The sequence below is a fragment of the Cervus elaphus genome, chromosome X, assembly GCF_910594005.1.
Source record: "Cervus elaphus chromosome X, mCerEla1.1, whole genome shotgun sequence".
In the NCBI taxonomy this organism is placed as follows: domain Eukaryota; kingdom Metazoa; phylum Chordata; class Mammalia; order Artiodactyla; family Cervidae; genus Cervus; species Cervus elaphus.
In genome coordinates, this window is record NC_057848.1 from 145420946 (window position 1) to 145493034 (window position 72089).

The window sequence follows — 72089 nt, forward strand, 5'->3', positions numbered from 1 at the left end:
CACCAAACTCACTAACATCTCAAAACTCACTACTGGACACTGCACACCAGAGAGAAGAAATCCAGCTTCACCCACTAGAACACTGACACAAGCTTCCCTAACCAGGAAACCGTGACAAGCCACCCATCCAACCCCACCCACAGAGAGGAACCTCCCAAATAAAGAGGAACCACAAATTGCCAGAATACAGAAAGGCCACCCCAAACACAGCAATATAAACAAGATGAAAAGGCAGAGAAATACTCAGCAGCTAAATGAACAGGATAAATGCCCACAAAACCAAACAAAAGAGGAAGAGATAGGGAATCTACCTGATAAAGAATTCCAAATAGTGACAGTGAAAATGATCCAAAATCTTGAAAAAAAAAATGGAGTTACAGATCAATAGCCTGGAGACAAGGATTGAGAAGATTCAAGAAATGTTTAACAAGGACCTAGAAGAAATAAAAAGAGTCAATACATAATGAATAATGCAATAAATGAGATAAAAAACACTCTGGAGGGAAACAACAGTAGAATAACAGAGGCAGACGATAGGATAAGTGAGGCAGAAGATAGAATGGTAGAAATAAATGAAGCAGAGAGGAAAAAAGAAAAAAGAATCAAAAGAAATGAGGACAACCTCAGAGACCTCTGGGACAATGTTAAACACCTCACCACTTGAATCACAGGAGTCCCAGAAGAAGACAAAAAGAAAGACCATGAGAAAATACTTGATGAGATAATAGTTGAAAACTTCCCTAAAATGGGGAAGGAAATAGTCACCCAAGTCCAAGAAACCCAGAGAGTCCCAAACAGGATAAACCCAAGGCGAAACATCACAAGACACATATTAATCAAATTAACAAAGATCAAACACAAAGAACAAATATTAAAAGCAGCAAGGGTAAAACAACAAATAACACACAAGGAGACTCCATTAAAGATAACAGCTGATCTTTCAATAGAAACTCTTCAGGCCAGAAGGGAATGGCAGGACATACTTAAAGTAATGAAAGAGAGTAATCTACAACCCAGATTACTGTACCCAGCAAGGATCTCATTCAGATATGAAGGAGAAATCAAAAGCTTTACAGACAAGCAAAACCTCAGAGAATTCAGCACCACCAAACCAGTTCTTCAACAAATGCTAAAGGATCTTCTCTAGACAGGAAACACAGAAAGGGTGTATAAACTCGAACCCCAAACAACAAAGTAAATGGCGATGGGACCATACTTATCAATAATTACCTTAAATGTAAATGGGTTGAATGCCCCAACCAAAAGACATAGACTGGCTGAATGGATACAAAACAAGACCCCTATATATGTTGTCTACAAGAGGCCCACCTCAAAACAAGGAACACATACAGACTGAAAGTGAAGGGCTGGAAAAGATATTCCACGCAAATAGAGACCAAAAGAAAGCAGGAGTAGCGATACTCATATCAGATAAAATAGACTTTAAACTAACGACTGTGAAAAGAGACAAAGAAGGACACTACATAATGATCAAAGGATCAACCCAAGAAGAAGATATAATAATTACAAATATATGTGCACCCAACATGGGAGCACCGCAATATGTAAGACAAATGCTAAAAAGTATGAAAGGGGAAATTAACAGTAACACAATAATAGTGGGAGATTTTAATATCCCACTCACACCTATGGATAGATCAACTAAACAGAAAATTAACAAGGAAACACAAACTTTAAATGATGCAATAGACCAGCTAGACCTAATTGATATCTATAGGACATTTCACCCCCAAAAAATGAATTTCACCTTTTTCTCAAGTGCATACAGAACCTTCTCCAGGATAGATCACATCCTGGGCCATAAATCTAGCCTTGGTAATTTCAAGAAAATTGAAATCATTCCAAGCATCTTTTCTGGCCACAATGCAGTAAGATTAGATGTCAGTTACAGGAGAAAAACTATTAAAAATTCCAACATATGGAGGCTGAACAACACGCTTCTGAATAACCAACAAATCACAGAAGAAATCAAAAAAGAAATCAAAATACGCACAGAAATGAATGGAAATGAAAACACAACAACCCAAAACCCATGGGACACTGTAAAAGCAGTGCTAAGGGGAAGGTTCATAGCAATACAGGCTTACCTAAAGAAATAAGAAAAAAGTCAAATAAATAACCTAACTCTACACCAAAAATCAAAGAGGAGAGTTGAAAAAGTTGGCTTAAAGCTCAACATTCAGAAAACGAAGATCATGGCATCTGGTCCCATCACTTCATGGGAAATATCCATCCAAAATCACCGCAGATGGTGATTGCAGCCATGAAATTAAAAAATGCTTAATCCTTGGAAGGAAAGTTATGACCAACCTAGACAGCATATTAAAAAGCAGAGACATTACATTGCCAACAAAGGTCCGTCTAGTCAAGGCTATAGTTTTTCCAGTGGTCATGTAGGATGTGAGAGTTGGATTGTGAAGAAAGCTGAGCGCCTAAAAATTGATGCTTTTGAATTGTGGTGTTGGAGAAGACTCTTGAGAGTCCCTTGGACTACAAGGAGATCCAATCAGTCCATCCTAAAAGAGATCAGTCTTGGGTGTTCATTGGAAGGACTGATGCTGAAGCTGAAACTCCAATACTTTGGCTACCTCATGCGAAGAGTTGACTCACTGGAAAAGTCCTTGATGCTGGGAGGGATTAGGGACAGGAGGAGAAGGGGACGACAGAGGATGAGATGGCTGGATGGTATCACTGGCTCGATGGATATGAGTTTGAGTAAGCTCCAGGAGTTGGTGATGGACAGGGAGGCCTGGTGTGCTGCGATTCATGGGGTCTCAAAGAGTCAGACATGACTGAGCAACTGAACTGAACACCAAAAGCAACTAGAAAAGAAAGAAATGAAGAACCCCACGGTTAATAGAAGGAAAGAAATCTTAAAACTTAGGGCAGAAATAAATGCAAAAGAAACAAAAGAGACCATAGCAAAAATCAACATAGCCAAAAGCTGGTTCTTTGAGAAGATAAATAAAACTGACAAACCATTAGCCACACTCATCAAGAAACAAAGGGAGAAGAATCAAATCAACAAAATTAAAAATGAAAATGGAGAGATCACAACAGACAACACTGAAATACAAAGGATCATAAGAGACTACTACCAGCAGCTCTATGCCAATAAAATGGACAGCTTTGAAGAAATGGACAAATTCTTAGAAAAGTACAACTTTATAAAACTGAACCAGGAAGAAATAGAAAATCTTAATAGACCCATCACAAGCACAGAAATCGAAACTGTAATCAGAAATCTTCCAGCAAACAAAAGCCGAGGACCAGATGGCTTCACAGCTGAATGCTACCAAAAATTTAGAGAAGAGCTAACACCTATCTTACTCAAACTCTTCCAGAAAATTGCAGAAAAGGTAAACTTCCAAACTCATTCTATGAGGCTACCATCACTCTAATACCAAAACCAGACAAAGATGCCACAAAAAAAGAAAACTACAGGCCAATATCACTGATGAACATAGATGCAAAAATCCCAGCAAAAATCTAGCAAACAGAATCCAACAACATATAAAAAGATCATGCATCGTGACCAAGTGGGCTTTATCCCAGGGATGCAAGGATTCTTCAATATCTGCAAATCAATCAACATAATACACCACATTAACAAATTGAATGTTAAAAACCATATGATTATCTCAGTAGATGCAGAAAAAGCCTTTGACAAAATTCAACATCCATTTATGATTAAAAAAAAAAAATCCAGAAAGCAGGCATAGAAGAAACATACCTCAACATAATAAAAGCTATATATGACAAACCCACAGCAAACATTATCCTCAATGGTGAAAAATTGAAAGCATTTCCCCTAAAGTCAGGAACAAGACATGGGTGCTCACTCTCACCACTACTATTCAACATAGTTTTGAAAGTTTTGGCCACAGCAATCAGAGCAGAAAAAGAAATAAAAGGAATCCAGATAGGAAAAGAAGAAGTGAAACTCTCACTGTTTGCAGATGACATGATCCTCTACAAAGAAAACCCTAAAGACTCTACCAGAAAATTACTAGAGCTAATCAATGAAGACAGTAAAGTTGTAGGATATAAAATTAACACACAGAAATCCCTTGCATTCCTATACACTAACAATGAGAAAACAGAAAGAGAAATTAAGGAAACAATCCTATTTGCCACTGCAATGAAAAGAATAAAATACCTAGGAATATATCTACCTAAAGCTACAAAAGACCTATATATAGAAAACTACAAAACACTGGTGAAAGAAATCAAAGAGGACACAAATAGATGGACAAAGATACCATGATCATGGATTGGAAGCATCAATATAGTGAAAATGAGTATACTACCCAAAACAATCTATAGATTCAATGCAATCCCTATCAAGCCACCAACGGTATTTTTCACAGAACTAGAACAAATAATTTCACAATTTGTAGGGAAATACAAAAAACCTCGAATAGCCAAAGAAATCTTGAGAAAGAAGAATGGAACTGGAGGAATCAAACTGCCTGACTTCAGGCTCTACTACAAAGCTACAGTCATCAAGACAGTATGGTACTGTCACAAAGACAGAAATATAGATCAATGGAACAAAATAGAAAGCCCAGAGATAAATCCATGCAGCTATGGACACCTTATCTTTGACAAAGGAGGCAAGAATATACAATGGAGAAAAGACAATCTCTTTAACAAGTGGTGGTGGGAAAACTGGTCAACCACTTGTAAAAGAATGAAACTAGAAAACTTTCTAACACCATACACAAAAATAAACTCAAAATGGATTAAAGGTCTAAACGTAAGCCCAGAAACTATAAAACTCCTAGAGGAAAACATAGGCAAAACACTCTCTGACATAAATCACAGCAGGATCCTCGATGCACCACCTCCCAGAGTATTGGAAATAAAAGCAAAAGTAAACAAATGGGCCCTAATTAAACTTAAAAGCTTCTGCACAACAAAGGAAACTATAAGCAAGGTGAAAAGACTGCCTTCTGAATGGGAGAATATAATAGCAAACGAAGCAACTGACAAAGTTCAGTTCAATCGCTCAGTCATGTCTGACTCTTTGCAACCCCATGAACCACAGCATGTGAAATGAATGTGAAATGAATCGCCAGTCCAGGTTTGATGCATGAGACAGTGTGCTCAGGGCTGGTGCACTGGGATGACCCAGAGAGATAGGATAGGGAGGGAGGTGGGAGGGGGTTCAGGATGGGGAACACATGTACACCCGTGGTGGATTCATGTCAATGTATGGCAAAACCACTACAATGTTGTAAAGTAATTAGCTTCCAATTAAAATAAATTAATTTATATTAAAAAAAGATTCCACGTTTCACATAACAATCAATCAATCAACGAAATACCAACATAGAAAAAAAGTGATGGGGATCCATGAAAGAAATAATTGATAAGCTAGATTTCATTCCCTTTAAACTTCTGCTCTGTAAAAATATACCATCAAGAGAACAAGAAGATGAGCCATAGTCTGGGAGAAAATATTAACCATAGATGTATCTAATGAAGACTCTAACCTAAAATATACAAAGAACTCTTAAAAGTAATAAGAAGAAAACTAACATCTAATAAAAAATGGACAAAAGATATAAATAGATACTTCCCCAAGGAGGATAAACAGATGGCAACAAGCATATGAAAAGAGGCTCTGCATCATATACCATTCAGTTCAGTTCAGTTCAGTTCACTCAGTCGTCTCCAACTCTTTGCGACCCCATGAATTGCAGTACACCAGGCCTCCCTGTCCATCACCAACTCCCGGAGCTTACTCAAACTCATATCCATCGAGTCGGTGATACCATCCAGCCATCTCACCCTCTGTTGTCCCCTTCTCCTCCTGTCCCCAGTCCCTCCCAGCATCAAGGACTTTTCCAATGAGTCAACTCTTCGCATGAGGTGGCCAAAGTACTGGAGTTTCAGCTTCAGCATCAGTCCTTCCAATGATCACCCAGTCTTTTAGGATGGACTGATTGGATCTCCTTGCAGTCCAAGGGACTCTCAAGAGTTTTCTCAAACACCACAGTTCAAAAGCATCAATTTTTTGGCACTCAGCTTTCTTCACAGTTCAACTCTCACATCCATACATGACCACTGGAAAAACCATAGCCTTGACTAGACAGATCTTTGTTGGCAAAGTAATGTCTCTGCTTTTTAATATGCTATCTATGTTGTTCATAACTTTCCTTCCAAGGAGTAAGTGTCTTTTAATTAGGGGATTGCAAATTAAAAAAACAAGCATATACCACAACATGCCTTTCAGAATGGCCAGCATCCAAAGGACTGACAACAACAAATGCTGGTAAGAATGTGAATCAACAAGAATTCTCATTCCTTGCTGGTGGTGATACAAAATGGTAGAGCCACTTTGGAGGACAGTCTGCAAGTTTCTTATTAAATTATACATATTCAACACTGCTGGTAGGAATGTAAATTGGTACACCCACTATGGAAAATAGTATCGAGGTTCCTCAAAAAATAAAAAATAATACATAATATTGTCTGCAATTTCACTACTATCCAAAGGAATTGAAATCAGGACCTTGAAGAGAATTCTGCACTCCCATGTTCATTGCAGTACTATTAACAATAGCCAAGAGAGGGAAGTAGCCTAAGTGTCCAGGGACAGATGAATGGATAAAGATGATGTAAAATATACATACAATGGAATATCATTCAGCCTTAAAAAGAAGCTAACCTCTCCAGTTATGACAGCATGGATATAACTAGAGGAATTTATGCTACAGTGAAATAAGCCAGACAAAGAAGGACAAATACTGCATGTCATTTATATGAGGAATCTAAAATGGTCAAAGTCAAAGAAGCAGAGAATAGAGTGGTGGTTGCCAGAGGCTATGGGAGGGTGGATGGGAAGGAAATGTAGACTTAAAAAACATTCACAACCTCAAAGTTGACAGTTATGTTCTATTTGGTAGAAACATTTAGGACTTCTACCCAGGAGGCAGCATCTTGAGTAACCCTGAGAGAACTGCTCTGGGGAAGGGAGGGAAGGAGCCAGGTTATATAGAAGTTTTGGAACAAAGGGTAGGTAGTCTGAATATCAAAAGATTATCATAAATGAAGGAAAACCAGATAACCCAAGTTGAGGAATTTAGCGCTTTTCCTTGTATGGGAAGATGCAAGAATCTGGGCTCACTGAAATCATTCCTTTGATATGAACCTCACCTATCTGTATCCTATAGTTTTACATCTTGTGTTCCCTCAAGGCTTACCATCTGTGGGGGCTGCAACTGTTGATAAATGACAATGTTTATTCACTGATATGGCAGGCAGTGTTCCAATTCTCATTATTAATCAAAAGTTACAAAGTTTAATTATACAAAATGAATAAGTTCTAGGAAACCACTATATAATATAGAGCTTACAGTTAAGAATACTATATTGTACACTCTCTAAGAGGGCAAACACTATGGTAAATGTTCTTATCACACACAGAAAACATAAAGGGTGAGAAGGCAACTGTTAGAATAGATCAAAAAATTTACAAACAATAAATGCTGGAGAGGGTGTAGAGAAAAACGAACATTCTTGCATTGTTGGTGGGAATGTAAATTGAAATAGCCACTATGGAGAAGAGTATGGAGATTCCTTAAAAATTAGGAATAAAACTACCACATGACCCAACAATCCCATTATTAGGCATATACCCTTAAGAAGCCATAACTGAATAAGACACATGTACTCCAATGTTAATTGCAGCACTATTTACAATAGCTAGGACATGGAAGCAACTTAGATGTCCATTGACAGATGAATGGATAAAGAAGCCGTGGTACATATTTATACAACAGAATACTACTAAGCAATAAAAAGGAACATATTTGAGTCAGTTCTAATGTGCTGGATGAACCTAGAGCCTATTATACAGAGTGAAGTAAGTCAGAAGGAGAAATATAAATATCGTATACTCACGCATACTTACAGAATCTTGAGAGATGGTACTGATGAATGTATTTGCAGGTCAGGAATGGAGACGCAGACGTAGAGCTCAAACCACCGGTCTGTGATAACCAAGAGGGGTGGGAAGGAGTGGCAGGTGGGAGGGAGTTTCAAGTGGAAGGGGAAATATGTATACCTATGGCTGATTCGTGTTGATGTATGGCAGAAACCAACACAATATTGTAAAACAACTATACTCCAATTAAAAATAAACTTAAAAAAGGGTGAGAGGGAAATTTTGGAGGTAATGGATATGTTTATGGCATAAATTGCAGTGGTAGTCTCACAGTAGACTTAACTCCAAACTCATCAATTTGTATACATTAAATATGTACAGGTTATTGTATGTCAATCATACTTTAATAATTTTTTAACAGACTAAACATATTCTTGGGCTTCCAAGGTGGCTCAATGGTAAAGAATCCATCTGCATTGCAGGAGACATGGGTTCGATCCCTGAGTTGGGAAGATTCCCTGGAAAAGGAAATGGTAACCCACTCCAGTATTTGTGCCTGAGAAATCCCATGGATAGAGGAGCCTGGTGGGCTATAGTCCATGAGGTCACAAAGAGTAGGACATGACTGAGTAACTAAACAACAAACATACTCTTACCCTACAATCTAGTGGTCATGCTCCTTGGTGTTTAGCCAGACGAGCTGGAAACTTACATCCACACAAAAACCTGCATGCAGTTGTTTATAGCAGCTTAACTCATATTTTCAAAAACTTAAAAGGCAACAATGGTGTCCTTTAGTAGGTAACAGGATAAGTAATGGAATACTGTTCAGTGCTAAAAATGAATAAGTTTCCAAACCCTGAAGAGACATGGAGGAACCTTAGATGTGTATTACTAAGTAAAGAAACTAAGGTGAAAAGCCTACACACTGCATGATTCCAACCACATGACTCCTGGAAAAAAAGCAGAACTACAGAAACAGTAAAAAGACCAATGGCTGCCTGGGACTGGGTGGGGGTGGGCGGAGGGAGGGATGAACAGGACACAGAGAGGTTTTACTGTTGTGAGACTGCTCTGTATGACCTTATAGGGGTGGATGCTGTTGTTTAGTCGCTCAGTCATGTCCAATTCTTTGTGACCTCCCAGATTGTAGCCTGCCAGGCTCCTCTGTTTATGGGATTTCTCAGGCAAGAACACTGGGGTGAGTTGCCTTTGTCTTCTCCAGGGGATCTTTCCATCCAGGGTTGGAACCCATGTCTCCTGCATGGGCATGTGGATTCTTTACCACTGACCCACCAGAGAAGCTCATAAGGCTAGATACAAGTCATCATCCATTTGTCTATACTCACAGAGGGTACAATACCAAGAATGAAGGTAATGCAAGTAAGTGTGCTAGGTCAGGACTTTGTTTGCTAAAGTAGCTTCCTAGATTGTAGCAAACAGCCGACTCTGCTGGGGAACATTGACAGTGGTGGAAGCTGTACACATGTCCAGGAAGAAGACATATGGGAACTCTCTGTACTTTCTGCTCCATTTTGCTGTGAATCTAAAACTGCTTTAAAAAAGTAAACTTAAAAAACTTTTGGGCCTGGGGTGGTGGCTCAGTCCCACATCCTTCTCTCAGGATTTCAGTCTTGAGTGCAGGGCCAGGCCCCCTTTCCCCTCTATCCAAAAGTGGGTGGGCCTCTCAATCCTCATTCAGTTTGCTTGATTTGGATGCTGGCAGAGCCCGAGGCTCCCCTCTTTTTGGATCTGAGAACACTTCCTCAGATCCAAAATGATGTGACGGTGGCATCGCTTGACCACACCTGCCATGCCATGAGTGACAACTGCATCAGGCAGGTTGAGTATGCATATGATGGTGATCCCACTGGGGGTGCTGACTCTGTACCCTAAATCTGACTCAGGTGAAGGCCTAAGAGTTCCCCCCCTGCTGACCTGAGACCTCCGCCTCAAAGCAAGCTCATCACTTTTCTGTTACCCCAAGAAGGATATGAGGCCATCTCTTTCTGACATTTGCAAGGATCTGCCATGGCAACAGGGAGGATTCTGTGAGGTCTCTGCTGATATGGGCTTGGCAGGGCTGCCCTCCTTCCTCCTGGCACACCTTAGAAATATTTCTCTCTACTGACCTGAGCCGGCCAATCTCAGATATAGGTCTGCTGACCTGGGCACCCTCTAGGCGGGAGTCACAAGTCCCTGAGACCTGAAAGTTAAGTGAGTGAGTGCTCAGGCTGAGAACTTTGCCTGGGGCATGTTGCCCTCCCCAGCCCACCTGTAAGGGCCTCTTCCTCCTGGCTCCTGTTTCTTTATTAAAAGTCTTCCTGGGCAAGGCCACATCCTGGCAACCTCTCGACCCATTTCCCTATTGAAAACCCTTCAGAGACCAGGTTCCCGTCCCAGGAGTGATGTGACGTAGGGAAGTTGTAAGGCAAGGCAGGATGGATGTGCTGACAAAGGATAAAACACCTTCATCTACCCCTTCTCTTTACTAGCCACGCTTCACCTTTTATGGAACTTCTCTTTGAACAGTTTAAACTTCCAAAAGCAAGGGGCTGTCCAGCATGATTTTCTGGGCCCCTGATCATTTCGGTTCTGTGACTTTGGATATGCAGATGATTATACTGTCACTAAATATTACCTTTCTTTGCTTTATTCAGACTTCTCAATTATTTTGATATGCTTATTGCTGTGGTTACATATTTCCATCCAGTATTTTGGGCACAGAGTTCTTTTTATCACCTGACATACACGTTGGACCAGTCGATAAGAAGTAAGGCGAATTGAAGGGACACAAAGCTGGCCTCCAGCTAGGAGGAATGGCAAAGTGTGGGCATCAGACTTATTTAGGCCAGGAGTCTACTTCCAACTCTGTCATTTAGGAACTGTGTGAAACTGAATACCTTACCAAACTCTGCGAGCCTCAATTTCTTCATCGGTGACATGGGTTTCAGAAGTTCTGTCTCGGGGACTGAGAATAATACCTGTAAAATGCCTGGCCCATTGCCTGCCCTGTCCTGAGACTGTCAAAGATGCCAGTCCTTACTGTGATCAATTTGTCCCCCGGAGATTCAACCCACTACACTGTGGTTCAATTTTCAACCCAGGAGATGTCAAAGAATAAGCAGGGGTCTAGGGCAAAGAACCCCTATCAGGCAAAATCCTGGTTAGCAAGGAAAACTAGTATATCCCATTTAAGAGTATGTCACTGAAGGTCACCATGAAGTAGACATCCTCAGTGGATGTAACACAAAGTTCCAAAATGTTTCAAGGGGCCCAAACTTACCTATCTCTCACTTGCCCTTTTTTTATAAACCACTCCCACTTTCATTCATTTAACTACCCACGAGTATCTATTCCTTGCCTATTGTTTGCCAAATTACAGTCACGATAACTTGATTAGAATGATTATTTTTTTTAGTGGTGTGGGCTCTGGCTCCCCCAGCGAGGGCAGAGTGTGGCAGTCCAGCGGCTTCAAGGCATCATCCCACTTCAGGGGAGTGCCACCCTGATTTCTGGGAAACTCCGTGGAGAGAAGGCAATGTGAATAAAACATCTCATCTGCACAGTGTTTACCTGTACTGGAACAAGAGCACAGGGTACATTCCATGCCAGTCACATGATTTCTCTCTGATTTACTCACAATCCCAAAGCACAGGCAGACTCCAAAAATACTACAAGTTTGGTTCTCAACCCCCAAAGGAAAGTCCATATCACAACTGAGTCACAAGAAATTTTTGGTTTCCTAGTGTTTTCATAAAATTTATGTTTACACTATACTGTAGGCTATTAAGTGGGCAATAGCATTATGCCTCAGAACAATATAGATATCTTAATTAAAAACACCCATTTGCTAAAAAAAAAAATGCTAATCATTATCGGAGCCTTCAGTGAGTTCATCTTTTTGCTGCTGAGGGTGTGAACATTGCAAGAGTTATCAAAATGTGACAGACATGAAGTGAGCAAATGGTGTTGGAAACATGGAGCTGGAAGAATTGTTGGAAGCACAGTTGACACAAACTTTCAGTTTGTTAAAGAAAAAGAACAAAGAAAAGGAAAACAGTACCTGTGAAATACAATAAAGCAAAGTGCAACAGAGTGAGGTGTGCCTATAACTGTTAAGGGCAGTTTCCCATCCCAGGCTTTGTCTTTAAACTATGGGGCCCACCATGTGAGAACCTGGTCCCTGGTCAGGATTACCACAGCCTCACTCAGCCCACCATACACTCAACTTATAATTACTTACCACTGAAGGACTTATATTTTCCCAAGGCCCACCACCACCTTGCATCAGGGAATTCACATTTGACTGCTGTCATGTCACCATTTTCTTTATATGACAGCTGCTTCTCGACTCTATAATTTTATGGTCATTGGCTAGATCTTTTTCTCAGCTCTCCAAGTACTAGCATGGAGCCTACAATGAGCAGAGGCTCAGTTCATGTTTAGGGAATAAATGAGCCTATGAGCATGAGGTTGAAATTATTAGAATTTATTTCAATATTTTGAATTAACCAGGCATAAACTGTTGTTTATAATTTTGTAAAACACAGAGTACAAGGGATGAGGAAACCAAATACCGACCATCTTCCTTTTCCTCTATTTCTTGATCCCACATATTTTACTGCTTAACTTTTTTTGTATTTTCAAGGAAATAACATATTGCAATCCCATGTTATCTTTCACTGGCTTACTAAATAAGATGGAAGCTTCCCCATTTGCTTTACACAACAGAAAAACTCTTATCCTTAAGACCAACAAAGAATGGTTAAGTGTGACTGATGAATTTGTACACATATATGCTAGATAAGCTTTCATTTAGGAGCAACAGTTGAAAAGTAGCAAGAACATAAAAACACAGATTTATCTCTCAATTCCCCATACAGAACAGGAACACCAGGGTATTTTACACTGTGAACCCTCAGTGACGTCCAGTCCTATAGTACTTGGAGCACTGTGAATACTCTCTTCAGCCACAAAAGGCAGAATTTGCCTCAACTTCACTAGGTGTGGAAGGAACTGCTGGAGGAACGCTGGGTCATCCACTGGCTTGGGCCCTCTCTTCCTCATCTTTCAAAGCCTCTTCATAACGACAGTGGAAGGCACTGGGATCCAAATGGTTAATCCTGGCCAGGAACTCCAGGACTCTCATCTTGCTCGTTTCAGCATGCGCTCTTGGGCCCCACAGGAACTCATAGCATGCTGGACTGCTGCCGGGCACTTGCCGATATTCCAAATACTTCAGCTGCACCAAATCTTGGGTGATGAGCTTCTTGGGCTCCCCAAATAAGAAGTGCCTCTTCTCAGCATAGATTTCCATCTTACCCAGGAAATTCCAGATGTCTTCCTCTGTGGCGCAGTTGCCCTTCATGAAGATCACACCCAGGAGATTCATCAGGAGACCGGTCTTGGGAAAACCCCTGCCACGGTGCACAATCCCGTTGCGGGGGAGATTCATCTTGCTGACAAGGACATAAGAATGCTTGGCAGTGTTGTCTTTCTTCACGTCAATACCAAATACCACCTCCATGCTCTCAGAAGCTCTTTTGAGGATCCTGAGGAATCGATTTTGGTACTTTTTATCGATGATCTTCAGCATATCCACTTTCGTAATGGGCTTTTTCGTCTTATACATGCGTAACAGGAACTGCACCAACAGATACGTCGGCCTGGCTAGTGAGCGTTTTCTAGACCGCACGTTGGAGAGAGGGGCCTGAGGGGAATTATGTGTTTTCCCAATTTTCCCAATGGCTCTTTTGGATGATCTTGTGGAAGAAACATCTGCAGGCACAGTGGTGGTGGCCAGCGCCCCCCGAGGACGCTTGAGATGGTTACCAGACCTAGCACTGGGCTTTCCTTTAGCATCAACCCCTGGACCAGGACTGGAGGAAGAGGAGTGTGCTTCCATCGTGGTGGCAGTGACCTGAGCGCCCCTCAGATCCTGGGTGCCATGCTGATCCTGGCGACGTTTCTTACAGGTGTGGGGCTTACCCTTCTTACCCCTCTTACCCCGAGGCATGGTGACTGTGGTCAGGGACAACAGGCAGGAGCGCAGGTAGAACAGCACGTGATCTGGGCAGAGAGGAGAGAGGATGAGAGAATGAAGCACCTGTGGCAGGGAGGCACCACTCTGCCTTTAAGAAGGCCCCCTCTGCAGGTTTCCATGCCTGCCCTGCTCTGCGAACCCAAAGGACTACTGTTCTGATTGCCCTGTCCTCTGAAAACTCTGGTGAAATAATTAAGGTGAGACTCAGGCTTCAGCCTGCCAGCCCTGCCACCTGCCTCCTGAGGCTTGAGGAGCAATGGGCCAGTCTAGTCCTTGTGGACACCCCCCTCCATTCTGGAGGGTGGGGTCCTCTCGGTACATATTCAGGACAATCGTATCAACTTTTGGCAGGTGCAGGGCCCCCTCCTCTGTGTGGTATAAGCTTATACCCCAAAGCCCAGTCTTCATCTTCCTATGATACCTTAAGAGGTGAAGGGGCATTTCAGCCCTGTGTCCCTGGCAGGGGGCACCCACAGCAGTCAGCTCTAGGGAACTCTATCCTGGGCTCACTGGGGTTCTCCGTCCTCTTTCACGGTCTTGCCTTGGCTCTCGGTAGAGCCTGGGACACCCGTGTCTGCTGCCCTGGTGTACCTCCTCTCAGACAAAGGCTCTCTCCAATCCCATACCATCAGAAGGAAAGGAGGGTTCACATACACCTGACTTCATGCCTGGGCTTCTCAGTGCTTTGAGCCAGGAGGCGGGTGGTGCGGAGGGTACTCTCTATTGATCCCCTGTAGGTGGGTGAGTGCAAATATCAGTTCTTTCAGGGTCCTCACCCTGACTCCTCTGAAGCCCTGGGCCTCCTACCTTGGCAGAATTGAGGTCATTCACTTAGTCTAACATCCTCACTTCTCTGAACTCTCCAGACAGAAGTGAGAAGACTTCATCTTTACAGATACTCTAGGTTTCTACATGGAAAGGGGCCAATATTTATGAGAACTTAAGTTTAGAGTTGGTGTTCACCTTAGTCCTCACTCAGGTCTGGGTAGAACTCAGGACTCCTCCCACCAATAACCTGGGTTGTTCAGCCTCAGAGCAAAGTCCTCAATTCCCCGAGTCCCTGGAGGGGCAAAGTCAGGGTACTACATACGTGACTACCCTTCACTGGAGCCTCCCAGATATGTAGGCACTCTACTTTGTGATACCACCCCTAAATGGGGAGGGGCCCCCAATCAGTACTTAGGGCACTCACTTCACTGCAGTTAGGACAGAGGTATCCTCCATCTGCAAGCAGGGACTCCTCCTGACCAAAGCCCTCCCATCCCTGAGACTTCCCAGGCAGAACTCAGTTTGATGGCTCTGTCAGGGCTTCCCAGGGCTTACAGCAGCAGTGAGACTTGGTGCAGCCCTCTTTGTTATGGGCTGAGTGGTCCCCGGCCTCAGTCCCAACTCAGTCTTCACCTCAAATCTGGATCAGCGCTGGGAATCCACCCTCTGCCGGCCAGAGGCCAGGCCCTCAAACTTAAGTCCTTACTTCCTAGTCACTGTAGATCAGAAGTGAGGATGACTCATATCCCACCATGATGCTTAGGCTCTCAGATAGTACTATAGGGGTGGGGGAAAATCCAGGGCCGGGGGGGGGGTTGCTTGTTCTAGGGTTCTCATTCGGCATCCCCATCTTCCTATCTATCAGAGAATAACACACCTTCCTTTACTGAACTGTGTCCACAAGCATCCAAACAAAGCTTTACCTCCTAGAGTTCAGCAGGGGAGAAGTCCGGGAATTGAGTGCAAGGGGGCTGCTTTCTGTCACCATCTTTACTGCCCGTGCCCTTTTAGCACTCGGGGCTCTCCCTGTGACTGGAGTTAGAGCCTAGATTTCCTTCATTTCCAGAATCAAGAAATCTCTTAGATCTTAAAGAATCTCTTAGATCAAGAATTACCAAAAAAGGAAGCCTAACAGCATTGTAGGAACCATTCCCTGTCGACCACAGAGGTGAGACTTTGTGGATTTTGCTTTGTTACAGGAGGGGGCAATGGTCCCTTGAGTCCACATTCAGGTCCTCACCATGCCTTCAGATCAGTCCTGGGAATCCACTCTCGTCCAAATGAACACCCTGAACAGCAGTCAGAGCTCCCCGCCACCAGCACGAATTGTTGGGGGAACCATTTCCAGCTAAGGCTGCCCTGTGTGGGATCTCTGAAGGATGATTCCAGGGACGGGGCTCTGTGGGGACCCAGTTGTTCAGTGTTCAGCTGTCCGTGGGTCATCCTTTAGGGTCCTCCCCGTACCATCTATCTGAGCCTGGGAACCCTTGCTCTACGGAGTTGAGTCCTCCTGCCCGCAAAGCCCTCGCCTCCTGGAGTCCCTAGTGGGGTGTCAGGGCACTGCTCTGAGCATCTCTCCCTAACATGAGGGGCACCACTCTGCCAGACTCCATCCTTGGGGGACAGACCCTCTCATTAGCACTGATGGTCCTCACCTTCACTGTGGTGATGGCCAAGACAGCCCCCTCTGCAGAACTGGGGTTTGATCCTGACAGACAAGACCTTCTCTCCCTGAGACCAGACAAAAATGAAGAGGCTTCTCATCCCTGTAACTCTCCCTGGAGCCTCTGGGGTTAAGAATGGGGCAGGGGTCTGTAAAGTCTCCTCATTTGTGGGTCTACTGATACTTCTCTATCCACTAAGTGACCTCACCATGATCCTGCCCAGTCCTGGGACCTGACCCTCCAACCTGAGATTATCCCTCCACTGAACTGAGGCCATTCTTCTTAGCCTGAGACTTTGACCTCACAGAGAACTACAAGGCTTATAAGAGACAATGTCCACTCTGGGCACTCTAAGTCCAAGAGCAAGTTTGGGCAGGTCTCTGAATGACCTGTATTTTAGGGTTGTTGTCTCTCCAGTCCTCACTCATGGGGGCCCTCATTTTGTCTATCTCAAGGATTAAATGATTCCTGGGGAAGACCACACCCCTGCAAACTCTTGAGCAGTGTTCCTAATGCAAACCTTACAGTTTCATGTCCCAGACTGGACCTGAGATGGGGAAAAAAACACAGAAGGCAGGGGACAGGATCGGGTGTGCTCCCAGAGAAAAATGCTGACCGATCCTTTTCAAAAGCCATAGTCAGTCTCTTTTGTGACTTGTTTTAATTGATTTACATGCATACCTTTAAAACATTGTACTTCACTTAATCATGCTTCATTACAAACTTTAAGTTTACATGACCCTGCATTGAACATATCTATGGCACCGTTTTTCCAAAACCGAGTGTTTATGTGGGGTCCCTGTTCCACATATTGTTAATTCTTTAAATATTTTAAATTCTTTCCTTATTTTATTTCTTATGGTGCTCTGATCAGTTTTCTTTGTTGCTATTGTAACTGTCTTATATATGTTAATTAGGCTATGTACATTTTTTAGAGATTTTCTAGTAAGTGTATACAATAGGATTAAGAACATTTATAAGCATGGAAATCCCCCAAATTCCTGTGATTTAATTTATGGCAATATTCACTTTATTGCAGTGATCTAGAACCAAACCCATGATATCTGAGATATGCGCACACTTCTAAAGGAGAGGAGCCATCTAAGATGGCTTTGTGCTATTCTAATTGAGGTTATCTGACACTGCACAGAGAGACGATCTTATTGTCACTATCATCTGTTTCTCCTCCTCATTGCTCTCATTTCCTGAGGTAGCCTTCAAGGCTTTGTGCCTAAAGAAGTGCATTGGAATATATCCAGAGTCCTTACTTTTATCCCAAGATACATCTGAATGTTAAGGAACACAAGCTCTGCTTTAGGTCAAGGGGAGTCTAACAGTGTGGAATCTAGAGGAATTCAGAGAAGAATCTAATTCCAGGCCTATCAGTCACGAATGTTCCCCAGCAAGGGCTCGCTGCCTGATGCATATAGAAGCCAATACTATGGAACGGGCTTTTGAGAGAAAAATTTTATTCCAAGGTGGAGTGGCAAGAAGACACGAGGCAGGGCTCTCAAATCTGTCTCCTCAATCCAGAGTTTGAGGTAAAATTAAAGGGCTTAGGGGAACTGCAAACTTGGAAGCTAATTGGCTAGTCTTGAATTAGTTCATTTAAGCTATTCATGCTGCTAGAAGCCAGATTTTCCATACTGAAGGACTTCATACAGTTCTCCCATGGCAACATTCCTACTCTGAGAGTTCCACAGACTGAACCCTCTTGGTTCAGGGGTCATCCTGGAAATGGGCTCCTTTTTGTACATGCCTGGTGCTGTCTCTAAAAATAACTCAAGGTTTCATTAACCAACAACCTGTTTTAAGGAAGCAAAACAAGTTTAAATTGGTTGATGTTTTATGTTTCAATCCCCACCATCTCTCTTTGTACATTCTTCAATCTTGTGGGAAATCAATTTGGTTAATGATTCTCAAATTCTGTACAAAATGATAATCCCAGGTCTCAAATCTGTGTACCAACCAGACTGGAGTATGATATAAGCACTGACAAGGTTGGATTAATTGGTATTTAAGAAAGGTAATTATCAGATTTAACTTCCTTCACATGTCTCTTTATAGGCTATTGCTTTAAGTTTGGAGTTTTGGTGCCTGGATGGACTTTTATTACTATTGGGTCAGCTGTCCTGGCTTTTCCTGGCCACTCATCAGCCCAAACTGAACTCTGCCGTTGACTGACTGATTTCTTCCACTGTAGTGCTCAAAATAGTTTACATCTTGGCCAGCAAACAGATCCTGGACCAACTGCCTTTAACCAATGCTTGCTGCCTCTTCCCAGCCTTCATGGATTGCAGCCAACATCAACCAGCACTCTTATCAGGAACTTGAGGTCTCTGGATGAGGCAGAAATGTTGGCTTCCCCCAGAAAACCCCTGCATTCATGGGAGCTGTAGAAAAGCCATCAGGACTTATCTATCTGTGGCTCAGAGTGCTTTGTTCCTTTCTAGGAAGAAAATGGGCAAACTAGAGCCATCGTCCCTTAATTTAGGACCCAATTCCATCTCCTAGTTTGGTTTCTGGGAGGAATTGGCTGTATGAATTCCCTGGAGAAACCACTGAGAAGAATGGACAGTCTCAAGGTGAGCAGCTCGGATCTGAGGGTTCACTTAAAGAACCCTGAAAAGTTTTCCATTATATGTGGTTGTCAAACTGTAGCTTGAGAGGCACGTGTGCTACCAAGCTTCCAAGGAATCTGTCCCACCAGTTCCAAGACTGGAGCCCATTTGGTCAGAAGTTCCTAATATTTCCACTCTGCCACGTGCTGAGGGCATGCTTGTCTACTGAAGAGGGGTATATGGAAATTTAGACTCTGTCTCACTCTCTACCTTGAAAAACTTACCTAGTGAGGATGCAGGTGAAAGAGTGATTGCATCATGTTGAAGAAAGTGAAAGAGGAAGCTGTCTTAAACTCAGTCAGAGCTGAGTTTGAGAGAACAACTCAGGAGCACACATGTTTAAACACTGATTTCCTCACTTCCTTTCTCAGCATGCTGGGTTTTAATCTTTCTGGTAGATGACCAAAACATTTTACCACTCCAGCAGAGATCACACACAGACAAGCAATTCTAGATGCCTTGGCAATTTCCAGGCCTCTATGTAGCCCATTACCTTTAAGACCACAACCAACGGTTATTTCTCCTGGTAAAATTTCATTTTTAACATCACGCACACACATTTATAAGCAGTTCAATGCTACCTACCTGCTATTCTGACTCATACAGAAGAGGACTAGACTTTTCAGTTAGGAAACACCAGAATGTGTCCAATTGTATGAAATTCCTTTAACCAGGGATCAGGGTATATTCTTATGGCAGGGGGGCCAGATTTTCCTGCTTTATACTCCCTCCTTTTACCTCTATGCTCTCACCACACCAAGGTAATCAGGGCTGATTTCATTAAGAATGCACTCGTGTGACATTCAAAGTATCATAAGAGACTACTACAGACAGCTATATGCAAATAAAATGGATAACCTAGAAGAAATGGCCAGATTCTTAGAGAGGCACAACCTTCCAAGACTGAACAAGGAAGAAATAGAGAATGTAAGCAGACCTATCACAAGTACTGAAATTGAAATAGTGATTTAAAAATTCCCAATGTCCAAAAGTCCAGGACCAGATGGTTTCACAGGTGAATTCTATCAAACAGAGAAGAGTTATTACCTATCAATCTCAAATTTTCCAAAAAATTACAGAGGAAGGAACACTCCCAAGCTTGTTCTATGAGGCCACCATCACCCTGATAGCAAAATCAAAGATTCACCAAAAAAGGAAATTACAGGCCAATGTCACTGAAGAACATAGATGCAAAAATCCTGAACAGAATACTCGCAAACCAAAAATGACAGTCTCTTCAATAAGTGGTGCTGTGAAAATTGGACAGTTACATGGAAAAGAATGAAATTAGAACATTCTCTAACACCATACACAAAAATAAACTCAAAATGGATCAGAGACCAAAATGTAAAGCCAGATACTATAATACTCTCAGAGGAAAACCTAGGCAGAACACTCTTTGACATAAGTTGCAGCAGTATTTTTTTCTTTTAGCAATATGGTTTTTGATCCACCTCCTAGAGTAATGAAAAAAAAAAAAAACAGGTGGCATCTAATTAAAGTTAAAAGCTTCTGCACAGCAAAATAAACCATAAACAAAAACACAACTCAGAATGAGAGGAAATGTTTGCAGATAAAGCAAATAACATGGGATTAATCTCCAAAATATATGAATAGTTCATGCACCTCTATGTCAAATAAATGACCTAATTAAAAAAAAAATGGGTGGAGGACATAAATAGATATTCCTTCAAAGAAGACATAAAGATGGCCAAAAAGCACATGAAAAGATACTCAACATTGCTAATTATCAGAGAAATGCAAATCAAAACTACAATGAGGTATCACCTCACACCAGTCAGAATGGTCATCATGCCCAAATCTACAAACAATAAGTGGTGGAGAGAGTGTGGAGAAAAGGGAACACTATCGCACTCTCAGTGGGAATGCAAATTGACACAGTCACTATGGCGAACATTATGGAAGTTCCATGAAAAACTAAAAAGAGAGTTACCATATGATCCAGCAATCCCACTCCCGGCACATATCCAGAGAAACCTATGATTCATAGATACACATGCACCCAATCTTCATTATAGCACTATTTACATTAGCCAAGACATTGAAGTAACTTAAATGTCCATCTACAGAGAAATGAATAATGCAGATGTGGTATAATGGAATATTACTCAGCCATAAAAAGAAATAATGCCATGTGCAGCAACATGGATGGACCTAGGGAATGTCATACTAAGTAAGACACAGAAACACAAGTATCATATGACAACATTCATATGTGGAACCTAATTTTTAAAAATGACACAAATGAACTTATTTACAACATAGAAAGAGACTTTTGGATACCGAAAACAAGCTTATGGTTACCATTGGAGAAATTTTGTGGGAGAGATACATTAGGAGCTTGAGATAAACATATACAACTGTCATGTAGGACTCTTTGTGACTCCATGGACTGTAGTCCAACAGGCCCCTCTGTCCATGGAATTTCCAGGACAGAATACTGGAGTGAGTTTCCATTTCCTACTCTAGGGGATCTTCCTGATCAAGGGACCGAACCTGCTTCTCTTGTGTCTCCTCCATTGGCAGGTGGATTCTTTACCACTGCACCACCTGGGAAGTCCACATACACAACTATATATAATAGAGATAACCAAAAAGGACCTACTGTATAGCAGAGAGAACTCTATTCAATATTCTGTAATAAACTGTATGAGAAAAGAATCTGAAAATGAAGGAATACATGTGTATGTATAACTGAGTCACTTTGTTATACACCTGAAACTAACACAATGCTGTAAATCAGGTATACTCCAAGAAAATAAAACAAACAAATAATACCACCATAATATCCAACAAGCCCACTCCTGTGAATATATCCAGAGTAAATCATAATTCAAAAAAGTTACAGCACCCAATGTTCATTGCAGCATTATTTACAATACTTATGACACAGAAGCAACCTAAATGTCCATCAACAGAGGAGTAGATAAAGATGTGGTCTGTAAATACAAAGGAGTATTACTCAGTCATAACAAAGAATTAAAGAATGCCATTTGCAGCAACATGGATGTACCTAGGGATTGTAATACTAAGCGAATTAAGTCAGACAAAGAAAAATATATCCCTCATATGTGGAATCTAATTTTAAAAAATGATAAAAATGAACTTATTTACAAAACAGAAAGACAGATGATGAAAACAAACTGATGGACACTAAAGGGGAAACATAGTGAGGGAGGGATAAATCAGGAGCTTGGGATGAACATAAACATACCACTATATATGAAAGATAACCAACAAGGACCTCCTACATAGCACAGGAAACTCTAATGAATATTCTGTATGAAAAAAGAAACTGAAAATTAATGAATGTACATATATGTATAACTGAACCACTTTGCTATATACCCGAAATTAACACAACATTGTAAATCAACTGTACCCCAATAAAATTTAAAAAATAGACTACCTGGGCATATATCTGAAGAAAACCATAATTTGAGTAGGTACAAGCACACCCATGTTCACTGCAGCACTGTTTACAATAGCTAAGACATGGAAACCACTTACAGGTCCATGAATAAAAATGTGATACATACATACAATGGAATCATACTCAGCCATAAAAAAGAATGAAATAATGTCATTTGCAGCACTGGATGGACTTAAGAGATTTTCATAATGAATGAAGTAAGTCAGACAAAGACAAATATCATATTATATCACTCATAGGTACTATCTAATTTTTTAAAATGACACAAATGTACTTATTTAAAATATAGAAACACACTCTCACATTTTGAAAACAGACTTATGATTACTAAAGGGGAAACATGGGGGGATGGATACATTAGAAATTGGGATGAACATACACAAACCAGCAATATATAAAATAGATAACCGAACAGGACCTCCTATATAGCATAGGCAACTCTACTCAACATTCTGTAATAACCTATATGGGAAAGAATCTGGAAAAGATTGAATATATATGTAACTGAATCACTTTGCTGTGCACCTGAAACTAACACAAGAATGTAAATCAACAATTCTCCAGTAAAAGTTTTTTTTTTTTAAAGGATATCCATCTATAACAATACCTACAGGAAATCACCTTCAGTTCAGTTCAGTCGCTCAGTCATGTCCAACTCTTTGCGACCCCATGAATTGCAGCATGCCAGGCCTCCCTGTCCATCACCAACTCCCGGAGTCCACCCAAACCCATGTCCATTGAGTTGGTGATGCCATCCAACCATCTTATCCTCTGTCGTCCCCTTCTCCTCCTGCCCTCAATCTTTCTCAGCATCAGGGTCTTTTCAAATGAGTCAGCTCTTTGCATCAGCTGGCCAAAGGCATGAGTAAAACACTCCATCACCTCCATAAAGCAAGGTTTCCAGTCCAGGAGCAAGGTGTTTATCTCCGATTCAGAGGATCAGGTTTAATAAAATTTTGTCACAGTCATCCAATAGCCAACTTCCTATTAGCCAATTCCAACACATATAGCAGTCAGACATAGTTAAACATAGGCAAATAAATCCAAAGACCTGCGACCTTAACATAGCCATTTGGGGCTCTAACCCAATCGTTGAATATCTCAGCAGCTCTAACCTCTTGCACTGTCCCTTTAGGAGGGTCCCTAACCAACCCCTCATCCTAGCCTTTGGATTTTATCCAGATGGAAGGAACTCCCCTAGGCGGGACCCTAACCCACAGTGTTGTTGTCATTGTTCAGTTGCTCAGGTGTGTCTGACTCTTGGCCACCCCATAGACTATAACATGCCAGGCTTCCCTGTCCTTCACTATCTCTTGGGGTTTGCTCAAACTTGTTTCTGTTGAGTCGGTGATGCCATCCAACAGTCCAATCCTCTCTAACCCACAGTCCTGATGAGATTATTAGACTACAGACACATTCTAAATACATATAGCACATTTAGCTATAGGAACATTATAATGAGGTTACTCACCCCAAAGATATATGATCCAGGAGCTATTTCTTTTCTTAAAAGTGAAAGGAGCCAAAGAAGCCCAAGGAGCCCAGAGTGCCATGGCTAGGAAACAGGAACCTGAGAGCTGACTTTCTAGACAAACTCAGTCGAGATGGCCACTCAGGGTTGATGCTGAGAAGCCACCAGGGGCTACAGTGAGTCAAGCAGATGGTCACAAGTCCTAAATCTCAACTAGGCTGCCCAAACTCACTGAACATGGGCTCACTGACAGATGCACACAGAAGCCAGTACTTATGGCAAGAGCTTTTGAGAAAAGAGCTTTACTGCAAGGCCAACCAGTGCAGGAGGTAAGGTTTCAAATCTCTCTTCAACCCAGCAGCCTGGGTGAAATCTAAGGGGTCACGGGAATTTCTAACTTGGAAGCTAATTGGCTAGTCTTTAATTAGTCCATATCAGCTACTCAGGTTACAGGAAGCCAGGCTTTCCTTATTGAAGGACTTCTCATTTTGCAATGGCCCTTGGAGCAACATTTGTATTCTCTGAGTTCCCCAGATTGAAGATCTTTGCTCCGGGGTCATCCTGAGGTCATGCATTCCTTCTTGGACACATGCAGTTCTTTCTTTGCAAAATGATTCAAGGTGTGATTAATCAACAATCTCTTTGAGGAGGCAAAAACAGTTTAAGCTGGTCAATTGTTTCACATGCTGTTTCACTAGCCTCCTGAACTCCAGCACATTAGCCAAACTCCAAGACAAAGAAAATCACATTGAACTAAAATGTTGCCTAGCAAGGACAATCATGTAACAGTCACACCAGAGGATATAACATAGAATGTGTGTGAGGTAGAATCTTTCCCAGTTGGAAACAACTCAAAATTTTTAGAATTTTTGTCATTGATCAATATCTTCCCTCCTAGCTACCATTTCATCTAAATAACCAGTATTTCCAAGTATTTAAGTACCAACTAAAAATCTAGAAATTGCCTAGAATTTTCCCAATTACACACAAGATAAAATAATTGAGTACCTTCTTGATGGAAAGGTCTCTGGCTCCCTCAACCCAGGGTAAAGGTCACCAGTACAGGAGACTTTGGACTCTCTGAGGCCCTCCATCTGAGAATCTGGCCATGCCCACCATTCCCACTGTCTCTCTAGCCAACCAGGCAACTTCACGTAAAATGACTTCTCACTGAAGGCTCTGCATTTTCCTAATGCTCCAAACCTAGACATTGTATTAAAAAACAGAGGCATCATTTTGCCGACAAAGGTCCCTATAGTCAAATCTATGGTTTTTCCAGTAGTCATGTACAAATGTGAGAGATGGACTATAAAGAAAGCTGTATTGAAGAATTGATGCTTTCTAACTGTGGTCTTAGAGAAGACTCTTGAGAGTCTCTTGGACAGCAAGGAGATCCTCAAGGAATCAAACCTGAATATTCATTGGAAGGACTGATGGTTGAAGTTGAAGCTCCAATACTTTGGCCACCTGATGCAAAGAGCCAACTCATTGGAAAAGACCCTGAGAGATTTGGGGTAGGAGGAGAAGGGGGCAGCAGAGGACGAGATGGTTCAATGGCATCACTGACAATGCACTTGAGTTTCAGAAAACTCTGGGAGATAGTGAAGGGTAGGGAGGCCTGGTGAGCTGCGGTCCATGGGGTCACAAAGAGTGGGGCATGAATTAATGACTGAGCAACAACAAGGCTCCAAACTGCCTCACCACAGGCCATTTACACTTGCTTTCAACTCCAACTGCCTGCCCTCTTTACCCTGCTTTTTACTTGTTCTTTCAGCAGTCCCCAACCTTTTTGGCACCAGGGACTGGTTTTTTAGAAGACAATTTTTCCACAGACTGGGAGTGGGGGATGGTTTTGGGATAATTCAAGCACATTACATTTATTATGAATTTTATTTCTAATCTAAATGCTTCTGCTGATCTCACTGGAAGTACTGGTTGGAGGCCTGAAGTTTGGGGACCCCTGCTTTTGGTCATAGAGAATATCTCACCATATTTTCATATTATAGTACCTCCTAGACTCTAAAATTCAATGGACAGGGGCTAGATCTTGTTTTGGAGGTTGCTATTGTTCCAGTTTTTTAAAAAGCATCCACAGTACTAGTCAGCCTACCAAAAAGCTCATTCTCAGAACTTCCCTTTTGGTCCAGTGTTTAAGACTCCCTGCTCCCAATGCACAGGGCATGGGTGGGTTTGATCCCTGGTTGGGGGTGGTCCAGCATGCTTCACAGCTAAAAGAAAAAAAAAAGAGCTCCTTCTCAAATAATAATTGGGAAATAAACAAGAGAATAAGCATGTGGCCTAATCCATTAGAATTTATCTTACATTCCTAAATAATATAAGCAAATACAAGCATATAACTTTAATTTTTAGGAAAAAAAGCACAAGGAGGAGTTAGGTAAACCAAAAATTAAGAATCTTTTCCTTATTTATACTCTTTCTTTCAGCCTTTATTGATTAAATATAAAGTGCCCACTGTACATTTTGCACTATGCTCAGACTACAACCCCAAATAAGACCAAATATCTGCTCTTTTTTAAAAAAACACTTTATTGAGATATGATTATCATATAAAAAAGCTGTACTCATTTAATGTATACAACTCCATGTTTGGAAATAAATATGCACTTCTGAACCATCACTACAATCTATGCCATAAACGTGTCCATTACCTACAAAAGTTTCCTCCTACACTCTTTATTGATTTACTCATTTATTTTTGTGGAGGTGAGGAGGACCAAGGACAATTAACATAATATCTACCCTTTTAGCAAAACTTTAAGTATCCAATATGGAATTGTTAACTATAGGCTCTATGCTACACATTATATTTCTAGAAATTATTCATCTTATATAACTGAAAATCTGTATCCTTTGACAATCACTTCCTCATTACGCCTCCTCCCAGGCCCTGGCAATCACCATCCTACCCTGCTTCTATCAGTTTGCCTGTTTTAGATTCCTCATTTAAGTGGTATCATGTATTTGTCATTCTGTGTCTGGCTTATTTCACTTAGCACAATGTCTTCTAGGTCATCTCTGTTATTGCAAATGACAAAGTTTCCTTCTTTTTAAGGTTGAATACTACTCCATTATGGGCTTCCCAGGTAGCTCAGTGGTAAATAATCCACCTGCCAACGCAGGACACACAGGAGACTCGGGTTCGACCCCTGGATTGGGAAGATCCTCTGGAGGAGGAAATAGCAACCCACTTTAGTATTTTTGCCTGGAGAAGCCCATGGTCAGAGGAGCTTGGCAGGCTACATTCCATGGGGTCAAAAAAGAGTCAGACACAACTGAGTGACTGAGGACACACACACACAACACTCCATTTTATATTTATATATAAATCCAAATATATATATATCCATTCATTCATCAAAGGACATTTAGGCTGTTTCCCTGTTTTGATTATTGTGAATGATGATGCAACAAATATGGGAATGCTGATATCTCTTGGAGAGTCTAATTTTAACTCCTTTGAATAGATACCCAGAAGTGGGTTTGCTGAATCATATCATAATTTGATTTTTAATTTTTTGAGAAACCTCAATACTGTTTTCCACAGTGGTTTCACCCATTGACATTCTCATTAACAGTATAAAAGAGTTCTGTTTTCTAAATGCTTGCACTTAATCAGCTTACTCTCTACTGGAGAGAGAGCAAAACAATTAACTTGTCAAATTATTGTTGTGGTAAAATCATTTAACATCAAATCTACTCTCAAAATTTTAGGCACACAATATAGTACTGTTAAATACAGGCACAATGTTGCACAGCAGATTTCTGGAATTTATTCAATGAATAACTGAAACATTATATCAAGTGAAAAGCAACTGCCCATTTCTCCCTCCCATGGCCCCTCTGTGTTTCTATGTGTTTAAAAACTTTAGATGCCTCATATAAGTGAAACCATGCAGCATTTGCCCTTCTGAGACTAGCTTATTTCATTTAGAATAATGTCCCTGTTGTTTATCCATGTTGTTCCATATGACAAGATTTCTTTAATTTTTAAGGTGAAATTATGTCCAATTGTCTGTATCTACCACATGTTCTTTATCCATTTATCTGTTGGTAGATTTTGGGTTGTTACCATATCTTTGCTATTGTAAATAATGGTGCAATGAACACAGGAGTGAAGATGTCTCTTCAAGATACTGACTTCACTTCCTTTGGATATGCAATTGACCCTTGAACCATGTGGAGTTTAGAACCATGCAACTCCCATGCAGTCAAAATCCCTGTAAAATTTTTACTCTGCCCAAACTTAATAATAACCTATCGTTGACTGGAAGCCTTACTGATAAACAGTCAATGCATATTTTGTATGCTAGAAGTATTTTCTACTGTATTCTTACAATAAAGTAAGCCAGAGAAAAAATGTTATTAAGAAAATCATAAGAGAACATATATTCACAGTACTGTATTTATCAACACTGTAAGTTTACAGCATCCATTTATAAGAAAAATTGGCTGTAAGTACCAACATCTATATTGTCTTATATGACACAAAAGACTATACATATAAGACACTAAATATCAAACATGAAAAAATAATATGAAAATAAATTCATATTTATTTACAGGTATAATGATTCAAGCTTTGATAATGAAGAAGCAGCAATATGACTGCTTTATAGTAGCCTAGTGTAATCAAGACTTCCCTGGTGGCTCAGACGGTAAAGCATCAGACTACAATGTGGGAGACCTGGGCTCAATTCCTGGGTAGGGAAGATCCTCTGGAGAAGGAAATGGCAACCCCCTCCAGTACTCTTGCTTGGAAAATCCCATGGATGGAGGAGCATGGTAAGCTACAGTCCTTGGGGTCTCAAAGAGTCGGACATGACTGAGCGACTTCAGTGCAATCAATAGGATTGCTTCATGGTAGCCAAGCATATACAGTAAGGAATCGCTAAAAACTTTTATAGCATATACTATTATGGCAATATTTATAATACAGTACTGAAAACATTGTTACTTTAAGAGAAAACACTTACCTGTGATGACAGGCTGATGTGCAGTTTATTCATTCACGAGAGAGGTGGGACGGTGTGCAGTAATATAATTCTTTGAAACTAAAGTTATAAAACAATAATAAAATGAAAACATTATTAATTTTATATTAAATATCACTCACCTTCTGCCTATGCAATGGTAGGCTATCCATTTCAATACAAGTCTTGCACGCAATGTTCTACATGATGAATACTTAGCTGGTGGTGATGATGAAGATGATGACACAGAAGCATCTCATACAGTCCTTGCCATACAGTTATTAGCACTTAGCACAAAGACACTCAAACACATACTTAACAGATAAGATTATTACCTGTATGGCATGATGATTATTTACTACTCGTTGAGTGGAAGTGGATCACCATGAAGGTCATCATTCCCATCACCTTCATGCTGAGTAGGCTGAGGAGGAGGAGGAAGAGGAGGGGATGACCTTCCTGAGTGGCAGAGATGGAAGAGCGGAGGAGGTGGAAGGGGAGACAGGAGAAGCAGGCACACTCAGTGTACCTTTATGGAAATACATTGTAATTTCTCTCCAAACATATTGCTTTTTCATTTGTCTAAAAAATGTTTCTGTGTATTACCAGTCCTCCTTCCACCATTTGCTTTTGTTTCGGTGCCCTTATCATAGAAGGGTCCATGCCATACAAGAGGTCAAAAGCAGTCTTGAGTACTCTGAACACTTCTGCCAGATTGTCTAATGTCAATTTGTTTTCTGGCACTGCTTCTTCTATGTCTTATTCTTCATCATCCAGCTCTGGTTCAGAACCACTCATCTCCATCAAGTCGTATTTTGTTAATTCCTCTGCTGTTGTGTCTGTTAGCTCTTGGATTGTTCCAAGATCCATATTTTGGAACTCTTCACCCCCTCCCACCCTTTCATGTCATATCCACAGTCTCTCTCATGATTTCCTTGACTGACCCTTTCACAAATTCTATGAAGGCAAGTACTACACCTGGACAGTTTTCTTTAGCAGGAATTTATTGTTTGGGCTTTCATGGGCTTTGTGTGTGTGTGTGAACACACAATGAACAATTGCATCTTCAGTCGTGCAATCCTTCCAGACTTCATAATGTTCTATCAGGGTTCTCTTCCATAGCATTGACAAACATTTCCATTGAATGCCATGTGTACTGAGCCTTAAAGGTCCCTCTGACCCTCTGATCTATAGGCTGACTTAGAGATGTTGTGTTTAGGGGAAAGGAGACCACTTTGACGCCTTCAGTGTTGAACTCACGGGGTTTTGGATGGCCAAGGGCATTGTCCAATATCAAAAGAATTTTAAAAGGCAGTCCCTTACTGGCAAGGTACTTCCTGAATTCAGGGACGAAGCACTGATGAAACCAATCCCCTCAAAGGTTCCTGCTGTCCGGCCTTCTTGTTGTACAACTGAAACACTGGCAGATGGTGTTTATAATTTCCCTTGAAGGCTCAGGGTTAGCAGCTCTATAGATTAGGGGAGTCCTGATCATTTGCACAAAACCCTGACAGCATTTGCACAAAATCAGAGAATTTGCCTATCTATTTCTGTCTCAAATCTTGGCTCTCACTTCCCTTCCTTACCAATGCATGTACTTTGTGGCATTTCCCCCAGAATAGGGCACTTTCATCTGCCTTAAAACATGTCCAGACAGATCTCCTTTCTCTCCAGTAATTTTCTTTTTAAAAATTTTATTGGAGTACAGTTGATTTACAATATTGTATAAGTTTCAGGTGTACTGCAAAGTCATTCAGTTATATATATACATATATCCATTCTTTTAAAGAATCTTTTCTCATATAAGTTATCTCAGAATATTGAGTTTCCTGCTCTATAGAGTAGATACTTGTTGGCCATCTACCTTATATACAGTGTGTGTATATGTTCACCTCAAGCGTCTGATTTATTGCTCCCTGCCCTATTTGCTCTTTGGTAACTATAAGTTCATTTTTTATATCTGTTTAGTCTATTTTTTAAGTAAGTTCCTTTGTATCATTTTTTAAAATTATATTTCCAAATGAGTGATATTTGTCTGACTTCACTTAATATGAAAATCTCAAGAATGTCCATTGTCTCCACTTTTACTCAACATGATTTTAGAAGCCCTAGCTGTGGCAATCAGAGTAGAGAAGATATAAAAGGAATCCAAGTTGAAAAAGAAGTAAAACTGGCACCATTTGCAGATGACATGATACAATCACATCATGACAAATAGATGGGGAAACGATAGAAACGGTGAGAGTTTATTTACTTTTGCCCTCCAAAATCACTGCAGATGGTGACTGCAGCCATGAAATTAAAAGACGATTGCTACTTGGAAGAAAAGCTTTGATCAACCTAGACAGCCACACGACAGAAAAGGTCAGTTTTCATTCTAAATCCCAAAGAAAGGCAATGCCAAAGAATGCTCAAACTACTGCACAATTGCACTCATCTCACACTAGTAAATTAATGCTCAAAATTATCCAAGCCAGGCTTCAACCATACGTGAACCATGAACTTCCAGTTGTTCAAGCTGGTTTTAGAAGAGGCAGAGGAATCAGAGATCAAATTGCCAACATCCACTGGATTATCAAAAAAGCAAGGGAGTTCCAGAAAAACATCTATTTCTGCTTTATTGACTATGCCAAAGCCTCTGACTATGTGAATCACCCAGATGGGAATACCAGACCACCTGATCTGCCTCTTGAGAAATCTGTATGCAGGTCAGGAAGCAACACTTAGAAGGGGACATGGAACAACAGACTGGTTCCAAATAGGGAAAGGAGTACGTCATCTTGGAATGGTGGTAACCATGACTGCAGACCCAAAGTGTGGTACACAACAAGTAATTCAACTTTTTCGTATAACATCATGACTTCTGTTTCTTGAGAGCACTTCCAGTACCACTAGCAGCACTTCATATGAGTCCAATGGTGTTATTCAAGGTTTATGGTATCGTACTAAACACAGTGAGAAATACCTGAGAATCATTGGTGATCACTTTTTTTGAGATCACAGTTTACTACAGAAACTGCTCATCAGAGATGAATAGTGCTATTCAATGGTCCATAAGTGTGTGTGTGTGTCTGTGTTTGTGTGCACAACTTTTGATAAATTTAACCTTTTCATATTTGTATATATTTCATGGCAGTAAGTGATAAAATAGACTAGTATCTACATAAATTTTATGCATTCATGACACCTTTTTCTTAATTTTTTATATTTCTAGGCTATGCGAGTCACCTGTGAGTTTTTTCAGGTTATCTCAAATCTCAGAATAGTTTCCCAATGTATTTATTGAAAAAATATTCATCTATAAGTGGACCTGAACAGTTCAATCTTGTGTTGTTCAAGTGTCAACTGCATACTCAGAATTAGAAATGCTGAGTCATACGATAGTTACAGTTGTAATTTTCTGAGGAACCTCCATACTGTTTTCCATAGTGGCTGTGCCAATTTATATTCCCAGCAACTGTGTGCAAAGGTTCCCTTTTCTCAACACCCTTGCCAACACTTGTTATCACTTGGCTTTTTGATAATAGCTCTCCCAACAGGTATGAAGTGATCTGTTATTGTGGTCTGGATTACCATCTCATTGATGATTAGTGATGCTGTGCCCCTTTTCACATAGCTGTTGGCTATTTCTATGTCTTCCTTAGAAAATATTTAGGTTCTTTGCTCATTTTTTAGTTATTTTTAATTAATTAGTCTGTAATTGAGTTGTATGAGTTCCTTTTATAATTTAGATATAAACTTATCAGATATATGGCTTGCAAATTTTTTCTATTTCACCTTTTCATTTTGTTGATTGTTTCTATTGCTATACAGAATCTTTTTAATTTGATGTAGCTCCACTGATTTTTCTTTTTCTTGTCTGTGTTTCTGTTGTCAAATTAAAAAAAAAAAAACAAACAAACACAAAACATTGCCATGACCAATGACAAGGAGCTTTCCCCCATATTTTCTTCTAAGAATTTTATGATTTCTGGCTTCATTTTAAAGTCTTGAATCCATTTTTTTGAGTATGATGTAAGATAAGACTCTAGATTTACTCTTTGCAGGCAGACTTTCAGTTTTTTCAACACTATTTGTTGATTGAGGATACTTTTTTCCCCCTTTGTATTCTTAGTGCCTTTGTTAAGGATTACTTGCCTAAATATGAGTGGGTTTATACCTGGCTCTATTCTGTTCTGTTGGTCTGTGTGTCTATGTTTATGCTCGTATCACACTGTCTTATACTATATAGTTCAAAATCAAGAAGCACCATGCTTACACCTTTGTTCCTCTTTGTCAAGATTACTTTATTTATTCAAGGTCTTTTGAGGTGTCATATGAATTTTAGCCTTTCTATTACTCTGGAAAATTCCACTGGAATTATGACACACATTACATTAAATCTGTAGATCACTTTGGGTAGTATGAATATTTTAACAATGTGAATTCTTCCAATCCATATACTTGGGACATCATTTTATTTGTGTCTTTTCCACTTTCTTCAATCAATGTCTCCTTGTTTTCAGTGTATAGATCTTTTACTTCCTTGGTTAAATTTATTTCTAAGTATTTTATTCTTTTTGACATTTTTGAAATAAAACTGTTTTCTTAATTTCTTTTTCAGATAGTTTGTTGTTAGTGTTTACAAACACAACTCATTTTTGTGTGTTATTTTGTGTCCTGCAGCTTTCTTGAATTCATTTCTTAATTCTAACATTTTCCTGGACACTCAGAACATTCACCACACTCTCACTTTCCCCCACCAAGAAAGGTAACAATCTCTCTTGGTACTGAACTGTGCCAGCCTGAGACAAGGGCTGATGCCAATAAAGTCAAATTGCTGTTCTTACCCATTTCAAGTGTAGCTAATCTAAGTTATATGCTTACCTGTGGTACTGCAATTTCTTAATTGCATTCTGGACCTTCTATAAAGGTATTATGTTACTTATACAATGTTAAAATCTGGGCTGCTGAGGGTATACAGGGGCTGGGAATTCCCATTCAACTATATTACAGATGCCACTCAGTCAGGACCCTTTTCTTTATTTCCTGATACCAACAGTTTTTCTGTGTTCATTCATATTGGCAAGGAAATGCCAGTTCTCTTGACACATTATCTTGTTCTGAACCACAGAAGGAGATTCAAGGATTTCTGATTCATTATACAAAATACCAAAACCTTTATACTTATACTGAAATACAGCAATAAATGGGATATACTTTGTTCATAAACACAGATATGGAAGTCAAATAAACTTTCAATTACAAGGAAGAGTATTTTAAGAGTACCAAAAAAGAAAAAGAAAGCCCTAAACAAACAAACAAACAAACAAAAATACATCTCACAGTTACTGAGGTCAAGCGAGAACAAAAAAAGTCATGAAATATGTTCCCTTCAGCTCCACCTTGGCACTCAATTACTTCAAAGACTTACTTCTCGTTTCAACTACAAGATGAAGGATCTGCCCTAGATGTCAGTATGTGGGAGGAGCTGCCGTATTTGGATCTGGAACGTGCCCTACCCATGGCAGTAGCACTCTCTCTTTCTCAGCTCTCAAAGCCTCTCTGTTCCTCATTCTATGATGGAATTCAGGACCTCCCAGGGCTGATATCAGTGACTGGACACTACAGAACCCCAGTGGTTCTGGGTGGCTATTTCTTTCACTTATTTTTAAGGGGCTTTACATATATATCTGACAATTCCTTCTCTGACCTGAGATTGCCCTCCTTAGACCAAAGGTCTCAAGTCTCTGACAACTGTACTGTGAGCGATCAAGTCTCTGACAACTGTACTGTGAGCGAGATGTTTAGCTTGAGAGCTCTGCCTGGAGCCTTCTTATACCTAATATTCTGGGGTGTTGCTTTCCTCAGTCCAGATGCATGGGTATCTTCCTATAGGCCCTTTGATAAATGGCTTCTTGGGAAATGTCACATCTCTGAAAAGCCCCAAGCAGTTTCCCTACTGCAAGTGTTGCAGAGGAGGAGTCCTTGTCCTAGGAGTGATGAGAGATGGGAAATCCATGGCCTAAGTAAGGGGGCCCAGTAGAGACCCGTGAGAGAAACAAACATGGTAACCTGTCCCTTCTCTTCTTCAGCCAGACTTCACAGGCAACTTCTGTTCTAATAAATAAACTTTTTATTTTATGTCTAATAGATATTTCTTTATACAAAGAAATGGCTGTGAGACGATTTGTTTTTGAATCCTGATCTTTTGAGCTTATGTGTAACTTTAAAGCTTTCGGATCTTTTAAGCTTATCCGAGACCTCATATATATGGACAGATGATCCTATTGTCAGCAAACATTATTGCTTTGTTTCCTCTCTTCATATGTCACATTTAGTTTTATTATTATTATTGCTCTAGCTATGTATTACAATATAATAGTTTGACATGAGAGTCCTTCTTATTGCTTCCGATTCATTTCACAGTAATGAAAATAAAAAGGGAATTAAGGGCACAAGGTCAGCTCAGGCTTGCAGGAGTGAGAGGGTGAGCTTTAGACTAACTCAACTCAAGGGCCTACGACCATCCTTGTCACTTACCAGCCATGGGAAGTTTGTCACGTCATTAAACTCTCTGAGAGAGCCTCAGGCTCTTTATCTGTGAAGTGAGTTTGACAAACCCCGTCTGGAAGGACTGATGGCATGTGGTGGTAACTGTAAAGCATCTACTGCAGTGCCTGGCAGGCACCATATCCCTCCTTTCTCATGACTGGTGGCTGTACTTTACAGCAAAGATCTGACCTCCCTTAGGCCTGATATAGGGCCACTCTGGTGGCTCAGCAGTAAAGTATCTGCCTGTGGTACATACAGGAGATGCAGGAGACCTAAATCGGTCCCTGGGTTGGGAAGATTCCCTGGAGGAGGAAATGGCAACCCACTCCAGTTCTTCCCTGGAGAATCCCATGGACAGAGGAGCCTGAGGGGCTACAGTCCATGGGGTCAAAAAAGAGTCAGGCACAGCTTTCAGATCCGCCATCTGCAGTGGAGCCGCCAAGATGCAGATTTTCGTGAAGACCCTGATGGGGAAGACCATCACTCTCGAGGCCGAGCCCTCGGATACAACAGAAAATGTAAAGGCCAAGATCCAGGATAAGGAAGGAATTCCTCCTGACCAGCAAAGACTGATCTTTTCTGGCAAGCAACTGGAAGATGGACGTACTTTGTCTGACTACAACATTCAAAAGGAGTCCACTCTTCATCTAGTGTTGAGACTTCATGGTGGTGCTAAGAAAAGAAGAAGTCTTACACCACTCCCAAGAAGAACAAGCATAAGAGAAAGAAGGTTAAATTGGCTGTTCTGAAATACTATAAGGTGGATGAGAATGGCAAAATCAGCCACCTTCGCCAGGAGTGTCCCTCAGATGAACGTGGTGCTGGAGTTTTTATGGCCAGTCACTTCGACAGACATTATTGTGGCAAATGTTGTCTGACCTATTGTTTCAACAAACCAGAAGACAAGTAATTGTATATTGGTTAATAAAGATATGAGCTAACATTAAAAAAAAAAGTCAGGCACGACTCAGTGATTCAACGACAAAAAGAAGAATGCCTGATATAAAGAAGTGAGGGAGAGCCTTGCCTGACAGTCCTCCCCTGAGCTTTCTAGAACTGATATCAAAGGGTACAGCATGACACTCTTTGTCTCTATTCAAGGATGGGTACACCCCTCAGTCTCCACTCGGGCTTCACAATTTGACTTCTGGTGGGTCCTGGGTCTTCAATTTGACTCTGCACCCTTCCTGGGGTTCTAGTCTCTGATGATCTGAGGCTGAGGACTCTGCTGATTCCCAATGTCCCCACCTTCCCGGGACCTGAGGAGAATGTTAGCCACAGCAGCCTGGATTGTTCTGACTTCATGGGATCGCCAAGGACGATGGGTCTTTACAGGTTGCTACTGTTGTGGCTGGGTCTTTCTATCACCCTCATTCAGGTTAATCACCATCATTTCTGAGAGACTGACCCTTTCTACTATCCAACCTCAGAACTCTGCCCCAAGACCAAGTTTCTTAGATCTCTGAGAAGCCTGAAGAATAAGCAAGGCATGCTTAGCCTAACAGTTCTGAGATCCTCTGTGTCTGAGAGCAGACGAGAGTGCTGTCCCAGTGACTCCCCCCATATTCTTGGGTCTTGCTCTCCTCAATCCTCCTACATGGGGTCCTCATTTTGCTTTCTGTGTCTTGGATCAAAGGGTTCTGGGGAAATTCCACATCTCTGCAAACTCTTGAGCCATGTTTGCTCTGTAATGCTACAGAGAATGAATGGGTCCCTGTTCCAGGAGTGATGGGAGATGGACAAGCTATAGCCCAAGGAGTCCCAGGAGAGGTGGTAGCCCATCAGGGGAAAAAAAAGTACATCACTCTACCTCCTCATCAGCCAGATTAAGGTTCTCATGTCATTTCTGTTCTGATAGATTTACTTTCTATAGGCAAGAGACTGTAGGCATGATATGGAGAGCCCTTGGTCTTCAGAGGTTATCTAACATGGCCAATGTACATGCTTATACTGGCACTGAATACTGTCTCTTTCATTTATCTGTGAGTAATGAATAAGGTATTTGTATTTTTTGTTAAATATATTTGGTATTCTTACTGCTCTGGCTACACATTCCAATCCAGTAGCTTGAGCACAAGGGCATTCTTTTTTTTATCACCTAGGACAAATTTTGAAGTACTGAGAAAAACACTAAAATAAAAGATACATGGTGGGGACTTTCCTGGTGGTCCACTAGCTAGTACCCCAGGCTCCCACTGCAGGGGCCCCAGGTTCGATCCCTGGTCAGGGAAGTAGACCCCACGTGCTGCAAGTAAGATCCAGCACAGCCAAATAAATAGTAAATAAATAAGGAAAAGGAAATGAAATGTCAAATGTTAAAAGTACTTGTTTAAAAAAAGACAAATGTATGTCTCAGGGTGGGGAGAGAATAGTATGAGTGCTAAAGTAGTTTAGGGCAGGAGTCTAGTCCCAGCTCTGTCATTTACCAGCCTTAAGTATTTCGGCACAAAACCAAACTCTTAACTATGAGCCTCGGGCTCTCCACTGTGAAGTGAGTTTGATAAGCTCTGTCTGGTTGGACTGGTGGAATATATGTATTTTTGGAAAGCATCAGGCATGACACCTGTCTCTATTGAGACATTAGGGGCAATGGCAGCTATTACTATGACTACCTTGACCTCAGATGTTACATCAGCTGGGATTTTTTTTTTTTTTTTTGGCATCTAAGATGTCAGGGACTATGCAGTGTTCCAACTGAAGAAAATACAAAACAAAAAATGATCCAACCTCCCCAATCAGCCAAACTTCTGCCTAGCAATGAAACCAAAGTAATATGTTCTCGCCACTCCCTCTTTACCTTGCTTCTTTCTTGTTCTTCCTGATTTAGATAGTAATTCAGCCTCTTCCAAATAATGACAGCTTCTCTGAGAAACTATAACTGCATGGGCAGAGGTGTGCAATGCTTTTTTTTTTTGACTAAACATTGCCAGTACAAGCATGAAGCTTTAAGAGCAGATGCTCAATTAATGTTTGTGTAAAAGAAGAACCACGTATAAATCATTTGCTATAATTTATATTCTCAAACATTCTTGAAAAATATAATCTGATCAAAGTATATATCTTTTACATTTACATAAAGGGAAACTAAACAGAGAGTAAAGCAAACCAAAAAATGACAAACTTTCAGCTCTTTACTAATGTATCAATGTTCTGAGCCTCTATTAGTGTGGTGTCTTTCACATTTCTAAGCATATCCTTATCCTAAAGTGTAGTTACTCTCATCCTGGATCACAAAATGATTTGAGGATTTCCAATCTGTATTTCAAAAAACAGAACTCTTAATCCTAAATCTGACAAACAGCAAACTGCATGTGACCCATTTACTTCATATACTTCTATCATGAACCTAAAATAAACTTTGTTGAAAAAAGTAACAATTGAAAATTGAGGAATAAAAAGTCAACAAGTTATTGATGCATATCAGGAACACAGGTTGACAGGCTTTTCCAACCACAAAGTGAAGAATGGGCTTCAGACCACACTAGGGGCAAGATGAGTGGCTGGATGTGGCCCTGGAGTGGGCACTGGCTGAGGCAGAAGTGCCAGCCCCGGCTGCGGCAGAAGGGCCAGCACTGGCCAAGGGAGAAGGGCCAGCACTGGCAGAGGCAGACATGTCAGCCCTGGCCGAGGCCGAAGTGCCAGCCCTGGCTGTAGCAGAAGTGCCAGGTCTGGCCAAGGCAGAAGGGCCAGCACTGGCTGAGGCACAAGTGCCATGTCTGGCTGAGGCAGAAAGGCCAATACTGGCTGCAGCTCTGGCTCCAGTGCTCTCTACTTCCTCTCTCCAAGCCTCCTCATAATGCGGCAGTAAGGCATCGGGGACTGAATCCTTGACCTTGGTCAAAAACTCCAGGACTTTCGTCTTGCTGGTTTCCATGAGCGCTCTCGGACCCCACAGGAACTCATAGCGAGGGGGATCGCTGCCGGGCACCTGGCGGTACTCCAGGTACTCTTCCTGCACCAGATCTTCTGTGATGAGCTTCCGGGGGTCTCCAAAGATGAAGTGCCTTTTTCCATCATAGATGCCCAGCATATTCAGGAACTTCCAGACCTCCTCCTCAGAGGCGCGGCGGCCACTGAGGTAGATGACACCCAGCAGAGGCATCAGAAGACCATTCTTCGGCAGCCCCCAATCACCTCTCATAGACTCACTGTCGCCGAAATCTACGTTGCTCACCAGGGTATAGGAGTGACTGTTGGGCCTGACTTCCTTCAGCACCAGGCCAAACACCAGCTCCATGCGCTCAGAGGCCCTGCTGAGGATCTCAGGGAATTGCTCCCTGTACCTTTTATTGACTGCCTTCAGCATTTCAGACCTCTTAATGAGCTCCCTCACTTTATACTTAAACAGCATGTACTGCACCAACATCTCTGCTTTCCTCGTCAGAAGATCTGTGCGAGCACTCTCAGCAGCTGAGGCCTGGGAGGAATTTTCACCTTCCTGAACTTGGCCCTCAGCATCTACACCAGATCTTGAGCGTGCTTTACCACCTGCACCAGATCTTGAGTGTGCTTTGCCACTGACACCAGATCTTTTGCGTATAGCACCTGCAGCAGCACTGGTGGTGCCTTGGGCTCCCTGAGGCCCCTTGGGGGTGCCAGCAGCAGATGAGCTTGAGGGAGTGCTCTCTGAATCAGGAGGAGAGGAGGGGGTGGTCTCTTCTCCCCCAGATGTGGTGGCCTGATCATGAAGACCCTGGGTCTCAGCCCGGGCCTGGCGACGTTTCTCACGAGCACGGTTCTTACTCTTCTGCCCACGAGGCATGACGGCCGTGCTCAGGGACCGTAGGCAGGAGTCTGGGCCAATAGACAGGGGATTGGGGCACCTGAAGGATGGAGAATGAGGTGACATGAGCACCTTAAAACAGGGAGATTCTACCTTGGCTTAATCAAAGGCTGCCTCTGCAGGCGTCCTTGAGGACACTGCCCTAGGAACCCACAAGGCTCCTGTTTTCCTGGTCAGCGTGTCCCCTGAGAATCCCACAGAGGAAGAACAGAGGCCTTAGATTTTTCCTCTGCATCCTCTCAGCCCTGCTTTGGATTTACTGAGGTGATAGCAAGTGCTGGCAGTGGGGTCCTCTCAGCTCATTTCCAGTATTATTACATCAAGTCCTGGCGGAGCCTGGGCACCCTTCCCTCTGCTACTCCGATGCAGACACTTTAAACCTCCACATGATCCAGAAGCAAGTGAAAGGATGCCTCAGTCCACCTCCTTCCGAGGGGATACCCAGTGCTGAGAGCTCAGTAGGGTCTTTCCTATCCTGAGCTCACTGGGATCATCATTCATGGTCTTACCTTGGCTCCTTAAAACGTTGGGCACTATTATCCATTTGCTAACTGGTGGCTGCACCTTCAGACTAGATATTTCCCCTCCCCCAGACTTGGTATAAAGAAGTGAAACAGATGCTCAACCTCACAGCCCTTCCATGAGATTTCCTGGGCTGAAATGCAAGGGTTGGGACAGACGCTCTGAGTCCTCACTCAGGTTCCTCAATTGGGCTCCTGGTAGAGAACCTCTACTTTCTCCTGAACTGATGCCTGAGTGATAGTAAAAGCCAACCACCCTGTGTCCCAACAGGAGGAAGTGAAGATGACCTCATCTTACCAAACACCGTTTCCTAAGAATGGAAGCTGTTGCAGGCAGGTTGATGTTCCTGTGGTCCCACACAAGATCCCAATTCAAAGTCTAAAATATGTTTTTTTGCTTCTCTTTCCTTCTATATGTCTTTTTAAAAATAAATTTATTTACAATATTGTGTCATTTTCTGCCGCACATCAATATGAATCAGCCATAGGTATACTGTATGTCCCCTCCCTCTTGAAACTCACTCCCAACCTCCCACCCCATCCCACCCCTCTTTAAGCTGTCAGAGTACTGGCTTTGAGCTCCCTGAGTCGTAAAACTAATTTCCACTGGTTATTTATTTTACATATGGTAATATGTGTGTTTTCAATGTTACTCTTTCAATCTGCCCCTCCCTCTCCTTCCCGCACTGTGCCCATGAGTCTGTTCTCTATGTCTGCATCTCCAGGCTGCCCTGAAAATAGGTTCATCAGTACCATCTTTCTGGATTCCATATATATGCATTAATATATGATATTGGCTTTCCTTTTTCTGACTTAATTCACTCTGCATAAAAAACTAGGAATAAAACTACCACATGAGCCAACAATCCCGCTACTGGGCATATACCCTGAGGAAACAGTAACTGAAAAAGACACTTGTACTCTAGTGTTCATTGCAGCACTATTTATAATAGCCAGGACGTAGAAGCAACCATGGTCTACATTTGACTCCATGACAGAGTCTAAGATTTCTCCCTCTGCTGGCCACTCCCCTCAGACCAAGACCCTTACTTCCCCATTAGCCCGCAGTGGGAACCGACATGTATCCCTGAAGTCTGCCAGGGATGACAACACGGAGGATGTGTCAGAATGACATGGTGTGGAACATCCCCACAGCCTCCGAGTTTCTCACCATGACACCTGGTAAACCCGAAACCCTCGCTTGCCAACCTGAGGCTGCCCCCTTTGACCTGGTCTGTCACTTCCCTGAGGTGACCTGGGAAGTGTCAAAATGTCCAATTCTCCCAGGCCTGAAAACAGGGCTGGCGCTTTACGCGGCCCCGTTTCTTTTGGGAGGGGCCCCCATCCTTACTCAGTGTCACAGCCATAAATCCTGTTGGGGACTAGGTCCCTCTGTTAAACTGGGTTTATTCCATTAGAGCAAGGCTCTCACCTCCCCGATACCACCTCCAGAGGACACCAGGGGGGCACCACAGTCGGCCAGCTCTACCCGGGGCCTCCTAGAGCCCAGTACAGGGGAGCCGCTCATTGAGGCCCCCTTGCGGTGTCAAAGTATGCTCATTGGCCCTCAGGGCCGTTATCTAGGACCTAGAGCTCCTGCGTGGGTAGATCCGGGCCTACCCCCACAGACCAACGCCTTCGCCGGAGACACACACGCTAGACCGCACTCAGCCGATAGCTCTGAGGGGCCCACAAGAGCCATATCACAGGGGTGGGATGTGGATGGGTCACTTTTATTACTGGGAGGGTTGGGAAAGTCCTTTCAGCTACATTCAGGTCCTCACCTTGGTTCCGGACGAGTCCTGGACACTAAGTCTCCGCCAAACGGTCGCTGCGGCTATCGGTCAAGCTTCTCGCCTTCGAAGCGGAAGTGGAAGGGAGCTGCGTAAGGTCATACGTGCGGTCTCCAGGGATGACGGCAGGGGCAGCGTGCTACGGGAACCCTGGTAGCTCAATATTCATCCGTCCCTGAGTCCTCCTTGTGCAGAGCCTGGGACGCCTCCACCTATGAACCTTTCTCCAGTCCCCAAAGCCTTCGCCTCCCTGAGTCCCTAGTGGGGGGAGTCAGGGCGCTGCTCTGAGCATCTCTGCTTGTCAGGAGGGGCACCACTCTGTGAGCCTCCCTCTTTGGTGGAGAGATCCTCTCATTATACTGATGGTCCTCACCTTAAGGCCGGTTATGGTCAAGATAACCCACTCTGCAGAACTGGGGTCCGATCTTGCTAGAGAAGGCTTTGCCCTCCCTGAGATCACACTGGTGGAATGAGGGGACCACTCACAAGTAGCTCTTTTGGGTCTCTCAGGGCTAAGAATTTACTGAATTATATTTGTCTCCCTCTAGTTTTGGAGGTCTCCTGTTAATACTTTCTTTGACTCTTGTTAAGGCCTGGGTTTTCTCTCTGCAGATCTGTGACTGTCCCACCAGTCCAGGGTCCTCATCTCCATAAGACTGTCTAGGGAGACTGAGGGGGTTCCTCTACCTCAAACATCTGTCCTGGGCATCTCAGGGCTGACAGCATTGGGGAATTCATGGGGCTTCTCTGTTCTGGGGTGAGTGCTTCCATTATTCTTGTTCAGATTCTGGTCAGATACCTGACCAGGCAAGGGACTCTACTCTCTGCTAACTTGAAGCTTCTCCCATTAAATCAAGATACTCCCCTTCTGGGACCCTCCAACTGGAAGCCAGGATTAGCCACATCGAGCCAGGACTGTTTTGGACTTCTAAGGGTTGATGGCCTGAGCCAGACTTCACAGAAACCCCACTCTTCTGACTGGGTCCTTCCATCATTCCTCATTCAGGGTCCCCACCTTCATATCTATCAAAGACTGGCACTCTTTTTACTTACCTCTTTCTGTTGTTCTTAGGCCAAGGCTGTTAAGTCCCTGAGAAACCTGAAGAATACGTGAGGATGTGCTCAGCTTGCCAGCTCTCTCTGGGGCTAAGTCCGATAGCAGATGGAAAACTGTCTAGGTGTGACTCCCCTGTATTCTGGGGTCTTGGTCTTCCATGCCCTCTAACATTGAGACCCTCCTCTTGGCTCTTTCCTCTTGGGTTAAAGGTTTCCTGAGAAATGCCTCATTCCTACAAACACGGAGCAGTGTCCTTACCACAAACCTTGGTCCCTGTCTTAGGAGTGATGTGAGATGGAGAAGCTGAAGCATAAGGCAGGAGTTCCATACAGGTGGTATTCTGTCATGTGGGAAAAATACACTCATATTTTCCTTCTCTTCACCAGCCAGACTTAGATTCTGATGTAAATTCTTTTCTGAGAGATTTATATATTTATGGGGAAGGGACTGTCCAGCATGATTATCTGAGCCTCTGATTTTTTGAGTTAGCTGACATTGCATATGTAGATGATCATTTTGTTACTGAGTACTAGCTTTCTTTTCTTTATTCATGCCTGTCATTTATTTTGGTACTCACATTGCTCTGGGAAAGTATTCCAATCCAGTAGTATAAGCACAGGTTTTTTTTTTTTTTTAATTACCTGAGTTGCATTTTTAGGAAGGAAAAAAAATGAATATAAGAAACACAGGTGGGCCTCAGACTGGAAGAACTGGAATAATGTGGGCTCTTGACTGGGCCCTTGACTAATCCTAACCTGGATCAAGTTTCAAATTTGTCCCTTAACAGTCACATAAATTAGGGCACATGACAACTCTGTGAGCACCAGGCTCTGCATCTGTGAAGTAAGTTTGATAAAAGCTCTATCTTGTAGAACTGGTAGGATGTAGTTAAAATGTGTTAAGTATCTGGCACATTGACTGGCCTGTGTTGAGACTTCAACATGGCATTTATTACTGTGATTAATTTGGACCCTGATGACATAATTCAGTCTGTTGTTTTTTTTTAACTCCAGCAGAAGCCAGAAAATATGTAGCATCTTAGAACCAAAAAAATCTAGGGGCTTCCCTGGTAGTCCAGTGACAAAGACTCCATGCTCCCAATGCAGGGGACCTGGGTTCAAACCCTGGTCAGGGAACCAGATTCCACATGCCACAACTAAGAGTTTGCATGCTGAAACTAAAGATACTGCATGGTGCAGTGAAGATTAAAGATACCAAATGCCACAAGTAAGATCCGGCACAGCCAAATAAATAAATAATAAATGAATATGTTTTTAAAAATAAATAAAATCCAATCACTCAAAATGCTGATTAGCAAGAAACACTATGTAATATTTCCCTATCACATGATAAATTATTCAATATGGGTATAAGATACACATCCCCAGTTAGATGCAACACAAATCCCCTAAATCTGTGTAAAGGATCACCAACTTCCCTCCCTATGAAAAGTCCTTCCATCTAATCTACCCTTGTTTTCATTCATTTAATCACTACCTAAAACCTAGAACATACAGGGTTTGGCAAATTATACACAATAACTAATTTAAATGCCAGTCTGATGTTGAGGGCTCTGACCCTCCCCGCCCAGGGCAAAGGTGCCCAGTGGCTTCTTACCATCCTGCCTCGAAGGAGAATCACATTTATTTCTCAGAAGCTCCCGGGAAACGATGTGAATGAAATATCTAATTTGCATACTGTGTTCACCTGCTCTGGGACAAGAGCACAGGGCATCCCATCCCTCCCACTGTGATACAGTCATGAATATTACTCTCAGAACAGTCACCAAGGGCTTGATCTTATGCATGCATGCCCTTTACATAACTCAGCTTCGCATCTTAGGTGAGGTCCAGTTTTCTGAGAAGGACACAGGAGTTGCCCACTTCCTTCACATCCACCCCCAAAGACCAGCTCCATATGCTCAGAGGCTCTCCTAGGGATACCAGGAAGTGAAGTGCTCCTTATCATTTTTTCTGACATTCACCATGTCTGAATTTGTGAGGGGCTCTTTCATTTGATAACTGAGCCCCAGGAAAATCACCAACAAAACCACTTTCTAATTGAAAGTATGTTTGGGTAACTTCTCAGTGTCTGGCAAAGCTGCGTGGTTCTCTGACTTTGTTCTCTGCTTGACCACCGGAATCCTCGGCTGATATGCTTGATGAGGTGCCTATGAACACTCCTGATGCTGAGTCTTTGGGTCTCCTTGTGGTCCTGAAAGCACTGCTCATATGTGCTGCACCACTGGTTCTCATACTGAGGCATGATGGCTCTTGTTGGTACCAGTAAGCAAGAGTGTGGGTAGGAGGCATGGCAATGGGACACCGCAGGCTAAGGAAGAGGGGGGAGGTAGAAGTGGTGTCAGCTAGTAAACTAACTTTGCTTGCTCTGATGAAGGCCAACTCCACCAGACTTTTTCTAAGTGTGGTGTTCTAGGGCCTCATGGGTCTCCTGGCCTGTTTGTCCCATAAGCACTTGAAGAAACTGAGAAGGCATTTCACAGCTCCACCAGCTAACCCAATTGGAGACTTCTCAGGGCTCATAGTGGGCTTCCCTGATGGCTCAGATGGTAAAGAATCTGTCTGCAATGAAGGAGACCCGGGTTTAATCCCTGGGTTGGGAAGATTCCCTGGAGAAGGGAATGGCAACTCACTCCAGTATTCTTGCCTGGAGAATTCCATGGACAGAGGAGCCTGATGGGCTACAGTCCATGGGGTCACAAAAAACTGGACACGACTGAGGGACTAACTCTTTCTTTCACTTTCAGAGCTCACAGTAGGGTGGGCAGAATTGGGCTCTATTAATTGCACCTGTATTACAGTGGGTGGTCCCCTCAGTTCTCACTCAGGGTCCTCCCTGTGACTCCTAGCAGTTACTGGGACACTGTACTGACCCGAGGCCATCTCCCTTCAGACAAAGGCCTTCATCTTTCTGAACCTCTAACAAGGAGGTGAGGGAAGCACCTCATATGGTCACCTCCATCTGGGTCCTCCCAAGGTTGATGGTGTGTCCTTGACTCTGGGGGACACCTTCTCTTTGGGGGTAGGCAATGGCACCCCACTCCACTACTCTTGCCTGGAAAATCCCATGGATGGAGGAGCTTGGTAGGCTGCAGTCCATGGGGCCGTGAAGAGTCAGATATGATTGAGCAAATTCACTTTCAATTTTCACTTTCATGCACTGGAGAAGGAAATGGCAACCCACTCCAGTGTTCTTGCCTGGAGAATCCCAGGGACAGTGGAGCCTGGTGGGCTGCCATCTATGGGGTCGCACAGAGTCGGACACGACTGAAGCAACTTGGCAGCAGCAGCTGTCCCTTCACTGCTCATGCTGGTTGCTCACCCTGACTCCTGACAGAGTATGGAATTCCTCCCTCTGCCTAACAGGGTCATCCCCTTCAGACCTCACTTCCTTGAGTTGTCTGAGGAGAAAATAACACCGGACAAAGAAATACAGGACCTGTTTTTTCATTAACAGGATGTCTGGCAAATCGACCTGTGGGGGAAGTGAGGGTCCTTAGCTTGAAACTCTGCCTGGGCCTCCCAGGTCTCACAGCAGGGCTGGCGCAGACCTCTGAAGTTCCTCCCTTCTGGAGCTATATTATTCTCAGTTCATATGGGAGATATTTGGAGAAATCATGGTACGCGGTGCAAAGCAGGTTTGAGGATGTACCAGGGACCTATTGGGGAGGGAATGACAGCAGTGATGGGTGGAACATCATACTGTGCCAGCCTGTCTTGCTGAGACATTGTTACAGGGAATCAAATGTATCCCCTAAACAGTGCTGGAGTGGTGCTGACATCAGTATTTTCAAAAACAGGGCCTGTTAAATAGTATTAGGTGCTATTCATAAAACAACAAATCATTTAAACAAAGTTAAGTTCTAGTTTTGTTTTCACTGCAAGACTTCCCAAACCTCTCAATATGCCAATATGTACTGAGAAACTCCAAGAAGGATAATATAGCGTGATAAGTTTTCTGAACATATTTGACTATCAAAACATGTCCTCCTGCCATTTTTTTTTTTTTCACACTGATTCTCAGGACTTCGGCACTGAACATTTTGGAGGTGCTGTCTGCAATGTTCCTGGCAGATCTTCAGCTTATGTTTTTCTGCTATTTTCAGTGACAGTGTAGTGGCCCTTGGATGGGGCAAGAAATTCAGGCCAGGGACATTTTCAAAACAAAATAGCTTCTTTAGTGCCAATAAAGATGATATCTAAGACACAAGGAGCTTAATAAGTGACATGAAATATTAACTGTCTATATTTTCCAGAATTCCAAACCACATCCAAAACTTGCTTGACATATTTGATCACTGAGAGACATACTCTAAGGGTCATATGTTAACTATGCTCAGTTGTTCAGTCATGTCCGACTCTTTGCAACCCCATGGACTATAGGCCACCGGGCTCTGTCCATGGGATTTCCCAGTCAAGAATACTGGAGTGGGTTGCCATTTCCTCCTCCAGGGGATCTTCCTGACCCAGGAATCGAACCTTTGTCTCTTGTATTGGCAGGCGGGCCACTGAACCACCTGGGAAACCCATGTTAACTATAGGTCATCCCAAATTCACCAAAGAACAATGCTATATTATGGCTACTCAAAGGAAAGTAGATGCATATTTTGTAAGCATCCAAAGCTCTAAGGGGGATAATATGCTCGAGTCAGCCCAGTTGTAGGGGACCTACTCAAAAAAGGTGTGAATCCAGGGTAGGCATTCAGGTTCAGTGGGTAATGGGAATGTTTGGAAACCACAAGAGAGAAATTCCATGTTAGGAACCAGCTTTGCATAGTGGGAGTGGCAATGGAATGTGGTAATAAGGATGTTACACGAATGTCTGTGATTCATCCAAGTGGTACAGTGTACTGTGTCCTTCAAAAGACCTGATTCTGGACTTCTCCAGATGTGAGGGTTGAAGTTACTGGTATCGTCTCTGCTATTCTTACAATGACCAGTTCAGAAACTGGAGCAGGCCAAGTTCCTGCAGAAGACACACATAGTAGATCTGGGAAGGGCAAAGACAGTAGAGACAGGGTTTCAGAGCCATGACCCAGAGATGCCTGTAGAAGTGTAGAGTACAGCTGAAAGCACTTATCCACTTTCCTCTTTACAGTTCCAATAAATTTAAAAACAAAAGTAGTTTCCCAGGCAAAGCTATAACACAAACCCAGTCTTTATCTTGTGATCTGGACTTAGGCTAGCCAGGTAATTAGAAATGCATTGATTTGATCAAGTTACTTTCTTAAATGCTGCATTTCAAAGGATTTCAAACAAGGTGGGGGTTCAAGATAGCTAACATTAAAAAAACCAGCATATGAGTAACATATTTAGAGCTATATTAATGCATAATGCATCTCCTGGGTAATTTTAGTATTCATTAGCGTCTTCTTTCAGTGGAACAAAACTCATGCCTGTCGTTAATATATTGTTTTAGTCATGTACTAGCTAATTAATAAAGATATTAAATAGAACCATTTCTGAAATCTGTGCCTCCAGCATATATTTTAGCAAAGCCTCTTCAATAGGATTTTAGTATTTTAATATTTCCCTCTATGACATTTGGATGTATATATGATTTTATAATATTATAAAATCATTCATCAATGAACTGAAACAAGGCTTTGTGACTTTACTAAAGTTCTCTTCATTTGAAAGCACATCTTTAGGTATCCACTGATACTGGGAGACAACTTCAAGTTTTATAATTATGTGCTACCATATAACATTCTTTCATTATAGAGCAAGCAACCCAGATCAAAATAAAAACATCTCCATCAATGTTTAAGTGGATTATCAGGTTTTCAAAATCCCAGTTTAGTTTTAGAAAAATCATTCTTAAGTTTCTGTTGATTTTTCCATCTCGTTATAAAAATCTATCCCAGAATATTAATGTTTCAATTGATCATTAATAGAGAGGGAGGGAAATAGGAACAGCACAAAGGAAGACAACAATATAATCTCCACTACTCAGAGACGTCAGCTGTCATCAAACTATTCTTTCTATTTGTTATCAGGCAGTTTTGAAAGACTCTGAAAATATCTCAGCTTGGCATACACAAACCACGTAGTGAACAATGGTGGAATTCTACCACCTAGTTAGTTCCTTTCAGTTTGCAGATGGCTAAAGAAATTCAGCTCTCAGAAAAAGATTGCTGCACTTCAAATTATTCCTCCCTATTTTTTGTCATCCAATGACTATGACTGCTTTGATCATGGCAGGGTTTTCCTTAAACCATTGACAATGATTTTTCTTTGAAAAGAAGAATCCTACAGAGACAATAACTTGAAAATTGCATATGCTATTCAGAGAGCAACAATAAAGGAAAACAAAAATCCAGTATCAGGATTTGAACTTCAGGCTTTGTCAGTGATGGATGTGAGGAATGTAATATAGAATGCAGAATGTAATTTTTCTTCAGACTTTAATATCTACTAAACACTCAATGACCAAGGGGCCTATATTTGTTAGATTTATTTAATGAGTTGGATTGAATGTGACATTTGTGACTGAAAGCAAGAGATCTACATCAAGTGTCTGTGATCCAAAGAGGTGGGGCCTTAAATTCTGGATTTTATCAAATGTGCATTCAAGTCCAAATTGATAGAACCGAGACTTCCCTGGCTTTCAGCTCTTTGCTGAAGATGAACACACAGGTAAGCTATTTAAAGAACAAAATGGAGTCCACATGAAGAGTAAGGACAAAAAATACTAAGTAGTCAATACCTAGAACAATATCCAATGATCAATGAAGGATACAAAGATATTGTTGTTTTAGTCGCTCAGTTGTGTCCAATTCTTTTGTGACGTCATGGACTATGGACTATAACCCTGCCGGGCTCCTCTGTCCATGGGATTCTCCAGGCAAGAATACTGGGTTGGGTTGCCATTTCCTCCTCCAGGGGATCTTCCCTACCCAGGGATCAAACCCACGTCTCTTACGTCTCCTGCATTGGCAGGTGGATTCTTTACTGTTGAGCCACCAATATAGATAAATAGGTGTTGAAATTAAAGCAGCACCATTTTAATTAGGGCTCTGTTTAAATTAAAGGAGAGTTTTGTTGAATTCAGAGTCTATTCACATGTCTAGAATGCACAGTCATGCTGCAGAGACTCACACAAATGATGTAGGGAAAGCAGAGTTTGTGTGCTGGAGCGAGTAGGATGGGAAGTGAGAACATTGAAAGTAAACAAAATGACCAGACACTGGGGCAGTGGTGGGCTCTTTCCAGTCTCTCAGCATTAGGTGAGGAAAAGCAGTGGGCAACAGAAATTGCGAGTTCTTAAAAAGACATGTTTCAATGAAGTGTTAAACTTTTAGAGGATAAGGCTTTCCCAGAAGATAAGGTGTTTTTCACTTAAATTCAAATATAATAATTGGAAGTCCATAGCTATCCTGGAACTTCTATGAACATTTTTGGTGATCATTTTCAACTGCTGAGTTTTCCTTCAGTAATGAATATTTTCTAGCTAGCTATGGACATTTATTAAAATACAAGCCTCAAACTGTCCAAATTGTGACAGGATGAATAAAATGAGAATGGCTCAAAATGTTACTTGAAACCTTCCTAGGGCACTATCAACATTTAGAATTTTTGGTAGGTAAGAATAAAAACAGGTTTTAAGTCACACAAAATATTCTTTTTCCATTCCTTTTTAAGACTTCTCCATATATTTATATATGCAACTCTCAATGAACATGAGTTTGAGCAAACTCTGGGAGATAGTGAAGGACAGGGAGGCCTGGTGTGCTGCAGTCCTTGGGGTCACAAGCAGCTGGGCACAACTTAGCAACTGAACAACAACAAAAATATTTATTAACCTCTTTTTACTTTTATCTTTATAGTTGTCTTTATATCCTCACAGAGCTGAAAGTAGTGTCTGTAGTTTATGTGTATAGGTTACATTTCATAGGTTACATTTCAGTTGTTATTTCATTGTTCATGCATTTTTCCCTCAAATAAATTTCCAGGAGATGGAACATAAATCTACTTTTAATATCCAAAATATTTAAAGGTAATATTTTAAGTGTAGTACACTCTCAAAATGACTTACCCAATGAGTTTTTTTAAACACTGAATATTCTCAGTTGAGAAAAGTATATATACATGTGCTATTCAATATATTAACCATTAGTCACATGGGACTATTTAAATTTAAATGAATGAAAATTAAATAAAATTTTAAATTCAGTTCTTTAGCTGCACTATCCACGTTTGAGGTATTCAGTAGTTACAAGTGAAAGTCACTCAGTCATGTCTGACTCTTTGCGAACCCATGGACTATAGATTCCATGGGATTCTCCAGGCCAGAATACTGGAGCAGGTAGCCTTTCCCTTCTCCAGGGGATCTCCCCAACCCAGGGATCAAACCCAGATCTCCCGCATTGCAGGCAGATTCTTTACCAGCTGAGCCAAAAGGGAAGCCCAAGAATACTGGAGTGGGTAGCCTATCCCTTCTCCAGGGGCAGTAGTTATATAGGGCTCTCATACTGGATAGCACATAGAACATGTCCATTTATGTAGAAAATGTTGATCTGCATGAATTGTTTCCCCTTTCCTTTCCCCACTTCCTTCCTCCCTCCCTCTTGTTCCTCTGTCTCTGATACAGAAGCATTTCATTGCTCTAAAAAATTCCCTATGCTCCAACTATTCATCCTTTCCCCTTTCTTCAACACTAGGCAACCACTGATCTTTCTATTGTTTCCATAGTTTTGTCTTTTCCAAAATGTCATATAGTTGTAATTACATAGTATGTAGCCTTTTCAGATTGGTTTCTTCTTTTTTAATTAAAAACAATTTTTTTTGGCCCCACCACACAGCACGTGGGATCTTAGTTCCCTGACCAGGGATCAAAGTCAGGCCACATGCAGTGGAAGTACACTGGATCACTGGGGAATTCTCTCAGATTGGCTTCTTTCAGGTGACACTATGCTTGTAAGTTTCCACCATGTTTTTTCGTGGCTTCATACCTCATTTCTTGTTATCACAGAATAATATTCTATTGCATGACTGCATAACAATTTGTTTTTACATTCACCTATTGAAAAACATCTTGGTTGCCTTCAATTTTGACATTTATAAGTAAATCTTCCACAAATACTCCTGTGCAGGTTTTTATGTGAACATAATTAACAATGCATTTGGATAAGTCCCAAAGAGCATGAACGCTAAAATATGGCAAGACTATGTTTAGCTTTGTAAGAAATGTCTAAACTGTCTTCCAAAGTGGCTATACCATTTAACATCTCCACCGGCAATGAAGGAGAATTCTTGTTGCTTCATATCCTCACCAGGATTAGATGTCGTTAGAGGTTTGGATGTTGGCCATGCTAGTAGGTATGTAGTAGTATATCACTAATATTTTAATTTATAATTCTCTAACAACATATGATGTGGAGCATCTTTTCATATGTGCCATAATTGCCATCTGTATATTTATTTTGATAAACTGTCCACCAGCTTTTAAATTGGGTTGTCCATTTGTTGTTGTTGAGGTTTAATGGTTCTTTATATGTTGCGGATACAGGTCCTTTATCAGATGTGCTTTTGCAAATAGTTTCTCCCTGGGCATGGCTTGTCTTTGCATTATCTTAAGAGAGTATCTTTTGCAGAGCAAAAGTTTTTCACTTTAATGACATCCAACGTAGCTATTTTTTCTTTCATGGAAAGAAAGAATTAGCATTGTATCTAAAGACTCATGCCAAACTCAGGGTCGCCTAGATTTTCTCTTCTATCATCTCCTAGAAGTTTTATATTTTTGCATTTTACATTTTGGTCTATGGTTCATTTTGAGTCAATTTTCATAAAAGATGCAAGGTCAGTGTCTAGATTCATTTTCCTGAATGTGAATCTGCAGCTGTTAAGCCCCATTTGTTGAAAAGACTATTCTTTTCCACTGGATTGCCTTTGCTCCTTTGTCAACAATTAGTTGCTTATATTTGTATGGGTCTATTTCTGGGCTCTTTGGCCAATTAAATTGATTTGTCTATTCTTTTAACAATACCACACTGTCATGATTACTGTGGCTTTAGAGTAAGTCTTGAATTAGAGGATTTTCAGTCCCCCAACTGTGTTCTTTAGAGTGTTTAATTGGTTGTTCTGGATCTTTTGCCTTTCCATATAAACTTTACGACCAGTTTGTTGATATCCACAAAGTAAACTGCTGGGATTTTAGAGTTGAATCTTTGGATTACATTAGGGATAACTAACACCTTAACAGTATCAAGTCATCCTGTACAAGAACATGGAATATCTCTCCGTTTATTTAGACCTTTGATTTCTTTCATCAATTTTCCTTATATAGACCTTATAAAATTTTATTAGATTTATACCTAAGTATTAACTGACTAATTTTAATTTTTTGCTGCTAACATAAATGATATTATGCTTTTTATTGTTAAATTCCAAATGTATACTGCTGACATATAGGAAAGTAACAGACTCTCATATATTAACCTTGGACTTTGCGCCCTTGCAACAATTGCTTATTAGTTCCAGAAAGGGTTTTTTTGTTAATTTTTTTGACATTTTGTATATGGACAATAATATCACCTACAAACAAAGAGTTTATTCCCTTCTTCTCAATATGTACACTTTTCCTTACTCTTTTTATCTTTATTACATTAGATAGGACTTACAGTATAATTTGGATAAAGAGCAGTGAGAGGGCACATACCTGCTTTGCTGCCCATCTTAGGGGGGAAAGCATCTATTTATAATTTCTCATCATTAAGAATTATGTTAATTGTAGTCATTTTGCAGATTTCTTTTATCAAGTTGAAGAAATTTCCTCTCTTTCTAGTTGACTTAGAGTTTACTATGAAAGGGTGTAGTATCTTACTGAATGCTTTTATTGCATCTATTACTGTGATCATGTGATTTTTCTTCTTTACCTATTAATGTAAGGGATTACATTAATTGACTTTAAAATTTTGAACTTCCCTTGGATATCTAGAATACACACTGAGTTGTGGGGTCATATCCTTTTTATACATTGTTGGATTTGATTTCCTAATATTTTGCTGAGGATTTTTGAATCTATGCCCATGAGAGATACTGATTGGTGGTTTTCCTTTCTTGTAATGTCTGTGCCTGGTTTTGGTATTAGATAATGCTGACCCTCATAAAGTGCGTTAGGAGGTGTTCACTCTGCATCTATCTTTTGGAACAGACTGCAGAGAATTGGTATCATTTGTTTCTTAGACGTTTGATGAAATTCAATAGTGAAACCATTTTGTGTGGAGACACAAAAGACCCCAAATAGCCAAAGCAATCTTGAAAAAGAAAAACAGAGCTAGAGGAATCAGGTTCCCTGACTTCAGACTATGCTACAAAGCCACAATCATCAAAACAGTATGATACTGGCACAAGAATAGAGATATGGAACAGGATAGAAAACCCAGAAATAAGCCCATGCACCTATGGTCAATTAATTTATGACAAAGGAGTCAGGGCTACACAATGTTGGAAAGATAGTCTCTTTGATGGATGGTGCTGGGAAAACTGGACAGTCACATGTAGAAGAATGAAATTAGATCATTCCTTAACTCCATACACAGAAATGGGCTCAAAATAGATTAAAGACCTAAATGTTAGTCTGGATACTGTAAAACTCTTGGAGGAAAACATAGGCAGAACACTCTCTGATATAAATCACAGCAACATCTTTTTTAATTCAGCTCTCTGAATAATGGAAATAAAAGCAAAAATAAACAAATGGGACCTACTTAAACTCAAAAGTTTTTGCACAGCAAAGGAAACAATAAACAAAACAAAAAGACAACCCACAGATTGGGCGAAAATATTTGCAAATGATGTGACTGATAAGGGATTAGCCTCCAAAATTTATGAACAGCTTATGACATTTAATAGCATCAAAACAAACAACCCACTCAAAAAATGGGCAGACATCTGAATATACATTTCTCTAAAGAGGACATACAGATGGCCAATAGGCACATGAAAAGATGTTCAAAATTGCTATTAGAACAATGCAAATCAAAACCACAATGAGATATCACCTCACACCAGTCAGAATGGCTATCATCAAAAAATCCACAAATAACAAATGCTGGAGAGGGTGTGGAGAAAAGGGAACCCACCTGCACTGCTGGTGGGAATGTAAATTGGTACAGCCACTATGGAGAACAATATGGAGGCTCCTTAAAACACTACAGTTAGAACTACTATATGACCCTGCAATCCCACTCCTGGGCATATATACAGAGAAAAACATGGCCCAAAAAGATACATGTACCCCCAATGCTCATTGCAGCACTGTTTACAATGGCCAAGACATGGAAACAATCTAAATGTTCATGGACAGAGGAATGGATAAAGAAGATGTGGTACATATATACCCCAATACAAAATGTTTTTGGTGTTAAAATTTTTTTTTATTAAAAAAAATAGTGAAACCATTTGGGCCTGGTGTTTTCTGTTTTGGAAGGTTATTAATTACTGATTTCAATTTCTTTAATGGTTATAGATTTACTCAGATTATCTATTTCCCCTTGTGTGAGTTTTGGCAGATTTTGTCTTTCAAAGAATTGGCCCATTTCATCTTTTATTAAATTAGTGGTTGTAGAGTTGTTCAAAACATAGTTGACCCTTGAGCAACATGGGGGTTAGAGACACTGATTCATTGTGCAGTAAGAAATTCATGCACAACTTTATAGTAGGCCCTCCACATTCATGGTTCTGCATCCAAGATTCAATGAACTGTGGATCATGTAGTGCTGTTGTATTTATTGGAAAAATTTTTTCATGGTTCAAACCAGCGTCATTCAAGGGTCAACTGTATTTTTTAATTATCATTTTACTGTCCATGGGATCAGTAGTGCTGGTTTCTCTTTCATTTCTGACACCAGTAATTTGTGTCTCCTCTCTTTATTTTCATTTATTTATTTATTTTTACCCTAACCAGCCTTGATTTTAATGGCAGAGCCCTGGTACCTGGAAGCACCTCACCTAGCCTCTCAGTGGAGTGGGAAGGGGCAGGGAATTGGAACTCAGAGGCTCACATCTTAGACAAGGGTTGATAGCAAGCCTAGGGAGAGGCTACATGGCTGCGGAGAATCCCTTAGTGCGGGTTTTCAGCCATGAACATGCCCCTGGCCCTGTGCAGGATGGAGACATTGGCAGCATCACAGAGGTGCTCCTTGGATGGGATCTCCAGTATGGCTGGCATGCAGTGCCAGAGGGCATCAAGTGCGTGCCTGCACCATCTTTGCAATGTACTGGTGGATAAGGATGCTGCTGATGTCATCCCAGTTTAGAAACTGCTGGAAAGTGTCTGTGTCTTCAATTTCACTAGTGAAGTTGCTCAGTTGTGTCCGACTCTCTGCGACCCCAATGCACTGTAGCCTACCAGGCTCCTCCATCCATGGAATTTTCCAGATAAGAACACTGGAGTGGGTTGTCATTTCCTTCTCCAGGAGATCTTCCCGACCCAGGGACTGAACCTGGGTCTCCCGCATTGTAGACAGATGCTTTTACCATCTGAGCCACCAAGGAAGTCCATCACTAGGAAATTTGGGTGGCAGTTCTTGTTAAGCACCCCTATGCCACCCAGCAGGAAGCCAGTCATGGTGTCCTCATCTCCCATTACTGCCATTAGCTTTCCCCTTCCCGCCATCCTCACAGTCAGCAATACTTTAAACATTTTACCTTATTCTCTTTTTGTTTGGATGGTTTCTGAAGGTTAAGTCCAGTTGAATTGTTCTTATTCCTCTATAGGTAAGCATTATTTTCTCTGACTTCTTTCATGATTTTCTTTTTGATTTTTTTGCAGTTTGAATATGATATGCTTACATATCGATTTTGGGGGTTATTTATCCTGTTTGTTGTGCTCTGAGCTTCCTGGATCCGTGGATTGGTGTCTGTCTGTATTTTTGGAAAATTCTCAGCCTTTAAAACTTCAAATATTTCTTCTGTTCCTTTCTCTCTGCTTTCAGTATTGATATTACATATATGTACCCTTTTTGTAACTGTCCCACAGTCCTTGAACATTCTGCTCAGTTTTTTTTCATTCTTTTCTGTTTGTTTCTCAGTTTTGAAAGTTTCTATTGATATATCCTTAAGTTAACTGATTCTTTTCTTTATGAATCCATCAAACACACTCATCATTTCTGTTACAGTGTTTTTGATTTCTAGCATTTTCTTTTGGTTCTTTCTTAAAGTTCCATGTCTCTTACCTTCCCTATCTTTTCTTGCATTTGTCTACTGTTCCCTTGAGAACGCTTAGCATATTAATCGTAGTTATTTTAAATTCTCAGTCTGATAATTCCAAACTCTCTGCCATATCTGAGTCTGGTTCTGATGCTTCCTTTGTTCATTCAGATTGTGCTTTTTGTCTTTTTGTATGACTTGTGATTTTTAAAAATTGAAAGCCAAACATGATGTATTGGGTAAAAGGATCTGAGAGAGTGTGAAATTTAAATTTATCTGACTAGGAAGGGGTAGGCTGTGTACACTTTTTGCTGTAATTGTGATGTCAGCGGCTAAAATTTCCTCTAGTGTTATGGCTTTTTCTCTGTCTCACCAGTTGGGAGGGCAGGAGTTTGCTAAGGAGCTCCATTCTCTGATGAATACAAAAATTGTTGATTTTTTCCTTGAGAACAGTTGTTTTCTTGTTGTGAGTACTTCTAAGCTCTTTACATGTCAGACCTAAAACTGGAAGTCAGAAACATCTCTTAAGAGCAGACTTTCTATTCCGACTTAACAAGTGGATTTCAGTTGCAACCTTTTTAGGTGGGAGGGGACTTGGCCTTAAAATTTCAATTTAACTCCTACTATCTGTATTCTCCAATGTATTGTTGATTGTAGGTTTTGGCTTGCTGCTGTTGAGTTCTAGATTGCCAATGGCACATGTTAATTTTTGAAGAACATATTTTGACTTTTAAGCCATGATAAATTATTCTGAAAATTCACTCCCCCAAGTCGCCCAGTATTTGGCAGCATCAACTACCTTGGCATTGGAGACAAATGACTGAGCCTCTGAATTTCCAATCAGCTTTTTAGTTCCTTTGGTCTTAATCATGACCATATATCCAAGATTTATTTAATGAAGGTCTGAAAGCTCTTGCTTCCATTTGACATTGCAATATCCAGGCATTTGGGATATTTGGGGCTTCCTTGATAGGTCAGCAGGTAAAGAATCCACCTGCAATGCAGGAGACAAAGGAGATGTAGGTTCAATCCCTGAATTGGGAAGATCCCCTGGAGGAGGAAATGGCAACCCACTACAGTATTCTTGCCTGGGAAATCCCATGGACAGAGAAGCCTGGTGGGCTACAGTCCTTGGGGTTGCAGAGAGTCAGACACGACTGGAGCAACTTAGCACACAGGCATTTGGGATAGAATGGGAAATCATTTCTAGCCTGGTTTGCTCTGTTCTGTTGTCTTGGTAAATAGTTTCTGCCTCATGGTAAGAGGTCTTTGCTGTGGAATGAATTGTGTACCCCTAAAGTCATATGTTGATATGTTGAAGCACTACAACCCACCATGAGCCTGTACTGGAGATAAGGCCTTTAAAGAGGTGAGAAAGGTCAAATGAGGTCATCAGGTTGGAGCTCTAATCTGATAGAACTGGTGACTTAAAAAAAAAGGTAAAAACTCTAGAGATTCACCTCATCTCATCTCATCCCATACCCCCACCCACCCCACCAGCAAGAAGGTGGCCTTCTGCAAAACAGAAAGAGCCCTCACTAGACACCAAACCTGCCAGAACTTCGATCATGGACTTCCCAGCCTCCAAAAACTGTGAGAAAATAAATATCTGTTGTTTAAGTCACCCAGTGTATGGCCCTAGAAGACTAAGACAGTCCTTTGTTGACTAATGTAACTGGCTTTACTGAGAAGTTTCAGCTTGGTGGAATCTGAAAATAAAGTGGCTGCAGTGTTGCCAGTTACTGTACTGTCTTCTCTAGGGGATTGTTGAATCTCCCTTTCTAGTACAGCAATATGATCTCATGAAGATTCCCTAGTTTTGTGGCCATGTTGGGGTTTAAAATTTGGTTTGAATTAAAGCATTAACTTCCAAGTTAAAAAAAAAAAATCTCATCATCTTTTCTTATCTTCAGGTGAGGCTTGAGTGGTGGTCCTGACTATGGGGTTTGAGATGAAAGGTGTTGGCAGGGTCTGGCTCTGAGACACCTCCTTCCTTTTTTTTTTAAAAAAAGAATTATTTTTGGCCACACCATGCCACATGTGGGATCTTAGTTCCCTGACCAGGGATCAAACCTGGATCCCCTGCATTGAAACCATGGGATCTTAACCCCTGGACCACTAGGGAAGTCCCCTTCCTCTCTCTTTAAAGCTTAATCCTCACTGTGGCTATTCCAGTTTCTCTCATGTTGACAGGCTGAAGATGCCCTCTGTGCGACAATGCCTAAATACTGATCTGCTTGTTGGACATACATTGAAGTTCTTCATGAGTCTCCAAGAAGCCTTATTCCTCTGCTGCTCTCTGACAAAAGAGGCCCCCATGTAGCAGAACATCCTGTCGCCTCTTGTTGCTAAGGTGCCTCATCTGATAGCCAGCCTCCTTGATTGGGTTATTAGCAAAATTGCTCTAGCCAGGTAATCCTGGCCATGACCACTGGAAATTCCTACATTTCCCCATGCCAAAAGGAGGGGATTCAGGCCACTCAATTGCCTCCCTGTCTCTTCAGCCATCCATCTGTGCTTAACCCTTTTCTTCCTTCTAACATAAGCACACAAATGAAACTCAACACTATGTTTAAGGTTTTAATCTATACTCAAAGAAATCTTTAGGAATAATGAAGACTTCTTAAAACAGAGACCATTTTTGGTGGACTCATTTTTGTAAATATTACCTTATCCTCTAACTCTTAAATCATTATTCAACACCCACAGGATAAATCTTTTGCTTCATTCAATAAATATTTTCTGAGCACCCAAGGTGCTCAAGGCACATAAATAAAAATGTCCAAGACTGTTCCTACTTTCAAGATATCTAAGGAGGGGCTTCCCTGGTAGCTCAGTGGTGAAGAATCTGCCTGCCAATGCAGGAGACACAGGTTCATTCCTCAGTCCAGGAGGATCTCACACGCCACTGAGCAGCTAAGTCTGTGGGCCACAGCTATGGAGCCTGTGCTGTAGATGCTGGGAGCCACAACTACCAAGCCCATATGCCTAAAGACCATGCTCTTCAGTAAGAGAAGCCACTGCAATGAGAAGCCTGTGCACCACAATGAAGAGTAGCCCCTGCTTGTCACAAAGAGAGAAAATCTCACACAGCAACAAAAACCTAACACAGTCAAAAATAAATAAGTTAAATTATTTTTAAAAATATATCTAAGGAGAGCTAAAACAGATATATAAATATTTTTAATCTCAAAGGAAAAGATGATAGGTGAAGAGAATGTTCAGTTCAGAAAATTGATTTTATAGCCACTGGAAAGAGAGATTCCTGTTCAGTTCAGTTCAGTTCAGTTCAGTTGCTCAGTGGTGTCCGACTCTTTGCAACCCCATGAACCGCAGCACACCATGCCTCCCTGTCCATCACCAACTCCTGGAGTTTACTCAAACTCATGTCCATTGAGTCGGTGATGCCATCCAACCATCTCATTCTCTGTCATCCCCTTCTCCTCCTGCCCTCAATCTTTCCCAGCATCAGGGTCTTTCCAAATGAATCAGCTCTTTGCATCAGGTGGCCAAAGTATTGGAGTTTCAGCCTCAACATCAGTCCTTCCAATGAACACCCAGGACTGATCTCCTTTAGGATGGACTGGTTGGATCTCCTTGCAGTCCAAGGGACTCTCAAGAGTCTTCTCCAACAGCACAGTTCAAAACCATCAATTCTTTGGCACTCAGCCTTCTTTATAGTCCACCTCTCACATCCATACATGACTACTGGAAAAACCATAGCTTTGACTAGATGGACCTTTGTTGGCAAAGTAATGTCTCTGCTTTTTAATATGCTGTCTAGGTTGGTCATAACTTTTCCTCCAAAGAGCAAGCGTCTTTTAATTCCATGACTATAGTCACCATCTGCAGTGATTTTGGAGTCCCCAAAAATAAAGTCTGTCAGTGTTTTCATTGTTTCCCCATCTATTTGCCATGAAGTGATGGGACCAGATGCCATGATGTTCATTTTTTAATGTTGAGTTTTAAGTCAGCTTTTTCACTCTCCTCTTTCACTTTCATCAAGAGGCTCTTTAGTTCTTCTTTGCTTTCTGCCATAAGGGTTGTGTCATCTGCATATCTAAGTTTATTGATATTTCACCCGGCAATCTTGATTCCAATTGTCCTTCATCCAGCCTGGCATTTTCCATGATGTACTCTGCATATAAGTTAAATAAGCAGGGCAACAATATACAGCCTTGATGTACTCCTTTTCCAATTTGTAACCAGTCTGTTGTTACATGCTCAGTTCTAACTGTTGCTTCTTAACCTGCATACAGATTTCTTAGGGGGCAGGTCATTTGGTCTGGTATCACCATCTCTTGCAGAATTTTCCAGTTTGTTGTGATCTACACAGTCAAAGACTTTGGTGTAATCAACAAAGCAGAGTAGATGTTTTTCTGGAATTCTCTTGCTTTTTTGATGATCCAATGCATGTTGGCAATTTGATCTCTAGTTCCTCTGACTTTTCTAAATCCAGCTTGAACATCTGGAAGTTCACAGTTCATGTACTGTTGAAGCCTGGCTTGGAGAATTTTGAGCATTGCTTTGCTAGTGTGTGAGATGAGTGCAACTGTGTTTGAACATTCTTTGGGATTGCCTTTCTTTGGGATTGGAATGAAAACTGACCTTTTCCAGTCCTGAGGCCACTGCTGACTTTTTCAATTTTGCTGGCATATTGAGTACAGCACTTTCACAGTATCAGCTTTTAGGATTTGAAACAGCTCAACTGGAATTCCATCACCTCCACTAGCTCTGTTAATAGTGATGTTTCCTAAGGCCCACTTGACTTCTCATTCCAGGATGTCTGGCTCTAGGTGACTGATCACACCATCGTGGTTATCTGGGTCATGAAGATCTTTTCTGGATAGTTCTTCTGTGTATTCTTGCCATGTCTTCATAATATCTTCTGTTTCTCTAGGTCCATACCATTTCTGTCCTTTATTGTGCCCATCTTTGCATGAAATATTCCCTTGGTATCTCTAATTTTCTTGAAGAGATCTCTAGTCTTTCCCATTCTATTGTTTTCCTCTATTTCTTTGCATTGATCACTGAGGAAACCTTTCTTATCTCTCCTTGATATTCTTTGGAACTCTGCATTCAAATGGGTATACCTTTCCTTTTCTCCTTTGCCTTTCACTTCTCTTCTTTTCTCAGCTATTTGTAAGGCCTCCTCAGACAACCATTTTGCCTTTTTGCATTTCTTTTTCTTGGGGATGGTCTTGATCACTGCCTCCTGTACAATGTCAAAAACTTCTGACCATAGTTCTTCCGGCACTCTGTCTATCAGATCTAAACCCTTGAATCTATTTGTCACTTACACTGTATAATCGTAAGGGATTTGATTTAGGTCATATCTGAATAGTCTAGTGATTTTCCCTACTTTCTTCAATTTAAGTCTGAAGTTTGCAATAAGGAGTTCATGATCTGAGCCACAGTCCACTCCTTGTCTTGTTTTTGCTGACTGTTTTTGCTGTGATTAAGATGGTGGAATAGAAGGACATGTGCTCATCTTCTTCTGCAAGAACTCCAAAATTGGAACTAGCTACTGAACAAGCATCGACAGAAGAATGTTGAATACCACCAAAAAAAGATACCCCATGTCCAAGGGCAAAGGAATTGCCCCCACAAGATGGTAGGAGATGCGAAGAGAGTGTTAAGAAAATTCAAAAAGGAATAAATAACTCTATTTTGATTTATCCAGGAAAGACTTAGACAACAGGACATTTGAACTGGGTAGGAGTTGTATATTCAGAAAAAGAAAAGATATTCTAGATTATAAAACAAAAACATACAAAGAAAAGCACTGAAATGGAAAAAACATTTGAAATTGTTGGGGGAAAGAGATATATAGATTATATATATATAACTTAAATCTATATCTCTATTTTTATATCTATCTATCTATATCTATCTCTCTCTCTATATATATAGCATATCCCTCTTTAATGTTAAAGTAAATACTGGAAATAGAAAGTACAGAAATAAAAAGAAAGCATGAAGGAGTGACAAGGAACTTATTAAGCAGTTGGGGTTTTAAACCTTTAAGCAGGTTTGTGTAGCACTTTGCACACAGTGGATAGTGAAAAGATGTTTTAGCAACATGACTGCTAAATTCCAATTAATAGATATTAGAATAAAGAGCTTTGAAAGTAGCATTACATCTTTTGGGGGCGTCCCTGGTGGCTCAGTGGTAAGGAATCCGTCTGCAATTCAGGAGACAAGGGTTTGATCCCTGGGTCAGGAAGATTCTCTAGAGAAGGAAATGGTAACCCACTCCAGTATTCTTGTCTTGGAAATCCCATGGACAGAGGAGCCTGGTGGGCTATGGTCCATGGAGTCCAAAGAGTCAGACATGACTGAGAAACTAACAATTCTACAACTTTTTATTTTTTTCTCAGTTGAGCAACTATTCACTGTGTATGTCTAACCACCATGAGAAATACAAAATTGTAACATAATGTCACCCTATAAGGAGCTTTAATTTTATCTTTCCCTTTTCCTGATTGGTTGTGTTTTTCCACAGATAGCAAAATAATTGATACTAATGAGCCTAATTCAATGATAATTTATTATTAGCCACACCCCCTACTGTCACTGTTCTCGCTCCTTTCATTAAGGAAATGTAAGAATAATTTCTGACATCATGTTAACCTGAGTTGTTACTACTGGAACAGAAAGGTTTTATTTTGGCTCTTTTGTCATTGAGAGCCAAAAATGAAGGTTTAAGAAAGTAGGTAAAATAAGGCCCCTTTAGTACAGAGATTTTAATTTTAGCAAAATCCCCTTACATCAGCTATTCCAGATTAATTGTTCTAACCTTTCCTGCTGATCACCTTGGGCAAGGCATTTTGGACAAACTTCAGGCAAAGAGAGGCTTGTTAGAACAGTCCTTTCTTCAGCAGACGGCGAACACATGCTAGTTAACAACATCCGTGCCACCTGTAGATGTCACTATGTCCTCATAATTCTTCTCAGTGCAGTGACCTATTCCTTCCCCTCCATACCCCCCACCTCACAGTTACAGGAATGAATATTTGAAGAGATGTTGAATTTCTGTTTTCTAAACAGAGCATTGAAAGGTGAGGTTTCTTGGAATGTAAAATACAAAATTGCAAATCAAGCAATCTCAGAGAAACAGACAGACAGCAGACAGACAAATGTACACATACATGCACACACACGCATACAACAAAGGGAGTGCTTTCAAAGGTAGAAAATTATATTTACCACCTATGTTTCATTAATCACTTGAATAACCTTTCAGGTTAGAAACATGATCAAAGCAGGAATGTGACTACTACCTCTCTTTTCTTCGCTATTTACAAATGAGCTATAAAATCTTAGCCTAAAAATGAAGAAAATCATGTTTCAACAACTGTTCTCTCATCAGATCTTAGAGGAGTTGAATAAAATGGATTTCTTGTTGTTTTTTTTTTTAAAGAATGTGAAAATGATGCTTTCGTGGATTAATTAATGACAGAAGAAATTTTTTTTTTTTAAAGATGCCTAGTTTTAAGAATAGGTATTTTTGCTTTGGCAGCTTTTGCCTGAAAACTGGAACAGGCCAAAGCTCAAAAACTAGGCACGAGTGATTTGTTGTCCTCTTTGCACACAACTGTGTGACACAGCAGTTAGCATCCAGGCTGGGAAGCTGTATAAAACATTCCTGAGAGCAGTATAGGAATTTCAGGGGAGGGAGTACTCAGTTACATTACCTGAAGTAGAATATGAATATCTAAAGATCAGGAAATGAATGGGCATGGGTGTTAAGACTTTGGTAGTTTTCACCCTGGGTATCCAAATGCTGGGCCCAGTATTTTGTTTATTGGGCGGTCGTGTCCCCTTTCATTAATTTGGGCCTAGGGATCACTTTATCATAGCTTGTAGCATATCAAAGTGTTCAGGTGGGAAAAGAAGGATACTCAGAAGTGATTTAGGTGTTTTACAAGGCCTAGAAGGTCATCCTAAGCATAACTACAAAAGGCAGGTCTCCTGCAGTGAGAGAAATGTGGCTGGAACTGAAGCAGCAAATGATCTCAGTTTTCCAAAGGCAATGAGACTTGGAGAAAGGGAGCTCCGGTTAATTAAAATCAGCTTTTCAGGTAGGAATGTGAATGTCTAGGTTATCCTCTGGTTGATGCCGGGAGCCAAAGGGCACAGCCCCCAAAATTTTCACTGGATCAACAGGAGGATTATGGAGTCATATTCTTCTACACATAGGCCCAGAAGAGAGAAAAGAAAATAAAAAGTCATGTAGTTGGAATGACCATGGGTGGAAAAGTAAGAAAATAAAAATGAAGTCGGGTGTGTAGAATGGAAAAGTCTGAAATAAATCCTATAGATGGGTATGGATTCAGACAAAAGTCAATAATAGCACGGTATAATTAGAGTCAAGGGTAGCCACTACCAATGCTATAAAGGCCTTGCATTGTAGCTATTTGTAAATATGCTTTGTACTCCTTGTTAGCAACTCCTTAGAGGGCTAAAACAGAATCTCACTCATCTTGGTTCCCCCATAGCACTGTAGCAATTCATCTAGCACCTAGTGGATTCTCAAAAACCATTTATTTATTAAATAAACTGAAAGCGAATGCTATCCAGTGGAAAAAAACAAATAGAATGTAGGTAGTTCTTGGATGCTGTCAATAAAAAAAAGAATGTCAAATGGATGTCAAAAACTAGTTTAAATGCCTCAATTTAGAGGTTATGAAAAAGTTGGTGCTTTTGTCAGATGCTTGGAATGCAGAAGGGAGATTCAATTTGTGTATGAGAGATTCAACTCCTTTGAGAATATATGGGGATGGCCCACATTTGTAGGAGGAATATAAAATAAACTGGGCTTAAATCTAACTGGTTCGACTAGAACACTTTCTAACACCATACACAAAAATAAACTCAAAATGGATTAAAGATCTAAACATAAGACCAGACACTATAAAACTCCTAGAGGAAAACATAGGCAAAACACTCTGACATAAATCACAGCAGGATCCTCTATGACCCACCTTCCAGAGTAATGGAAATAAAAGCAAAAAGAAACAAATGGGACCTAATTAAACTTAAAAGCTTTTGCACAATGAAGGAAACTATAAGCCAGGTGAAAAGAGCAGCCTGCAGAATGGGAGAAAATAATAGCAAATGAAGCAACTGACAAAGAATTAATCTCAAAAATATACAAGCAACTCCTGCAGCTCAATTCCAGAAAAATAAACGACCCAATTAAAAAATGGGCCAAAGAACTAAACAGACATTTCTCCAAAGAAGACATACAGATGGCTAACAAACACATGAAAAGATGCTCAACATCACTCATTATCAGAGAAATGCAAATCAAAACCACAATGAGGTACCATCTCACGCTGGTAAGAATGGCTGCTATCAAAAAGTCTACAAGCAATAAATGCTGGAGAGGGTGTGGAGAAAAGGGAACCCTCTTACACTGTTGGTGGGAATGCAAACTAGTACAGCCACTATGGAGAGCAGTGTGGAGATTCCTTAAAAAACTGAAAATAGAACTGCCATACGACCCAGCAATCCTGCTGCTGGGCATACACACCAAGGAAACCAGGAAACCAGAATTGAAAGAGACACGTGTACCCCAATGTTCATCGCAGCACTGTTTACAATAGCCAGGACATGGAAGCAACCTAGATGTTGATTGGCAGATGAATGGATAAGAAAGCTGTGGTACATATACACAATGGAATACTACTCAGCTTTAAAAAGGATACACAAATCAGTTCTAATGAGGTGGATGAAACTGGAGCCTATTGTACAGAGTGAAGTAAGTCAGAAAGAAAAACAATACAGTATATTAATGCATGTATATGGGATTTAGGAAGATGGTAATGATGACCCTATATGTGAGACAGCAAAAGAGACACAGATGTAAAGAACAGACTTTTGGACTCTTTGGGAGAAGGCAAGGGTGGGATGATTGAGAGAATAGCATTGAAACATGTATATTACCATATGTGAAATAGATTGTCAGTCCAGGTTCAATGGATGAGACTGGGTGCACGAGGCTGGTGCACTGGGATGACCCAGATGGATAGGATGGGGAGGGAGGTGGGAGGGAGTTCAGGATGGGGAACACATGTAAATCCACGGCTGATTCATGTCAATGTATGGCAAAAATCACTACAATATTGTAAAGTAATTAGCCTCCAATTAAAATAAATAAATTAAAAAAATCTAACTGGTTCGAAACATAAGATGTTAGGAAAGAAGCTGGAGATGCAGATTGGGGATTCCTAGATAGAACAGATTTAAATCTTCAGAATGAATGAGTCCCCTGAGGAAATGTGTATAACATATTATGTATATGAAGATCAAAAACTAAAGATTTTTAGGATATCTGGAGTCAGCAGATGGGAGAAGAAGGTGGAATCTGAGTCAGCAAAAGAGAAAATAGTGTTATATTAGCTGAGAAAAGAAAATTGTCAAAAAGGAAACCATACTACTACAGTAATAAACAACATATAATGACGAATCTAGATGGGTAACTTAAAAATGGCAAACAAACCCCTTTACTATTTTTTTCCAACAGGTCTTAGGTTGCCTAAGAGAGCTGCCTTACTGTGATATATTATATTTGTAAGTTAGATACTTTGATAGTTCCCCCAGGAAGGAGTTGGGGGGGGAGGTTAGTGGGATAAGTGGTGAGGAAATGGAAACCACATATATATACAGAGTGTGTAAATGAAAAATCTCTGAATAGATGGTTTATGTAAGGTCTAGGTATAAGATTCATTTTTTTTCCCCACTCCACGGTCCTTTGCCTTCTCCATGGACGACTGAACCAGAACTGAAACTATACTAACTTCATATGTGGAGAACTAAGAGAAGGAAGATATAGCACTAAAACATTTATCCATGATTTTTACATTAAGAGAAGACAAATATTTATTTAGTTCAAAGGTTTTTATACCTCATTTTTTTTTTTTTTTTTGCAGGGAGAGTATAGTATGGGCTGTTCTAAGTCTTTTGAAAGCTATGCTCCCCAACTGCCAGCCACCCAGAGGAAAGTGCACATTGACAATGAAACTTACCTGAAATTAGGGAAGATCTACAAATCCCTTCCAAAGAGCCCAGTGTAAGAAGCCCTAATGTAGCAAACAGCCTGTGAATTCCTTGATCTGACACTTAAATTGAGAAGAGCATAATAGGATGAGGAGTCCTGAGTCCTAGTTTCACTTCTCTCAGTTCGACTGTGTTATCATGAAAAAATACTATGATCTTCCTCAAAGGCATGAGTCTAAATTATCTTTTAGGTCCCTTTTAGTTAACTGTTACATGCTATGTTTCTACTTAAAAAGCCAATAAAGAACATTATCACTGAAGTAATTATTTTCTACTTGTATTCCTAATTTTATCCTTAAGTTTCTTCTCACAAAAAGCAACAGACCATTTTACAGATTATGAGATACATATTTCATTTATGCTTACCAAATATTTAGAAGACAGGTGCTAATTGCATTCTAATCCCCATGTGAACACCAGCTGTTCCTAAATAACATTTTAGTCTGCGTTTAACTTTTAGATCTTACCTTATTTTCTACTCATTTTTATTTTTTATAAAACAAGGAGACAACCTAGCAGCTTGGAATACAATAACAGCAGGTCACTTGCACCAGGGGAATGATCCAACTGAACTTCTTAGGAAAGTTAGACCATTGTTTCTTTTGAACATTTGGAAGTTCTTCTGCCAAACAAGAATTGAAAGAAGTCAAACTGACTTCTTCACAGAAAGATAGAGCTTAGTAGCAGGAGAGTGGCAGGGTTAAATGAAGGTGCTCAAGAATACAGAGAAAGAGAGGAGATGAAGCACTCAGAAGTGACAGGAGAATGAGTCAAGGACAAGCTAGTTGGAGTTCTGCTCCATTTGATACTGCACATGTGGGTATCCCAGAAGCGGCTGCCCCAGAAAGAATGCGAGGCAGCTTTGTCTCTAGTTGAGATTACTAAACCTCCAGATTTTTGGAATCCACATCCTGATTATCTTGGAGGGAAAGGAAAGAAGAGTTATCTGGTTGTTCTCAAACTTAATTTCCCCTTTAGAGTCATTAAGAAAAAATTTCAGGAAGGTGTCTGTCTTTCAAAGTAACACTTTTCTAGAACCTTCTAAAGAGGCATCTGGGGCAAATATAGTTTATGGAACTAGTGGGACCAGATGCTTATCTGTATAAGCATCTGCAAAGGGAATATTGAAGTTAATAGAGTTAATTCTAATGAGGAGTCCGAATTTTTAGATTGCATTTCAAAAAATGGGGGTAAATATTCGAATGTTGAAAGTCAACAGCAGGAGACTCTTATTCCTAAACACTATTTCAAAAGCCCAAAAAGGATCACATAACAATGGATTTAAAAAATACTAAGACATGAAGTTGAACTACATTAGAGAACCAGGAGAATTGTACCCCTGCACTGCTACTTGATTTTAAAACTCACCATAATTGCTTGCAAAAGGCTGAGGCAGCAGCCATGTAATGGCACTACAGAGACAGCAAATAATAACCATCTAGAAGATTTAAAAAAAAACAACGACAAACATTACTGAATTAGATCCAATAAGTATATTCTTGATATAAAAAATATTCAGCTCTTTTCAGTACATCTCACAAGCTGCTCTGGAATGTGCAGCTGTTTTTTGACCCTATAGAGCTTCAGCATGGTGGATGAAGACAGCTATCTTATTTGCGAAGTCTGGAGTTTCAGACAAGAAAACAAAATTGAGACTGGCACATGACATTAGATAATCCTCTCAACCTCACCTGCAGTTTCAGAATTTTAGCTGCACAATATGAGATCCTTAGTAGTTTAAATATCAATTTATATACAAAGACTTCAAAGAAATTCTTCCCTTCCAATCTTTTGTTTAGTTTATCCATTCATTCATTCATTCCATTTACAAGCATTTATTGAGGAGCAACCATGTGCCAAAAATATAACTGATGCTTTGAATACAAAGATAATTAGATAAAATCCTGTGTTCAAGATGCTCAGAGTCTAGTTAGGGAGGCAGACAAGCAAAAAATAAAGGATTATGTGATGAATTCTAAGGGAGTCACAAAGAGGGAGAATCTAACTTGGCCTGGGTGGTTTGATCTGATTCAGAATCAGTTCAGTTCAATTAGTTCAGTAATTGAACAGAGTATGGTGCAAATTCAAGACAAAGGTGTTTTGGAAAATGTTTGGCATTCCTACCTCTTGTCTTTGCTTTTTTTTTTTTTCATTAGCACTGTAAGATAATTATTTCTTTTCATGTCTGTTTTTCCCACTAGATGTCTTAAGGGCAGTTCTGATTTCTTTATCATCTTTTATTCCCAGGGCCTATCATTGTAGTAGGAAATCAATAAATATTAAAGAATAAATGAACAACAAAGTAGAAAGAAATGATCATAATCTAGCCTATAAATCATCAATCTATCTAATCTACCCTTCTATCTGTGCTGTGCTTAGTTGGTCAGTCGTGTCTGACTCTGCAACTCCATGGACTGTAGCCTGTCAGGCTCCTCTGTCCATGGGGATTCTCCAGGTAAGAATACTGGAGTGGGTTGCCGTGCCCTCCTCCAGGGGATCTTCTCAACCCAGTGATTGAACCTGGGTCTCCCGCATTGCAGCCGAATTCTTTACTATCTGAGCCACCAGGAAGTTACCTATGTCTGACTAGAGAATCTGAATTCAAGCAGAAGTATCACATAAGATTTCTCCTTTTGGTATTTGAAAATTATACACTAAATTTCTGTCACTGAACAGCTCTATTCTTTCTTACAAACTATTAAGGAGAGTCTCTAATTTTATAATAAAGAATCATGACATAGTGGGAAAATGTCATTGAATCTTGAATAGTATTGACAAAAACTTTTGAATATGGATACAATATATATATGAAAACAGTACTGTGGAATTATGAACACAAATTTTCATTCTTAAAACATTGTCTAACTATAAGAATATTCTATTAGTAGGAAAGGTTCCAACTGTGACATGGAAGACATGGGTGACAGAGTTTGGTACTCTGAGAAATTGATGATGCAACCCCATGTGGAATGGCAAGAACATAAGAAAAGGAGACAGAGCTTTTAAATTTTTAATTGGAAGGGACAAAGGCAATTTCTCTTTCCCCAGTGGAACTGCTAAAGTGAAATGGATAGAATGATTTAGGAAGAAGTACTGGGCAGCAAGTCTTCAAACAAAGATGAGGTAAGTGGCTCTCTCGGTGTATGTGGTTAGTAGGGTTGGAAGGAAATCAGACGTTCAAACTTGTGTAAGCTACTGTAGATTAAAAGAGGCAATGGTTACCATAGACGCAG

General features: G+C 40.9%; 2 protein-coding genes and 2 pseudogenes across 2 annotated transcripts; 1 reads left to right on the forward strand and 3 right to left on the reverse strand.

Annotated features, from left to right (window-relative positions):
• Nucleotides 1–12501: 12501 nt before the first annotated feature.
• On the reverse strand, nt 12502–42624 carry LOC122690717 (melanoma-associated antigen B3-like). The gene is made up of 3 exons (XM_043897629.1): nt 42553–42624; nt 28934–29011; nt 12502–13987 (listed from the first exon to the last, which is right to left on the reverse strand). Exon 3 carries the CDS (start codon nt 13932–13934, stop codon nt 12954–12956), a length of 981 nt encoding a protein of 326 aa, XP_043753564.1. The 5' UTR covers nt 13935–13987; nt 28934–29011; nt 42553–42624; the 3' UTR covers nt 12502–12953.
• Nucleotides 35894–36419, forward strand: LOC122690718 (annotated as a pseudogene).
• On the reverse strand, nt 38838–42640 carry LOC122690716 (melanoma-associated antigen B2-like). Its single transcript, XM_043897628.1, has 2 exons — nt 42553–42640; nt 38838–40287 (listed from the first exon to the last, which is right to left on the reverse strand). Exon 2 carries the CDS (start codon nt 40224–40226, stop codon nt 38946–38948), a length of 1281 nt encoding a protein of 426 aa, XP_043753563.1. The 5' UTR covers nt 40227–40287; nt 42553–42640; the 3' UTR covers nt 38838–38945.
• A 14064-nt stretch (nt 42641–56704) lies between these two features.
• LOC122690524 lies at nt 56705–57259 on the reverse strand (annotated as a pseudogene).
• Nucleotides 57260–72089: the final 14830 nt, after the last annotated feature.

Excerpts from the sequence above, each read along its gene's own strand:
- LOC122690717 (XM_043897629.1), bottom strand. The coding sequence starts at position 13,934 with ATGCCTCGGGGTAAGAGGGGTAAGAAGGGTAAGCCCCACACCTGTAAG.
- LOC122690716 (XM_043897628.1), bottom strand. The coding sequence starts at position 40,226 with ATGCCTCGTGGGCAGAAGAGTAAGAACCGTGCTCGTGAGAAACGTCGC.